Raw genomic sequence first — 72,089 nt, forward strand, 5'->3', positions numbered from 1 at the left:
AAATAGTGTGTACGCTTAGGGACTGATGACCTTAGCAGTTAAGTCCCACAATATTTCACACACATAGCATTTTGCACAACTATATTTTGACACGCGCAATCTTCTAGTCGTATTTTCGCCACTTCCGTCGTACGTTCGGATAGAAACAAGTTCTGCCAACCTAAATACGCCGCCCAGCATTTTGATCGGCCAAAGGCTGACAAAGCTCGCTCGTCCCGTCAAAGATACGCCTTGCAGTTCATGTCGAGAAATGCCGGGCGTTAACAGGCCGCTAGGTGAATATAGATCTTTGAGGCTGACAAGTGACTGTCGTAGCTTGAACAAATACGCTGATGCCATTCAACATTACCTGCTTTACAACCCTGCACGACACGAAGTAAACAGTCACGATATGCCCAGTGTAGCCAAAGAAACAAAAAATCAGTTTCTTGGAAGTTCTTCGCGAAAAAATCACTTCTGTTGGTTTCGTTTTTTTCGGTTGATCTTGAAGGGCCCAAACAGTTGATTGCTTCTTAGTTTCCGACTCAAGTTTCTTTCCCTGTTGCGAAATTGTGTACTGATTTTCCATTACCCTGATCGAATTTTTTGTGCATTTCCTTGCACAAATTGACACGATCCTGTGTTTCAGCTTCGCTCCAATCGTGCCGAATTTATCGGAAGCAGACGATTTTCAAATCTACAGAAGTTACAGTGCAAACCGGTTACTACCTTCTAACTTTCAGCTGTGTGTTCCTAATATATTATGAGCCCGGTTGTAATGCCCTCTAAATGAAAGATAATCCTTAAGTGAGCAACAGCGATATCTGAATAACCTATGCTGTAGACACTGTAGTGACAAAGAAGGTTTTCATAGCCTGTCGGAGTAATGAAACGTGGAATTAACATAAACTAATTCAAAACAACTTGATACCATAACCTCTACAACAAATCGCACATAACTATTCCCTGTCAATGTTACTGAATCCCTCCTCGTAAGAGCAGTTCGTGCAGTGGAAATGAAGTTTGTTAGTGCAATAGCTAAACATCGAGCTTCCGAGAAACAAAGTGCTGAATCCAAAAGAGAGACTTTTAACAACATTTGTTTGCTTCTGCGGCATGTAAACGACTCTAAACATTTGAAGAAAAAAATGGTTCAAATGGCTCTGAGAACTATGATTTGAAGAAAATTTTAAAGTTTGGTGCATATGGTTTTGAATACTATAAACAGTGGGATAATCACTAGTAACACGATTTTGGCAATTAAATAAATGACTGTATTACATCTCAGTTCAAGGCGCCGAAATAAATTCACTTGGTTACTGTTAGGCACTGACATAACTTGACCAATTTGAGCTTAGCTCAGACACTGCTCGCTCCATTCATCCAGCTCACATCAGGTTCTCTACAGCACACACAGGATAAAATTTAAAACCACATGGCCACAAAACGATAACAACAGAAGTGAATTACAATTTGCACAAAAAAATCTCGTAAGGCCCTTTCAGGCTTTAACTGTGATTCAGCAATTTTGAAAATAGCTGTTTCAGTTTTAACGCATGAGCGTTCTGCTTTTAAATCTTTTTCGTCTTGTCTTCCTAGAACTCCTTCATGCGTTGGCTGATGGTCTACCTGTGTTCATTGGACATCATCCTCCTAGGTTGTGGTTTGTGTTGCTGGATAGGAAATTTTGCAGTATTGAGTACTAGCCTGAAATTTTCTCTGTCCGGCATGGCGTCTTCTGTGACGTTATGCTTTCTTAAATTCCTTCTTGTCTCTTCCAGTCATCTCGTGATGTATTTTAATTTGAAAATGAAATTAAAATTTCCTTCCTTAGCCTATTGTGTCATTCACTCTTTATATATGATCTTAAAACTTTAATCTGCTCTTCCTTATTGCGTCTGTGATTCTTTCTATCTTTCTGTATAAATCTTCCGTTCTCTTCTTCATTCAGTTGCTATATTTGCTCTTTTGTGGCCCTAAAATTTTCTGAGTATTTTCTTTTGTCTCATTTCCAGTTCTTCTTGTTCACCTGTTTTATTCAGTGTTAAAGTCTATATTTGGTTTGTGTTTTACAAATAGGCGTATGTACTGTAACTCGAAACGCTGATCCACATTTGAGACTAAAGACAATAAGGCAGTCGCTAATCAAAGCTAGGTAGGGTTACACGCGAGAATCCAAGTTAAATCTCTATAGTAAAGCCTCGCTCAAAACACAAGGGATTTCGCGAATCACGACCATTACACACGGAACAAAAAGTGCTCACCAATTTCTTTCTACTTAAGTCCTTGGCTGTATAGTAAATACTGGCAACTGAGCTTTCAAAAATTAACCCTTGCATTACCAAGGGAACATACTTTAGGCCTAGTTTTATAAGATAAATTAATGTAGGCAAGTACTTTTAATTTTAAAATTTTTAAAAAGAAATATGTATTGTTTTTAATGATTTCTTATAATAGATTACACAATTGCTTTAAATTTTTCAGTAAAACGTAATTCAAAAATTTAAATCTTAGTAATGACTCTGTGGCTTTTCACAACAAATGCCATATTCATATTGTCAGGTCCTGCAGTCTTCATACACACACATACGCACGCGCGTGCACACACACACACACACACACAGACACACACACACACACACACACACACACACACAATAAAAGTTAACGACAATTAACTAAACTTTTTTTATAACTTTTTTTGTATTTGACATACAGTACTCCCCCCCCCCCCCCCCCCCTGGTGTTACAAGTTATGGAAAATGCGTTGGTATTTCTAGGGTGAAATCAGTAAAAGTAAGAGACGTGCCGACTCTGAAGGTCCGAACGCGGGAACAGAACTCAGAAGGAAGCGATAATTTTTCAAATAAGTTTCGACCGCTTTCCGCAGAATCACCATTCGTAACACGGAGAGGACCTCAGTCCTTCCTGAGCAGCCCCCGTCACCATGGTGAAGAGTAACATTAGGACGAGAGAGAGCGTGTGCGGTTAAACCTACTCGGCGCGTAGCTACGCTGCCTCCCACGGGATGACGGCGAGCCCGTTTCTGTGATGGGGAGTGCAGATAAATTTAACGAGAAGCAGGTCTCGATGCCAGTGAACGCATGACTCAGTCTTCATGACTGCAAACATTTTCCTTGAAGCACCTTTTGCGTTACACACTTACCCCGTTGGCTGAAAATTGCATAGAAAAGTAAAAGAGTGACTCTACTGAAGACCGATGATTCAAATTATTTGTGAAATACAGTGAAACTGAATCTATTCCTCTTGTGAATCAGTTTCTTTATGGAGCATTTGTGAGGATTTAAACAAAGATCAATGGAACAGAAAATAACTTTGTACGATTTGCAAATTATGTGAAAACTGACTAAACCTTCATACATTATGCAGAAAAAGAATATGATGATTTACATACAAGTGTCATGATATTGACTACATGACATTACATGACCATACACTTGCAAAAACAGGTAAACGGTCCTATAATCATAGTATCGTCAATAACATTACTTAATGAGTAGATATGATAGGGGATAAACTACTTGCAGATTCGAATGAATGAATGAAAAAAACTGATTCTGTGTTCCAAAAAATTGTGAAATCTAACAAAGAAACTAACATTCCTCGCTTGGAATGCAATTCAAAATTATATCACGTTAATAATTTAAAAAAATCGCAAGGGATAGTTACGCAAAGGCAGCACAAGCAAGTAAATACTTCAACATAATCCTGGACGACTTCGTCTCTATGTGGACATTTCAGAACCACAAAACAAGAGTCTATACCAAACAGTTACACCACCTCATCCGCCCGGCTAGCCGTGTGGTCTAACGCACTGCTTCTTGAGCGGGAAGGCGTGCCTGTCTCCAGCACGAATCCGCCCGGCGGATTTGTGTCAAGGTCCAGTGTGCTGGCCAAACTGTGGATGGTTTTTGAGGTGGTTTTCCATCTGCCTCGGCGAATGGGGGCTGGTTCTCCTTATTCCGCATCAGTTACAGTATGTCGGCGATTGCTGCGCAAACACTGTCTCCACGTACGCTCACACCACCGTTACTCTATCACGCAAACATTGAGGTTGCACTCGTCTGGAATGAGACATTCCCGGGGGGCTCCACAGGGGGCCGAACCACACGATAATACTGGCTTCGGTGTGGAGCGGCGGTGGGGTTAGTGGACTGCTGTAGCCTGTTGTGGTGTTGTGTACCACTGCGGACGACGGCGGGGACGAAGCCTCTCCGTCGATTCTAGGTCCCCAGTTCCAACCATACATACATACACCACCTCAAGCGTCGCTTAGCATTAGCGACAGAAATGTGTATACTATGCGTAGTTGGCCTACTATTGTACCCCATTCCTTTATCTCCCGTGCAGCCACTGTGCTGGCTGCACTGCTGGTAGAACTTTCTTCATTTAACTGCGGGTGTTCCTTCTCAACTGCAGGTGTTCCTTCTCGTTTCAAGTTCATAATCAAATCACCAACAGTCTACCTGACCAGTTTTCGAATGGTTGAAATGTCCCTGATGGATCTGTTACTTAGTAACATCCAGTGACTAGTCCACGTTCGTAGTCACTGAGCCCTCCTGAGCAACACATTCTGCTGTCACTCTTTCTCTATTCACAGCACACTATTCCACCCCTCGTAATATACTGGCGCGTCTGCCCTCTAGCGACATCTAGAGGGCAGCTCATGACCTGCTATAGAAGACTGATAAACGCTGCCGGAAATAAAATAGTACACCTTTTTAGAGGTTTCCAATTCCCTCGAGATTTATCGATGCAACAGTGCATATGGAGTACATGAAAAGATTACAATTACAGATCAATAGCACAAGTAGTTTTGAGGTACCATATATCGACTCATGCAGAAATACCAATATTAACACTTGGTGCAGCCCCCACGGCCGGCAATGCAGCCTCAGGCTATGGCATCGTGTCGATCGTACAGATGCCTTATACTGTCCTGTGATACGTTATGCCACGCCTGCTAGACCTGTTCACGTAGTTCTGTAAATCTTGCTGGCTGATGAGTCACGCGAGTCACTTCTCGCCCCATCATATCCCACGCACGCTCTATTGGAAACAAGTCCGGAGATCATGCTGGTCAGGGAAGTCATTGTACGTCTTACAGAGCACGCTGAGCTTCACAAGCAGTGTGTGGACGAGCATTATCCTGTTGGAATAAAACATCATCTTCCCGTTGCTAGAATGGCAAACGAACGGGTCTAACAACATTCTGCACGTACAGAACGCTGGTTAAGATCCAGTACAGAAATACCAAAGGTGAACCAGAGTTGTAGCTTGTAACCACCCCCTTCCTAATCAGCCTATTGGATTGCGATATAAATTACCGTGATCACGTATGTCTAATGAAATTCGACAATGAGTAAGGCTATCGTTACCAAAGGAAAATCCGGCCGCATGCCGTAGCCAGGTGGCTGGGGCGCCTTGCCACGGTTGGTGTGGCTGAACCCCCGTCAGAGGTTCGAGTCCTCCCTCGGGCATTGGTGCGTGTGTTGTCCTTAGCGTAAGTTAGTTTAAGTTAGATTCAGTAGTGTGTAAGCCTAGGGAGCGATGACCTCAGCAGTTTGGTCCCACAGGAACTTAACACAAAGTTCCAATTTTTTACCAAAGGAGAATAATACCGCTTTGTAGGACGATAGGTACAACAGAACCTTCTGAAGGAAGAATTTTCTAAACTTAATCTAAATAGTGATAATAATTGTTGAATGGGTGGAATACAGCGAAGTGGCCCACGAACCACACAGGGGGGAAAGGGGTACCATGTAATATTTAATACAAAAAGTACTGTTTACCAAAGAAAAGGATAATTAAACATTCGTCGGCAATGAATATCCAAAATTACAAGAAAATTAGTGGTTAAGAAAATCAAGCAATTAATCCCTGGCATGGCAACAGAAGGTTACTGCTTAAATAATAGACTGACTGTAACTGTTACGGAAAAAAGTGACTTCCATGAACCTCAGCGTAACGTAATCCAAAACTTGGAAAAAGGCTAGATATATTAAATTGAATTCATTTTCAGCAAATGAGCAAATGAAATATTTTCAACGTAAGAACAATAAAATACGTAGAAAGGGAGCAGAAGTCACCTGCTAAGCTAAATACTGAATAAACGAAAGTAGGTATTCTTAATTTGTTCTGTATCTTTAGTTATTAGTCTTACCAATGAAATTTTACGCTGCTTTAAGTGAGTGAATTTAATACTCATAGTTCCAAATTAGTTATGCCTCTGTTATGCAGTACAAGAATGAACAGCTATTGTGACAGAAAATGTAGACTGAAACTCGTCATTAGCAATCAGACAAAATTGGCAGTAAATAGTTAATTAATTTTCTTAATTTTATGACACTCGGTGACTGCATGGAAAGGAAAGGGTCCCTGGTTGGTAATAATATCTGAAGGCAATAGCTGCGGCTGGTCCCGGTGGAGGTTCGAGTCCTCCTCCGGGCGTGGGTGTGTGTGTTTGTCCTTAGGATAATTTAGGTTAATTAGTGTGTAAGATTTCACACACATTTGAACACAAGGCAATGGCAACACAGATGCCTTACAAGCTTTAACTACTGCAGGTTATTATTCAAGACAGTTAGTCACCAAAGTTTGTTAAAGAAATGCCACTGGGTAATGCCTACACAATATTAGTAACACTCTGTCACTGGTCTTACAATGTTGTAGCTGTGCAAACGACGAAAAATGTAGCCATCGACAATACTGAACTGCTGCTGCTGCTGCTCTTACTGCTGGTTGAGGACGAGTCGTCTCCAGGGCCACGGATAACTGTGGGACGGGCAATAGTTAGAATTGCAGCTTCCTCCGCCTGTCCACTTCGATCACGCCCTCAGCACTCGATGGGTAATGAAGTAGGTGCACCTACGTTGGCGCGATCATTACTGCACACCGGGTCTGCGGAAGCGCCCAACAAACACTTCCGCACTTTTACAAGTCTCAAGTTACTTTGTTTCCTAGCTGCTCGCAGCGCGACAGAGACTCTCCATACGCAAAGATAAACGGAACGACGGCACAGCTACTACTATTGCATCGCTTCTCTCGATAGATTTAAACAAGGTCCCCCGGTGATTATCCAGCAGTTTAGAATGTTTACATTGTTACATGCAATTATATATATTCACAAATAAACAGACTTTTACAGCCATATCATATTAAATACAGTTTTGTGTACCAAAGCTTATAGATTCAGAATTAGCTATATATTACAAGTTATCAACGAATATTAAACGGTGAAAAATTTTGGATGGTGCAAAAGATATTTTATTGCATTGTCGGTGTTACAAGCTTATCGCACGTCAGACCATAAGGCCTGGGGTGGGGCCAGTGCGACTTGGACGAATGCACTCTACGAGAGAGTGTTCACCAGGTCTACGTTGTACTTGCAGACGATCATCACTTGCATGCAGACAGAAACTGCTTGCATCGCTCAAGACCATGCGGCGCCATTCCATCTTATAAGTGATCCTCTGATGGCACCGGTCGAACCGTGCACGTTGAAGCTGTGGCGTGAGTGCAAAACGGGCTGGAGGTTTGTCTACCCATAGTTCTACTGCTAATAAGCGACTGGCAACTATTCGTGTTGACACGTCTGCTCCCACAACCCCTCTTACGTGTACTGTGGTAGCTGTACGACCTATCACTGCTGCCCTTACAATACGACGATCCTGACGGGCGTCTGTGCTACGTGGACGTCCAGAATCTCGTCTACAGGTGTGAGAATGTTTATGTGAACAGTGATACCAGGATAGTTGCACAACTGACGCAGCAATTGCGACGTGTGTGGCAATTTTCCCAAAGGACCATTCCGCCGCACCGTAGGCAACAATTTGACCCGTTTCAAACTCGCTCATTTAGCTGTAGGAAGCACGAGTGCGTCTCTGTGGCATGGTTGCCCGCTTGTTTCACACGTTTGCACCACACTGAGACTTCTGGCTGTGAGCATTCCCTATTAAAGGCTAGGCACAAATGGCGCTCTGGTAGCTACGCCACTACTCTATGTGTTGGCGGACAGCGCTGAAACCACTATCAGCACATCTACTGTCACCCATGTGGCACATGCCGTCATCGTATCTAAATCAACGTCGTCTTTCCAGGGCTACTAATTATTTTCCCAGGCAGTGTAATGACTAAGTCTTGACTATGTAGAAATCTTAATATTTACAAACACTGCAGAAAACACAAATGCATGTGTCACACGCCTGCCGCTGTGGCCGAGTGGTTCTAGGCGCTACAGTCTGGAACCGCGCTGCTGCTACGGTCGCAGGTTCGAATCCTGCCTCAGGCATGGATGTGTGGTTTTTTTTTTTTTTTTTTTTTTTTTGGTAGGGTTTAAGGGCGCTCAACTGCTGAGGTCATTAGCGCCCAGTCACTGGTGTTAGAGCACAAGGAATTTGCTAAAACTCAAGGGGATGGGGGGACATCAAAAGGACCTGACAAAGATGCAGATTAAATAAGTAAAAAGGTTAAATGTCTTCGGTCAAGCCAGTTAAAGTTATAAAATGCAGAAGACGAGCAGCTGCTCGAGCGTCATCAGCTAAAACATCCGGTAAGGTAGATGGCAGGGACAGGACAACACGAAATTGACTAAAACGGGGACACGACAATAAAACATGGCGCACCGTTAATGCCTGACCACAAGGGCACTGCGGGGCTGGGTCACCAGAGAGCAGGTAGCGGTGGCTAAACCGGCAATGCCCAATCCGCAACCTGGTCAGAAGGACCTCCTCGCGCCGAGATGGTCGGGAGGAAGTTGTCCAAGCAGTTGGGAGCGGTTTTACTGCCTGGAGCTTGTTTCCTTGGAGGGATGACCAAGCATCCCACCACAAGGACACAAGCCTCTTACATACATCCCCACAAACGTCAGATGACGGGACACAATGGGAGGCTGGCCGAGGCTGGAGGACTGCAGCCTTGGCTGCAGCATCCGCAGCCTCATTCCCAGGCACTCCTACATGTCCGGGAACCCACAGAAAGCTGACAGAACCGCCATTATCAGCGAAAGAATGGAGGGACTGCTGTATTCGTTGAATCAAGGGATGGACCGGATAGGGAGCCCCAAGGCTCTGAAGAGCACTGAGTGAGTCAGTGCAGAGTACATACGATGAATGACGGTGGCGGCGGGCATACTGAATGGCCTGATGGAGAGCAAAAAGCTCGGCCGTAAAGCTGGAACATTGGTCAAGGAGCCGGTATTTAAAGGTGGCGGTCCCGACGACAAAGGCACAGCCGACACCATCGTCAGTTTTGGAGCCATTGGTGTAAATAAAGGTGTGACCGGCAAGTCGAGCACGAAGTTCGACAAACCGTGAGCAATACACTGCAGCCGGAGTACCCTCCTTCGGGAGTGAGCTGAGGTCGAGATAAATACGAACCGGAGCCTGGAGCCAAGGTGGTGTCGGGCTCTCACCCTCTCTGAAGGTGGTAGGGAGGGCAAAATCCAATTGTCGAAGCAGGCGACGGAAGCGGACTCCGGGGGGCAGCAGGGCAGACACATACAACCCGTACTGACGGTCGAGAGAATCAGCGAAGAAGGACTTGTAAGAGGGGTGTTTGGGCATAGACAACAGCCGGCAGGCATACCGACACAGCAGTATGTCGCGCCGGTAGGTCGATGGTAACTCGGCAGCTTCAGCATAAAGACTCTCGACAGGACTAGTGTAGAAGGCTCCGGTCGCAAGACGTATCCCCCGATGGTGGATGGAGTTGAGCCGGCGTAAGAGGGATGGCCGAGCGGACGAGTAGACGAAGCTCCCATAATCCAGCTTCGATCGGACTATGGACCGATACAAGCGAAGCAGGACAGTGCGATCAGCTCCCCAAGATGAACCGCTAAGAACTCTGAGGACATTAAGGGAACGTGTACAACGGGCCGCCAAATAAGAGACATGTGGAGACCAACACAGTTTCCGGTCCAACGTGAGCCCTAGAAACTTAGTTGTGTCCACGAATGGGAGAACAACGGGACCGAGATGTAAGGATGGCGGAAGGAACGCTTTATATCGCCAAAAGTTGATACAAACCGTCTTCTCTTCAGAGAACCGGAAGCCATTTGCCACGCTCCATGAGTAGAGGCTGTCTAGACAACGCTGAAGGCAGCGCTCCAGGAGGCATGTTCTCTGGGCACTGCAGTAGATCGCGAAGTCATCGACAAAGAGAGAGCCTGAGACATTAGGTGGAATGCAATCCATAATTGGATTGATCGCGATGGCAAAAAGGGCTACGCTCAAGACGGAGCCCTGAGGCACTCCGTTCTCCTGGAGGAAGACGTCGGACAATACGGAACCCACACGTACCCTAAACTTTCGATCCGTTAAAAAGGCATCAATAAAAACGGGCAGACGACCGCGTAGGCCCCACTTGTGCATAGTGCGGAGGATACCTCCTCTCCAACAGGTATCATAAGCCTTCTCCAAGTCGAAGAACACGGCTACCGTTTGGCGCCTTCGCAAAAAGTTGTTCATGATGAATGTCGACAAGGTCACAAGGTGGTCAACAGCGGAGCGGCGGCGACGAAAGCCGCATTGGACATTAGTAAGTAGTCGTCGAGATTCAAGAATCCAAACTAACCGAGCATTAACCATGCGCTCCATCACCTTACAGACACAGCTTGTAAGAGAAATGGGGCGGTAACTAGAAGGAAGGTGTCTATCCTTCCCGGGTTTGGGTATAGGAACAACAACGGCGTCACGCCAACGCATGGGGACTTGACCTTCGGTCCAGACGCGATTGTAGGTACGAAGAAGGAAGCTTTTGCCCGCCGGAGAAAGGTGTGCCAGCATCTGAACGTGAATGGCATCTGGCCCCGGAGCAGAGGACCGGGACAGTGCAAGCGCACGTTCGAGTTCCCGCATAGTAAAGGGGGCATTGTAAGTTTCCAGATTCAGCGAGTGGAAGGAACGTCGCCGAGCCTCGTCTGCCTCTTTCCTGGGAAGGAAGGCAGGATGGTAATGGGCGGAGCTTGAAACCTCCGCGAAAAAGCGGCCAAAGGCGTTGGAGACAGCCACAGGATCAACAAGGACCTCATTGCCTGAGGTCAGGCCAGGTACTGAGGAGTGGGCCTTAATGCCCGACAACCGGCGCAGGCTACCCCAAACGACGGAAGAGGGAGTAAAACTGGTAAAGGAGCTCGTGAAAGAGGCCCAACAAGCTTTTTTGCTGTCTTTGATGACTCTACGGCATTGCGCTCGGAGTCGTTTGTATTCAATACAATTCGCCAACGTAGGATGGCGGCGAAAGGTGCGTAAAGCACGTCGTCGAGCACGGATAGCGTCCCTACAAGCCTCGTTCCACCAGGGGACGGAAACGCGACGTGAAGAAGAAGTAGTACGAGGTATGGAACGTTCGGCAGCATTGATAATAACAGCCGTGAGGTATTCGACCTGACTGTCACAACTGGGAAAATCGTGGTCCGGAAAGGTCGCCAGGGAGGAGTAAAGTCCCCAGTCAGCTTTCAGTATGTTCCAGCTTGAAGGACGTGGGGATGGGGTGTGGTGCAGGAGACGAACGACACAGGGGAAGTGGTCGCTCGAATAGGTGTCAGAAAGGACATACCACTCGAACCGACGGGCAAGAGTGGTAGAACAGATCGAGAGGTCCAAGTGGGTGTAGGTATGAGTAGAGTCCGAGAGGAAAGTCGGGGCGCCAGTATTGAGGCAGACAAGATTGAGATGGTTGAAGACATCCGCCAAGAGTGAGCCTCTTTGACAGGATGCAGGAGAGCCCCAAAGGGGATGATGGGCATTGAAGTCGCCAAACAATAAGAACGGCGGGGGAAGCTGATCGATCAGGTGCATCATGTCAGCCCGACTAACAGCAGATGATGGTGGAGTGTAGATGGTACAAACTGAAAAAGTAAAAGCAGAAAGAGTAATGCGGATAGCTATTGCTTGGAGTGGGGTGGTCAATGGGATGGGATGGTAATAGACATCGTCCCGAACGAGCAACATGACCCCACCATGAGCTGGGATACCGTCCACAGGGGTGAGGTCATACCGCTCCGAGGTATAGTGGGAAAAGGCAATACGGTCAGTCGGGCGCAACTTGGTTTCCTGGAGACCAAGGACGAGCGGACAGTGCAGGCAGAGGAGCAGTTGTAATTCCTCCCGATTAGATCGAATACCTCTTATGCTCCAATGAAACAACGCCATTGCTAGTCAAAAAGTTGGGGGAACGAGACGGGGAAGAGCTGGTCACCTCGATGGCCGCGGAGGGCCAGGTTGCGAGGGAACAACGCTACAACCGACGGGAGGCGGATCCGGTTCCAGCGACACGTCGCCAGCTGCGGCCGCTGTCCCTGATTATGTAGGAGGGGCCGCATCATTTGCCGACAAAAGGCCGGCGGAGCGCCTGGCAGCAGAGCGTCCCGGCGAAACTGAGGACGGCCGGGAGCAGCGACTCACGGATGAAGCGTCAGATGAAACGCGCCGGGGTGGAGAGGGGGATAGAGACTTCTTCTTGGAGGCCTTCTTGGAAGGCCGAGGAGGCACAGGGATGGTGGGCTGGACCCGAAGAAGGTCCTCACGCGCGGGGTCCGTTTTGGAACGCCGGACCTCGGAAGCTGGGGTCCGGAACGTTTCCCCGATGGACGCCTGAGAAGAGGATCACTTCTCAGGTGGCGTGGGGGGAGGAGGAGGAGGAAGGGTGGCCCCTGGGGCAGAGGGGGTGGGGGCCACGGGGGAGGAGGATTTGGAAGGGAGGGATTTGGGAGGCGGAGGCAGAGCCCCCTGATGGGCAGAGGAGGCGGAGGGGGGACAGGATAGGGGTGAGGATACAGCGGAAGGAGTGGACACAACTGAGGCAAACGAAGTGGTCAGTGACACGGGATGAAGGCGGTCATACTTCTTCCTGGCCTCAGAATAAGAGAGCCGATCCAAAGTTTTGATTTCTTGTATCTTTTTCTCCTTCTGATAGGCGGGGCAGTCTGGGGATCTAGGCGAGTGGACGCCAGGACAATTAATGCACCGAGGTGGTGGGGTGCAAGTATGTTCCTCACGAAGAGGACGTCCACAGTCGCCACAAAGGGGCTCAGCCTCACACCGGGACGACATGTGCCCAAAGCGCAAACACCTAAAACAGCGCACGTCGCACCGGTAGCACATCACCTTTACCTTCTCCGGGAGAACGTCCCCCTCGAAGGCGAGGATAAAGGCCCCGGTGCCGATGCGACGGTCTTTGGGGCCGCGCTGGACTCGCCGGACGAAATGCACGCCGCGGCGCTCCAGGTTGGCCCTGAGCTCCTCATCAGATTGTAGCAGGAGGTCACGATCAAAAATAACCCCCTGCGTCCTATTTAGTGCCAGATGTGGGACAATGGATACTGGGATGTCCCCTAGGCGGTCGCACGCCTGGAGTGCCGCCGACTGTGTGGCAGAGGTGGTCTTGATAAGAACGGACCCTGATCGCATCTTGCTAAGAGCCTCGATTTCCCCGAAGACGTCCTCAATGTGCTGAACAAAGAACATGGGCTTGGAGGTGGCGAACGTCCCCCCATCGGTTCGAGAACAGACCAAATAGCGGGGGAAGTACTTCGCCCCAAGCCGGCGGGCCTGTCCCTCCTCCCATGGAGTGGCCAAGGGGGAAAGGGCAGGAGAACCAGAACTAGAAACGGTACCTTTTCTTTTGGAAGACTCGGCCGCAGAGCGACCTGATACGTGTTGACGTTTCATCTGCGAAACGTCCACCCCGATACCACCCACTCCGACCAGGGGTTCTCCCCACGGGTGCCACCCAGCCGCAGCAAGGGCCACCTGGCAGGATGACCATTGCCGGGAGTCCTGATGCCCCAAGGAGACGGGCATCTACTCCTTGGCCAACGTGGGGAGGGTGCAGCTCAGGTATCGGCAGTACGATCCCTGTGTTGTCAGGGGGCTACAACCCAGAGGGTACATGACGACCCCACCACAACGGTCTGGCTACCGTGCTGGATTTCTGGTGCCATGGAAAGTCCATCATGATCGCTGGTGCAGATGGAGATGCACTATGGGCGTAACTTGGACAACCCATCAGGCGTTTAGGCCCAATTTGAGGAATAATGGGTATGGTTACAACGCCGGTGCAATGCTGAGTGCCAAGGTCTTAGTGCACTTAGGACCAGTGGTACACCATGTAAGGTGTCCTTCCCCAAAAGGCTCGTACTTCTGTAGAATTTTGAAAAATGGCGGTCAAACCCCAAGGGGGACCATCACATAGAAGGCCGAAACGGTTGAAACTCCTTTTAGTCGCCTCTTACGACAGGCAGGAATACCTCGGGCCTATTCTTACCCCGGACCCGCAGGGGGAATGGATGTGTGTGATGTCCTTAGGTTAGTTACGTTTAAGTACACTGCTGGCCACCATACATGCTACACCCTGAAGGAAGCATCCGAATCAAGTGAAATTTACACCACGGGTTTGCAGCGATGAGATATGCAACTGATTAGAATTTCAGCGCAGACGCAAATCACGCGCGCCTGTGGCGCCACCTCATAGCGCCATTTAAGGCTTGGCGATTTCGACGAGTGTACGTTCGGCACGTGTGTTTACCTTGTGGTTGTTTCACAAGACGATCAGTTGTGCCTCGTAGACAGCAGCGAACATCGTTTTATCAAGCATCCGAGTTCGACAGAGGAAGGATAGTGGCTTACCGAGATTGTGGATTATCATACAGAGAAATCGCTAGTCGTGTTGGACGAAACCAAACAACTGTAATGCGGATATGTGACCGTTGGATGCAGGAGGGTACGACGGACCGACGTGGTCGATCGCATTCACCTCGGTGCACCACTGCACGTGCTGATAGGCAAATTGTGCGCATGGCAGTGACGGATCGCTCAGTGACATCCCGAACCATAGCACAGCACATTGCGTCTGTAACGCATCATCCAGTGTCTGCGCGTACCATTCGACGCCGTTTACAGCAGAGTGGTCTGTCCGCAAGACGTCCATTGCTTCGTCTACCATTGACGCAGAACCACAGACGTCTCCGTCACCAATGGTGTGATGACAGAGGGATGTGGATGGCAGAATGGAATGACGTTGTCTTTACTGACGAGGCACGCTTCTGTCTGCAGCACCACGATGGTCGGATTCGAGTGTGGAGACACCGTGGAGAGAGGATGCTGGACTGCTGCATTATGCACCGCCACACTGGTCTTGCACCGGGTATTATGGTATGGGGCGGTATTGGATATTACTCTCGCACGCCTCTAGTACGCATTGCCGGTACTTTAAATAGCCGGCGCTACATATCCGAGGTGCTGGAGCCAGTTGTCCTTCCTTACTTTCAGGGCTCGGCCACAGCCATATTTCAACAGGATAATGCGCGACCACACGTGGCACGCATTGTCCAAAGGTTCTTCGTCAATAACCAGATTGAATTGCTTCCCTGGCCGGCTCGCTCTCCGGATCTTTCGCCGATAGAAAACATGTGGTCCATGGTTGCTCAACGAGTGACCCAGATTACATCCCCAGCTGCCACACCAGATGATCTTTGGCAACGTGTGGAAGCTCCTTGGGCAGCTGTACCCCAGGAACACATCCAACGTCTCTTTGACTCAATGCCGAGACGTGTGGCAGCGGTGATCTCCAACAATGGCGGCTACTCTGGCTACTGATTCTGGCAGGAACCACATGTCACAGACGTCTGTAAACGTAATCATTTGATACTTGGTCAACATGTTATCTACAAAATAAATTTTTTTGTGCTACCTCTTGTCTTTGTTGGTGTTGCATTTACGGTGGCCAGCAGTGTAGTTCTAAGTCTAGGGGACGGATGACCTCAGATGTTAAGTCCCATAGTTCTTGGAGCCATTTGAACCATTTTTTTTTGCATGTCTTACACTACAAAAACACTGTAAAATGACGAATACTGGTTACGGCAGTCTCTAGTGTGCATTCCTTTAGGTAATTCCAAAGTCAGTCACCAGATTGAACAACGACCAGAAAATACCTTGAGTTCCTAGGTACACTACCCTCCAGATAGAACCATCTCATCTATAGACATATAAGGGGAGAAGAAAAAGTGCCGCACTTGGAGGTCGGCATATGATTCCTCATCTAGACTGGAGACAAAAGCTTATGTAGCAAACTAAGATCGGGTACATTTTGAAAACGCATGTATATAGACGAGGAGATGGCAACACTGTCATATCGTGCAGCACATCAGAAAAACGTGCATCACCCCACACTACCGCACCATCCGTGTGAGCCGTGTGCGGCTCGCGTTCATGCCGTTTGTTCTTTGGTATTTTGACACGTCGACTGGCGTATTGTTTCTTCCTTACTTACTGGCGTAACGAAGTTGCTGGCTTGCCTCCTTGAGTGGCAGCAGCAGCGCTTATCGATATTAGTACTGTCGTACTATCTTTGATGTGACCGCTAGTACGTGGTGTGTGTGGTAGTCAGTCGGTTGGGACAGACCAGCAAGGAAGTTTCCACGGCGTGAGGCAGGCCGAGACCGCTGGCGGCGTGCACACGCTGTCGGATCGTGAGGCGCTAGCTGTGAGAGCGACGAAGTTCGTTGCCCACCGAACCTGGACCCTGAGGTTGAGTGATCAGTTAACCTGTTATGAAACCTCAAATATTGTGACATTGACATCTCTTCGTTCATTTGCGGGCTGTTGCTCCCAGGGCCGTTCGGGCTAGCAGCAATGTATGATGTGTTGTAGTGGGTGAAATCTTGCAGCTGTCTTCCTGTATCGTGATTAATTATTAAATTGACTGTTACTTGCCAGTGGTATGCACCAGCGGTATTTTCTGCCGTGTGGCCGTTAACGTCCCAATTACCTGCCCTGGTCGTTAGCGTAGTTTTCCGGCAGTGTGCCTTTCCTCGTCGTGTTGATGCTGTCTGGCACGGCCTGTAGTTCGACAGCCTTTTAAGTTGTTTGATTTATATTTTGTTTAGAGTGGTTATTGTTCCCTTGGCTGTTCTTAGACGCCAATTTCTGAAGACATAGTGCTTTTCGTATCCTCGTCCTCTGCCGATATTTTCCATCATTTTGCCGTTGGTAGTGCGGAAGGGAATTGGTTAAATTGTTGGTCGGTCCTTGGGCCGCCCCTAGTATGGGTTGCCATCCGATTATTTAACTTCACCTCTTGGCTGCCTGTCTCACCTCGCCTTAAGTTTGAGCTGTCTTCTCAGGCCGACCCTTGGAACACTTCTGAGCACCGCTTGTTCTGTTTGTTTTAGATTGCGATTTTCATTTTCATTTGAAGCATTGTGCGAGGTCTTCGGCCATGTATTAATTCAGTTTTTTTTTAATTTTACATAAAGGCCTTCAGCAGTGTTAAATTAAAATTTTGAAGATTGATTTTACTTTTAAAAAAATATTTTTTCCTTAAAATTTGTTCTATCTGAAATTGTTTGTAATCCAGGCCCTAAGCTGTTAGTTGTTCGACCTGTTACGTGTGGCCTTCAGCCGAGGATTTACGTGAACCCCTTTAAATAAGGCCTTCAGCCCTGTTTATTCTTTAAAGGAGAATTTTTTATAAGAAGGAAGGAGTTTATTTTATTGTTTGCCTGACTTGGTGTTCAGGCCTTCGGCCCTTGTTTCAAATTTGTTTGTGGCCCTCAGCTGTGCAATTAGTTAATATTTCATTAATTAGGCCTTCTGTTGTTCTGTTGTAAGTTGAAAAAGAAATTTCTTGGTTAGAAAAAATTGTTTATTAATGTGTTTTAATTATAGTTGTCCTTCAGGCAAGTAGTGTAGTCCTTCTACTACTAATTGTTTTCAGTTGCATGTTTTTTTTAAATTTTTACCTTTTATTTTTTATTGCTTTTGGTTTCTAAGCTAGGCCTTCAGCTGTTCTTGTTTCTGATGTGGTTTTGGGCCTTCAGCTCAGAAAGCATATCCAGTTTCTTTAACTAGGCCTTCAACCGTAATGTCTAATTGTGACCTTTTAAATCAATGTGTAAATAAGTGGCTCTTAGAAAAAGAAAGTTGTGTTTTTGATTGTGTAACTCACAATAACTGTTTACGGCCCCATCCACAATCTTAACCTTATCCTTTGCGCTATGTGAGTACCCGGCAACCAGGTTTCACCGTCGTAGCTTACTGAGTAGCCTGCTGAGACATCAAACCCACATCTACCATGGAGCTATACTTCGAATCCTCGTCAGGTTCCTTTTCTATTTTATAGACGTCCGTTCCCTAGTTCTCGTCGTTTACAAGCAGGACATCATTTTGTCACTTGACAAAAGCCTATCATATGTCAGTGGGAATCATTAAACATTATGCATGTGTCTGATTGAAGGAAGACATCGAAGCAGTTCAGAGAAGGCATGCTAGATTTGTTACTCGTAGGTTCGAACAACACTGAAGTGTTAAGGAGACGCTTTGGGATCTCAAATGGGAAGTCCTGGAGGGAACGCGACGTTCGTTTCGGTAAACACTACCGAGAAAATTTAGAGAACCGGCATTTGAAGCTACCTGCCGAACGATTCTGCTCCTGCCAACATTCATCGCGCGTAAGGACCACGAAGATAAGATACGAGAAATTAGGGCCCTTGCGGAGGCGTACAGACAGCTGATAGCTGGCGTTCATGCCGCTTCGGCAATGGTGGATGCAGGTGAGCTGCGTAGAGTTCATCGAAGTATGATCCAGCAAGTGGCGAAGTGTCTGCAAGTGCTAGGTGGTCGCTTTGAACGTCTTCTCTAAAGATAACGTTTCTCGTAAATGTACGCACCTACCGGTAACAAATCCCTCCTCTGAATTGCTTCGATGTCTTCCTTCAGTCAGACTTGGTACGGATCCCAAGCCGGTCGCTGTGGCCGAGCGGCTATAGACGCTTCAGTCCGGAACCGCGCTGCTGCAACGGTCGCAGCCTTGGGCATGGATGTGTGTGATGTTCTTAGGTTAGTTAGTTAGTTAGGTTAGTTAGTCTTAAGTAGTTCTAAGTCTAGGGGACTGATGACCTCAGCAGTTAAGTCCCATAGTGCTCAGAGCCATCTGAGCCATTTTTAGAACAGGTAGGCTAAGGTGAAATCAAACCGTCTCACTGAGATAATAGGACAGCTCCACCACAGCGCGGAGTTCATGCTAGCAGGTGTTGGCCATGCTGCTTGCATTTACAGCGTTACCAGTGCCTCGTTTTCTAAATCACATTTCTATTAACCCCATTGGCGTTACTAGGTTTTGATAGTAGCGCTTTTGTCGTGAACTGGGATGAGGCATCGCGCGCCGACCTCCAAGTGCAGCATTCTTTCTACATCTTGTATAGCGGCTTCAGATGAATAAGGCAAGCAGAGCCGACGCTCGCCAGACATCTCGCTGGACTATGCTCGCAGTACACGCGTTCCGGCGGTGCAAGGAATAATGCAGAATCCCTCTTGCTTTCTGAATACCCGGGGTTAAATTTTTGTCATGGAAGCAAGAGTCCGTAGCGTTTCCGCTCCGCTGCGGCGCGCTAGTCGTTTCTAAAGGAGCAAGAAAAATAGACTCGTAACGCGAGGGCGGCGGCGGCGGCGGCGGCGTCTGCGGCGGTTCAAGGGCCGCGTGCCGCAGCCGCTCCTCGCCTCGCCCCGCCGTCAATATTTCATTACGCCCCCGCCCCGCCCCTCCCCGCCCCCAGCGCCGCCACCCCCGCGCCCGCCGCCCCCGCCGCCGGTGCCGCTTTACATTAAGCTGCGCATCGTCTGGCCTCGGAGCCGACGCGGGCCCGCGGCTTCCGCGCCTTACCGGGGCTTCGCCAAAGTGAGTACAAACAGATTTAGCGCCGCGCACGGCGCCTGCAGACCTGCACGGCCGGGCGCCGCCGCAGTGCTAGAGAAAAACAACTCGACGGCGCGGTACATTGCGCGCCGCTACGCAGAGTTTGTTTCTCCGAGCGCGGGACTACAGAAAACAGGGGACTGCCCGCTGTTCCTGTACTCGAAAATCCGTGCCGAGGAATATCTCCGGGATGTACTGGCGCCAGTGTTGCCCACTACAAATTGTGTTCGCAGGGCATCCACCTTTGTGGAGTGACAAATGAATTGACGACTGCCGTGTCAGATACGTGGCCGTAGCGTGACAAGAGCGCGACTCGCCACCAATAGAAGTGATCCAGCGTTAATAACTCAACACCGTGTCTTCTTCGGACGACAAAGGTGTTCTGGCTTGACTCAGCTCAATGAATGTTAATCAATAAAAGTCTAAAAGAGATTGTTGGGTACTTCCTTAACGGTACACCAATATCAGGAACGTTGTGCTTTTAAAGTGTGTAACAACGTCCCGGCAGCCCATAGTATAGGGTGAATCGGTTAATCCCACCCTGTCCTACCTATAACTAAATAACTGTTGAATAATTTACCTGTTGATAGAACAGTTACAGCCCCGTCCGTGGACACCCCACACAGAACTGATTAAGATAAATTGCACATCATGGGTGCAAGCCGCGCGTTCTAGGGCGCCTTGCTACGATTCGCTCGATTTCCCCCGTCAGAGGTTCGAGTCCTCCCTCGGGCGTGGGTGTGTGTTGTGCTTAGTGTAAGTTAGTTTAAATTAGATTAAGTAGCTTGCAAGCCTAGGACCGATGACCTCAGCAGTTTGGTCAAGTACGAACTTACCACCACCATGGTTAAAAAAATGGTTCAAATGGCTCTGAGCACTATGAGACTTAACATGTGTGGTCATCAGTCCCCTAGAACTTAGAACTACTTAAACCTAACCAACCGAAGGACATCACACACATCCATGCCCGAGACAGGATTCGAACCTGCGACCGTAGCAGTCGCGCGGTTCCGTACTGAGCGTCTAGAAACGCGAGACCACCGCGGCCGGCTCCATGGTTGCAAAAACTATTTCGTTAACACTCGAGGTTTCGAAAAATTAGTTCTTGAAAATAATATTCATCCTTTCTCACTGAAGTTGTTGATGTTCCATGTTGTTCTGATAATAAACGGGTTATGAATTCGCCGAGAGGGTGCCTGGATCATGAAAATGTTTAAGAACAACATCTTAAACTTCTTTTTACAATCAGTACTGTGACGTAATTCCTTCATATAACAAGAAAGAAACCACTCCGCCTACAGGCCACAAGTGGCCCATCGGGACCATCCAACCGCCGTGCCATCGTTAGTGGAGGATGCGGATAGGAGGGGCGTGTGGTCAGCACGCCGCTCTCCCGGTCGTTATGATGGTACTCTTGACCGAAGCCGCTACCATTCGGTCGAGTAGCTCCTCAGTTGGCATCACGAGGCTGAGTGCACCCCGAAAAATGGCAACAGCGCATGGCGGCCTGGATGGTCACCCATCGAAGTGCCGACCACGCCCGACAGCGCTTAACTTTGGTGATCTCACGGGAACCGGTGTATCCACTGCGGTAAGGTCGTTGCTCTTCATGTAACACGACCGTAAATAATGCTGAACAGTCGTGTTCTCAAAATTATGTAATCTAATATAAATGTGACTCTTTTAAAACGAGGTACCAGTTGAAGTCAATATAGTATGTGTTGTTCACTCTTAAATAACCACAAAATTTTATTTCACATTTCTTTATACATGGAGAAAATAGCCCACATGTGTGCAACGGAGACTAGTTACATTTCGACTCCTCTCATCCACAACTCTCTATTGCTCTGATGAAAAAAGTAGCATAAACCAAAGATTCAAAAGCTCTACATCGATAGCGCACTGAATATAATTCATATCCAAATTTCTTCACGTATAACATTTAAGTAGAATAGTGCTCATCAAACAGAAATTGCATTTTGTCAAGTCGGACCAATCAATTAGTTTTAAAAATAATAAATTATAATGGCTAACTGCTGTTGCATACGTTGCATACGTTGCATACGTAGTTAGGATCAAAATTTTCTGCTGATTGAGTGGTAATACTGTAAGCTACATATGATAATGAGTGATCTCAGTAGAAAGTCTAAAATACAAAGAAATATATTTTCAGAGTAAACTAAAAATATATGGGTCACCAAACTTCGAAATAAAGGAATAAAATCACAGTGAGAAAATATGCTCTATAATGTTACAAAATATTATAAAATCAAAGGATGTATCACCATCTACTGTAATCCAGAATCACACAGGCCTAGGCTCGTTACAGCGGCTACGATCCAGGATGGTGCGAGTGGGTGGTGGGGGCGAAGTGGGATCCCAGGTAGGTCAAGAGGAAGGCAGCTCCAAACGTAACAAGTACTTTTATTGATGCTTAATACATAGGGCCAGTGGGCGCCTGGCCGCTGGATTCTGCTGGGCTGCCTGGCGACAAAGCCCACGTTCCTAACACCAAAGTACACCACGCCAGCGGCCTCGTTATGTAAGACAGCTGCAGGGACACCCGCGCCAGTGCTATGGGAACTCGACACTGTTCTGCGTGCTACGATCTCTGGCACCGGCTAGTGGTGTCAAAGAGGGGGAAGCCAACGGCACTGATATGCCCATCTGGCGATGGTGGACGGAGGATGGTGTGCAAAGGAAGCAACTCACTGCATCTAGGGACCTGGTGTGACCAGCTGCGCCGTGCGCTAAGTACGGTTCAAATGGTTCAAATGGCTCTGAGCACTATGGGACTTAACTTCTGAGGTCATCAGTCCCCTAGAACTTAGAACTACTTAAACCTAACTAACCTAAGGACATGACACTCATCCATGCCCGAGGCAGGATTCCAACCTGCGACCGTAGCGGTCGCGCGGTTCCAGACTGTAGCGCCTAGAACCGCTCGGCCACCCTGGCCGGCACTAAGTACGAGAGGGGGTTAGTGCGTAGAGCTGTTCTCCGGTCGTGGCTTCGGATCAGTGACTCCTGCTAGCAGGTTCACGTGGCTTCCTCGTCTGGCACAGCCCCATAGACCTGGTTGGGCTGAGAGACTCAGAATGATTCCATTACAAGAATGGCAAGTATGTACAATGGACAGCAGCGCGCTTCTTGGGCATATGTGTTACTACCAGCCACGTATCTTAAAACACTACTGCCACTGTCAGTGTGCAAACCTGCCTTGCCCTTGCTGCGCTAGTCGGTGCAATACTACTGACTTTGCTGTTTCCCCACAATATTGTGCTGGCCTTGTTGAATCACACTGACTTGACAAAGGTCATGGGGTACCTCCTAATATCGCGTGAAACCTCATAGCGCACCACCTCGCCATTGCAGGGACTCAACAACTAGTTGAAAGTCTGCCAAAGTACTGAGTCACGCTGCCTGTATAGCTTCCATAACTGCGAAAGTGTTGCCGATGTTAGATTTTGTGCACGAACTGACTTCTCAACCATGTCCCATAAAAGTTCGATGGGGTTCCTATTGGGCGAGTCGGGTAGCCAAATTCGTTCGAACTGTCCAGAATGTTGTTCAAACCAATCACGAACAATTGTGCTCCTGTGACATCATGGCGCATTGTCATCCACAAAAATTCCATCATTGTTTGCGGGCATGAAGGCTGTGCATGGCTGCAAATGGTCTCCATGTAGCCGAACATAACCATTTCTAGTCAATGATCGGTTCAGATGGACCAGAGAACCTAATACATTCCACATAAACACCGCGCACACCATTATGGGACCACCACCAGCTTGCAGACTGTCTTGTCAAAAACTTGGGTCCATGTCTTCGTGGGGTCTGCGCCATACTGGAACCCTATCATCACCTCTTACCAACTGAAATCGGGATTCATTTGACCAGACCACGGCTTTTCAGTCGTCTATGGTCCAACTGATATGGTCAGAAGCACAGGAGAGGCACTGTGGGCTATGTCGTGCTCTTAGTAAAGGCACTCGCTTCGGCTGCCACAGCCCATTAAAGCCAGATTTCACCGTACAGTCCCAGCGTATACGTTCGTCGTAGGCCCCATATTGATTTCCGCGGTTATTTCACACAGTGTTGCTTGTCTGTTAGCACTGCAAACGCCGCTGCTCTCGGTCGTTAAGCGAATGCCGTCGGCCACAGCGTTGTCGGTGGTGAGAGGTTACGCCTGAAATTTGTTATTGTGGGCACACTCTTACCACTGTGGATCTCGGAACATTGAATTCCCTAACGATCTCCGAAATTGAATGTCCCATACGTCTGGCTCCAACTACCGTTCCACATTCAAAGTCTGTTAATTCCTGTTGTGCCGACATAATCACTTCGGAAAGCTATTCGCGTGAAGAACACGTGACAGGGTCGCCAATGCTAAATCCTTTTATACCTTGTGTATGCGACACTGCCGCCATCTGTATATGCACATATCGCTTTTCCATTACTTTTGTCCCATCAGTGTACTACAGTGACAACGTTTCGCACTTCCTTGCCCTCAGCGCTGCCGCAATACAGTGCTAACGCTCAATTTAATGTGCCCATACATGATCGTTACGCTACAGTTAGAGGATTGAGTGTGTGTCCAGGCCCGCCCGGTTAGCCGTGCGGTCTAACGCACGGCTTTCCGGAGCGGGAAGGAGCGCCTGGTCCCCGGCACGAATCCGCCCGGCGGATTTGTGTCGAGGTCCGGTGAGCCGGTCAGTCTGTGGATGGTTTTTAGGCGGTTTTCCATCTGCTTCGGCGAATGCGGGCTGGTTCCTCTTATTCCGCCTCAGTTACACTATGTCGGCGATTGTTGCGCAAACGAGTTCTCCACGTACGCGTACAACATCATTACTCTACCACGGGAACATAGGGGCTACACTCGTCTGGTGTGAGACTTTCCGTGGGGGTCCGAACTGCACAATAACCCTGGGTTCGGTGTGGGGTGGCGGAGAGGTGAAGTGGACTGCGGTAGTCGTCGTGGGGTTGTGGACCACTGTGGCTACGCGGCGGACGGAGCCTCTCCGTCGTTTCTATGTCCCCAGTTAACATACAGCATACATACAAGTGTGTATCCAGCTTTCCTTTTATTTTTTTCTGGTGACATGCTACCAGTTGAAGACTGTGGATGAAACGTCAAAGCGAATATGGGGTCAAGCCAATTCTAACTATTTACCAACACCAACTCAATAAATCTGAAAGAAAACAGCTGGTCGTTACTGGGGATTTAGGAATCTACCAGACTGTACTGGTAGCTTCGACGGAAAGCACATCTTAATTAAAGCTGCTATTAAATCCTGATTAACATTTTCGTTTTACTATCCGAATTCTCATAAGCTGTTTCAAACATAAAGGGAATATTTTTATCGGGAAAATTTGGGGATTATGGCTTCTACAATGTTCGGAGAGTATTAAAAGAATATTATTTCGATAAAGCTCTGTTTGGAGACATGTTCCCATTCCCACAACTTACAGCTTTTCTGGAAGACATGTTCCCATTTCCACAACTTACTGCTTTTCTGGAAGATAACTGCAAATTACCTTATTATTCGGCATTGGATGGAGCTTTTCCTCCCTCAAAACACATAATGAGACCATAAGCTACAATAGGTCTTTAACAGTTATATATGTCGTTAAGATCAAAATTCTCTGGTGATAACTAGTAAGTGGAAATACAATGAGCCACATATGATGATCAGTGTTCTCAGTAGAAGTCAAAAATACAAAGACATTCTGATTGAACGAGAGATAAATAAGACACATGAAATATGGGTCCCCAGACATCGAAATGAACCAATAAACAGACAATAAGAATGTCGCAAAATATTACAAGATCTATGGGTGTATCATGCTGTATAATTACAGCTGTATCGCCATCTACTATACTCCTGAATCGCACAAGTGTAGACTCCTTATAGCAGCTGTGAGCCATGATGGTGTGAGCGGGTAATGGAGGTGATGTGGGATCCTGGGTGGTTCCAGAGAAAGGCCGGCCACTGGATACCGCACGACTAGCTACCCTCACACCCCGCGTTGCTGACGCGGAACAACCCCGCACCGGCGGCCTCGTTACGTAAGCCTGCTGCACGCATCCTGCGCCAGCGGTGTGCGAACTCTTCAATTCTGTGGCTGGTACAGCTCCTCGTGCCATACGGTGACGTCATGGAGGGGGTATGTTCCCCGAGCTGAGACGCCCGTCTGGTGATGGCGGATGGCAGCGGGTGTGCACGGAAAGGGACCCACTGCCCACTGGGCAGGACTCGGCCTTGCTGCTAGAGTTGACCTGGCCTTGAGCCAATAACCTCTACTAGCAGGTCCATGTGGCACCTCGTGCAGCACAGCTTGGTTCTGATTGGGCTCCGAGACTAGGTCAATTCCGTTAAAAGAACGACAAGTACTTATAGTCAGCAGCGGTGCGGTTGCATGAATGTGTCACTACCAGTCATGCACTTTAAAACACTAATGATACTGTCAGTATGGAGACCTCCATTAGTTGGTGGAGTATTGCCGATTTCTGTGTTCAGCAAGGTAAATTGCGTCACAACATTGCGCTGGACTTGTTGAATTGTTAGTGTGACAACTCCCACACTCGTGTGCCGTCAACACAGCTGAATTTCACTACAGTCGAAATGTTGAAGATGTATCACTCTTTATTTTTTCTGAGGACACGCTTCCATTAGAAGAACTGAAGCTGAAAGGCCAAAGGAAATATGGGATAATGTCTATCCTGACTATTGACTGACGCCAACTCAGTAAATTCGGAAGAAAACAGCTGATCGTTACTGGAAACTTTGGTATCTACCAAACTGTACTGGTAGCTTTGACATAATTAAAGCGACGGCTAAATCTAAACCAACGTTTTACATTTACAATCCACACTCTTGTCAGCTATTTCAGATGCATAGGGATATTTTTATCGACTAGCGTAGTTGGGTGTGGCTGCAAGAGTGAATGCGGGGGGAAGGGGGAGTAATATTACAGTAATATTATTTAGATTTAGAGAACTGTATGGAGGTGCATTCTGTCTTCCAGAATTGACAAATTTACTGGAAAATGATCGCAAATTTCCTTATTATTCTACGCCGGATGGAGCTTTCCCTCTCACAAAACATATAATGAAGCCATATCCTTGTAGACAATTAACAGATGAAAGCTACATATTTAATTGTGGCTCATCTAGGTGCAAATGGTTCAAATGGCTCTGAGCACTATGGGACTTAACTTCTGAGATCATCAGTCCCCTAGAACCTAGAACTACGTAAACCTAACTAACCTAAGGACATCACACACATCCATGCCCGAGGCAGGATTCGAACCTGCGACCGTAGCGGTTGCGCGGTTTCAGAATGAAGCGCCTGGAACCGCTCAGGCACTCCGACCTAACTCATCTAAGGGAACATGGTCTTTATACGTCTGGATGTTGAATCCTTCAATAAATTTTGGTGTGAATAAAATCCATGTGATAGCTCAAGTTATTTATGTGTTCAAATAACTTCCGGGAATTCAGCCAGGTAATACTTTCAGCGACCGCCGATATTTCGGCGGGAGAACACCCTGCCATTTTCAAGGCAAACTGCAACGGACAGGTGGCGTACATGCAAATTTAAATTCTCGGTTCTCGGACAGATGCAGGAAAGATAACACACACACACTGAATACTAGTCGCACCAAAGATGACCAAAGTCAGAGCTATCGATAGTGAGACTATGAATTCGCAGGTGAGGTAGCATTGACTCTGTCCCTCTGTTTTTTGAGAAGGGAGAGAGCTGGATTCCAAACAGAGTTTAAACAGGAACCTCCATCCCTGTTAACGAGGTTGCTCGCTAATTTAATCTCAACTGCCTCCCTAATAACACTGTCCCAATAACTGGACGTGCATGCCAATATCTCGGTGTTATATAACATGGGGTGACCTGTATCCAAGCAATGTTCGGCAATAGCAGATCTATTTGTCTGCTGTAATCGTGTGTGCCGTTTATGCTCAGTACATTGGACCTCCACGGTCCTGATAGTTTGACCAATATATGCCATGCCGCAGCTACAAGGAATACGATATACACCCGCCTTACGCAGTCCAAGATCATCCTTAACGGAACTCAAAAGTGCTCTAATTTTAGATGGAGGTCGGAAAACACATTTCACATCGTATTTCCGTAATATACGACCGATCTTGTTGGACGTGTTTCCTACGTAAGGCAGTAGACCTAGATGGTGACTCAGAATTATCATCAATCACCCGATGTACAGTTGGTCGATAGCGCAACGCACGTTCAATCTGTCTATCACTATAACCATTTTGACGAAATGTTAACTTCAAGATGAGACACCTCAGCTGGCAAAGTCTCAGCGTCAGAAACGACATGTGCCCTGTGTACCAAGGTACGAAGTACCCCTTCGCGCTGAGCCGGATGGTGACAACTATTAGCCTGTAAGTACAAGTCGGTGTGAGTACCTTTCCTGTAGACTGCATGTCCCAATGATCCATCATCCTTTCTCCTAACCACCACGTCAAGAAAGGGAAGGCAACCATCCTCTTCCACCTCCATCGTAAAACGAATGTTCGGGTGGATCGAGTTCAGATGTTCTAGAAAGTAGTTGTATAGTATTGTATGTGAACCGGGGGTCTAGAAATGACGGAGAGGCTCTGTCCCCGCCGCAGCCGCAGTGGTCCACAGCCCCACGACGACTACCGCAGTCCACTTCACCCCGCCGCCGCCCCACACCGAACCACTCTTTCAGGGTTATTGTGCGGTTCGGCCCCCGGTGAACCCCCAGGGAACGTCTCACACCAGACGAGTGCTACCCCTGTGTTTGCGTGGTAGAGATAATGGTGGTGTAGGAGTACGTGGAGAACTTGTTTGCGCAGCAATCGCCGACATAATGTAGCCGAGGTGGAATAACGGGAACCAGCCCGCATTCGCCGAGGCAGGTGGAGAACCTCCTAAAAACCATCCACAGACTGGTCGGCTCAGCGGACCTCGACACAAGTCCGCCGGGCGGATTCGTGCCGGGGACCAGGCGCTCCTTCCCACTCCCGAAACCAGTGCGTTAGACCGCACGACTAACCGGATGGGGATTTATGTGTTACATAATTTTGTTCGAGTTCATGATCGTAAGTTGGTTGATTCAAGGGAGGAGACCTAACAGTGAGCCATTGGTCCCATCTGACTAGGGAAGGATGAGGAAGGATATCGGCCGTGCCCTTTCAAGGGAACCATCTTGTCATTTGCCTGAAGTGATTTTGGGAAATCACGGAAAACCTAAATCAGTACTGCCGGACGCTGGGTTTGAATTGCCATCCTCCCGAATGAGAGTCCATAGCGATAACCACTGCACCACCTCGCTCCGTAGGCTACATGATGGACTTTTACTTATTCATCTGTAGATAAACATTTTGAGAACTCATAGCAGTGCTAAGTAAACCAAGATTATTCTACAAAAAATGCTATAGTGTTGAGAAATGAGGTGTGTAGTTTATTTCTTGGTCCAACAGGAGGATTGGATTGGTAGAACAAAGAATATATGTGCCCACACACTGAAAAAAATGGTTCAAATGGCTGTAAGCACTATGGGACTTACATCTCTGGTCATTGATCCCCTAGAATTAGAACTACTTAAACCTAACTAACCTAAGGACATCACACACATCCGTGCCCGAGGCAGGATTCGAATCTGCGACAGAAGCAGCAGCGCCGTTCCGGACTGAAGCACCTAGAACCGCTCGGCCACAGCGGCCGGCACACACTGAAAGAATATGTTGTTGCTTACAGCAACAAACCACTAAAGAGATCTGCAGACGTGCTTTACAGGAAACCACACTGCCTACCTCTATTCATTTCTATATACTGTATCTCTCTGTGATACACTGTCCACTCAAGTTAATGTGACCCCCTGTCGTGGGCATCGCAGACTGCTGCGAGACGTGCAGGAAGAGAGGCAGTGAGGTTCTGGAAGGTATTGACAGAAATGTGGAGCAATGCTTATTCCATTCCCCGGCCAGCTGCACCAGATTTCTCACTTGAGGATCTATGGCTCGAAGAGCCCGATCAAGGTGGTCGCACAGATTCTCAATTGAGTTTTAAACCGGGGAGTTGGTTGGCCAGAAGAGTATGGTAAACTCTGCGTGGAGCTCTTTAAACGACTCATGTACACTCTGAGCTGTGTGACACGTACGATTGTCCTACTGGTAGATGCCATCACGCCGCGGAAACAAATAGCATGTAGGGGTGGAAATAATACCCGAGGATAGATTCATGGTAATGTTGTCTTCCAGAATGGCGAGATTGCTCAGGGAAAGCCACGAAAACATTTCCTAGACCATATGCTCCAATCCTTGTTTGCTTTTAGACATTTCGTGCCATACGCGCCAGCGGCATTGTCTGATGGAGCATAAAAAATGATTTATCTGGAATGGGCCCTTGTCGTCACTCAGTGAACGTCCAGATGCGGTCATTTACTCAATAGTTGCGCGTCTATTCGCCCTTACATGTCCTCCCAGTCATCGTTCACCCCTGTCATCGGAACAATTACCTCAGAACCAGTTTTGAATAGCGCCATATTACTATTCACGGTACACTTTAACCACGGCAGCACGCGAACAGTTCATAAACTTTCGAAAATGATTCCAGCGTTGGCTCGAAAGCCAATGCTCATGCCGTTTTGGGCTTCAGATAAATTGCTCCGTTCTGCATTACGACAACGACTATGCTGTTTTCCGCGTCCCCTTGATACGCTTTATATACCCCCCACTGCTAGTGGTGCCACCTGGCATCTGTGACACACGCGGCAGGTGGCCACGCTGAACGTAGGTGGTGGTCAAAGTAATGTGACTGGACTGTGTATTTTACATGCAGTCCTTCCCCATTGCTTTCTCATGAGCGTGATCATAAATACATTACTGGCCATTAAAATTGCTACACCACGAAGATGACGTGCTACAGACGCGAAATTTAACCGACAGGAAGAAGATGCCGCGATATGCAAATGATTAGCTTTTCAGAGCATTCACATACGGTTGGCGCCGGTGGCAACACCTACAAAGTGTTGACTTGAGGAAGGTTTCCGATTTCTTATACACAAACAGCAGTTGACAGGCGTGGCCTCGTGAAACGTTGTTGTGATGCATCGTGTAAGGAGGAGAAATGCGTACCATCACGTTTCCGACTTTGATACAGGTCGGATTGTAGACTATCGCGATTGCAGTTTATCGTATCACGACACTGCTGCTCGCGTTAGTCAAGATCCAATGACTGTTAGCATAATGTGGAATCGGTGGGTTCAGAAGGGTAATACGGAACGCCGTGCTGGATCCCAACGGCCTCGTATCACTAGCAGTCGAGATGACAGGCATCTTATCCGCATTGCTGTAACGGATCGTGCAGCCACGTCTCGATCCCCGAGTCAACAGATGGGGACGTTTGCAAGACAACAACCACCTGCACGAACAGTTAGCCGACGTTTGCAGCAGCATGGACTATCAGTTCGGAGACCATGGCTGCGATTACCCTTGACGCTGCATCACAGGCAGGAGCGCCTGCGATGGTATACTCAACGACGAACCTGGGTGCACGATGGCAAAATGTAATTTTTTCGGATGAATCCAGATTCTGTTTACAGCATCATGATGGTCGCATCCGTGTTTGGCGACATCGCGGTGAACGCACAGTGAAAGCGTGTATTCGTCATCGCCATACTGACGTATCACCCGGTGTGATGATATGGGGTGCCATTAGTTACACGTCTCGGCCACCTCTTGTTCGCATCGACGGCACTTTGAACAGTGGACGTTGCATTTCAGATGTGTTACGACTCGTGGCTCTACCCTTCAGTCGATCCCTGCGAAATCCTACATTTCAGCAGGATAATGTACGAACGCATGGTGCAGGCCCTGTACGGGCCTTTCTGGATAGAGAAAATGTTCGACTGCTACCCTGGCCAGCACATTCTTCAGATCTCTCACCAAATGAAAACGTCTGGTCAATGGCGGCCGAGCAACTGGCTCTTCACAATACGCCAGTCACTACTCTTGATGAACTGTGGTATCGTGTTGAAGCTGCATGGGCAGCTGTACCTGTTCACGCCATCCAAGCTCTGTTTGACTCAATGCCCAAGCGTATCAAGGCTGTTATTAAGGCCAGAGATGGTTGTTCTGGGTACTGATTTCTCAGGAACTATGCGCCCAAATTGCGTGAAAATGTAATCCCATGTCAGTTCTAGTATAATATATTTGTCCAATGAATACCCATTTATCATCTGCATTTCTTCTTGGTGAAGCAATTTTAATGGGCAGTAGTGTACATCGATATCTGTTGACGAGACCAACAAATATGGAACTCAGGATCGTTTCTCATTTTCGTGGGTACAGAGACAATCCCACAACGAAAGCACAAACGTTAGTAAATTATCAGTGGCACAGACGTGCCACGTGGCAAAAGCTGGAGCACTCCACATTAATCTGACAGTTGCGTGGCACCCCATATGTCTCCGTATGTGGCGTCAGTGTGGTTCGTACTGCCCCTTTAGACTGCGATGCGTGCCTTGTGTCACGCCGCGCTCCACGTCATTGCGACGTGCGCCCTGCTTTATACAAAAGTAATAGAATAAATAAATACGGGAAAAAGAAGACTGAAGTTGGTGTATGCAACGGATCCAGCCATGAGTGGCCCAGTTACGCTATCGACAAACATGGTTCAGCGCGCCCGGTTGACCCTGCGGTCTAACGCACGGCTTTCCGGGCGGGAGGCAACGCCATTCCCCGGCACGAATCCGCCCGGCAGATTTGTGTCGAGGTCCGGTGAGCCGGCCAGTCTACATCTACATCGACATTTATACTCCGCAAGCCACCCAACGGTGTGTGGCGGAGGGTATTTTAGGTGCCACTGTCATTACCTCCCTTTTCTGTTCCAGTCGCGTATGGTTCGCTGGAAGAACGACTGTCTGAAAGCCTCCGTGCGAGCTCGAATCTCTCTAATTTTACATTCGTGCTCTCCTCGGGGGGTATAAGGAGGGGGAAGCAATATATTCGATACCTCATCCAGAAACGCACCCTCTCGAAACCTGGCGAGCAAGCTACACCACGATGCAGAGCGCCTCTCTTGCAGAGTTTGCCACTTGAGTTTGCTAAACATCTCCGTAACGCTATCACGGTTACCAAATAACCCTGTGACGAAACGCGCCGCTCTTCTTTGGATCTTCTCTATCTCCTCCGTCAACCCGATCTGGTACGGATCCCACACTGATGAGCAATACTCAAGTATAGGTCGAACGAGTGTTTTGTAAGCCACCTCCTTTGTTGATGGACTACATTTTCTTAAGGACTCTCCCAATGAATCTCAGCCTGGTACCCGCCTTACCAACAATTAATTTTATATGATCATTCCACTTCAAATCGTTCCGCACGCATACTCCCAGATATTTTACAGAAGTAACTGCTACCAGTGTTTGTTTCGCTATCATATAATCATACAATAAAGGATCCTTCTTTCTATGTATTCGCAATACATTACATTTGTCTATGTTAAGGGTCAGTTGCCACTCCCTGCACCACGTGCCTATCTGCTGCAGATCTTCCTGCATTTCGCTACAATTTTCTAATGCTGCAACTTCTCTGTATACTACAGCATCATCCGCGAAAAGCCGCATGGAACGTCCGACACTGTATACTAGATCATTTATACATATTGTGAAAAGCAATGGTCCCATAACACTCCCCTGTGGCACGCCAGAGGTTACTTTAACGTCTGTAGACGTCTCTCCATTGATAACAACATGCTGTGTTCTGTTTGTTAAAAACTCTTCAATCCAGTCACACACCTGGTTTGATATTCCGTAGGCTCTTACTTTGTTTATCAGGCGACAGTGCGGAAATGTATCGAACGCCTTCCGAAAGTCAAGGAAAATAGCATCTACCTGGGAGCCTGTATCTAATATTTTCTGGGTCTCATGAACAAATAAAGCGAGTTGGGTCCCACACGATCGCTGTTTCCGGAATCCATGTTGATTCCTACAGAGTAGATTCTGGGTTTCCAAAAACGACATGATTCTCGAGCAAAAAACATGTTCTAAAATTCTACAACAGAACGACGTCAGAGATATAGGTCTATAGTTTTGCGCATCTGCTCGACGATCCTTCTTGAAGACTGGGACTACCTGTGCTCTTTTCTAATCATTTGGAACCTTCCGTTCCTCTTGAGACTTGCGGCACACGGCTGTTAGAAGGGGGGCAAGTTCTTTCGCGTACTCTGTGTAGAATCGAATTGGTATCCCGTCAGGTCCAGTGGACTCTCCTCTGTTGAGTGATTCCAGTTGCTTTTCTATTCCTTGGACACTTATTTCGATGTCAGCCATTTTTCCGTTTGTGCGAGGTTTTAGAGAAGGAACTGCAGTGCGGTCTTCCTCTGTGAAACAGCTTTGGAAAAAGGTGTTTAGTATTTCAGCTTTACGCGTGTCATCCTCTGTTTCAATGCCATCATCATCCCGGAGTGTCTGGATATGCTGTTTCGAGCCACTTACTGATTTAACGTAAGACCGCCGGCCGCAGTGGCCATGCGGTTCTAGGCGCTACAGTCTGGAGCCGAGCGACCGCTACGGTCGCAGGTTCGTATCCTGCCTCGGCCATGGATGTGTGTGATGTCCTTAGGTTAGTTAGGTTTAATTAGTTATAAGTTCTAGGCGACTGATGACCTCAGAAGTTAAGTCGCATAGTGCTCAGAGCCATTTGAACCATTTTTTTTTAACGTAAGACCAGAACTTCCTAGGCTTTTCTGTCAAGTCGGTACATAGAATTTCACTTTCGAATTCACTGAACGCTTCACGCATAGCCCTCCTTACGCTAACTTTGACATCGTTTAGCTTCTGTTTGTCTGAGAGGTTTTGGCTGCGTTTAAACTTGGAGTGAAGCTCTCTTTGCTTTCGCAGTAGTTTCCTAACTTTGTTGTTGAACCACGTTGGGTTTTTCCCGTCCCTCACAGTTTTACTCGGCACGTACCTGTCTAAAACGCATTTTACGATTGCCTTAAACTTTTTCCATAAACACTCAACATTGCCAGTGTCGGAACAGAAATTTTCGTTTTGATCTGTTAGGCAGTCTGAAATCTGCCTTCTATTACTCTTGCTAAACAGATAAACCTTCCTCCCTTTTTTTATATTCCTATTAACTTCCATATTCAGGGATGCTGCAACGGCCTTATGATCACTGATTCCCTGTTCTGCACTTGCAGAGTCGAAAAGTTCGGGTCTGTTTGTTATCAGTAGGTCCAAGATGTTGTCTCCACGAGTCGGTTCTCTGTTTAATTGCTCTAGGTAATTTTCGGATAGTGCACTCAGTATAATGTCACTCGATGCTCTGTCCCTACCACCGGTCCTAAACATCTGAGTGTCCCAGTCTATATCTGGTAAATTGAAATCTCCACCTAAGACTGTAACATGCTGATAAAATTTATGTGAAATGTATTCCAAATTTTCTCTCAGTTGTTCTGCCACTAATACTGCTGAGTCGGGAGGTCGGTAAAAGGAGCCAATTATTAACCTAGATCGGTTGTTGAGTGTAACCTCCACCCATAATAATTCACAGGAACTATCCACTTCTACTTCACTACAGGATAAACTACTACTAACAGCGACAAACACTCCACCACCGGTTGCATGCAATCTATCCTTTCTAAACACCGTCTGTACCTTTGTAAAAATTTCGTCAGAATTTATCTCTGGCTTAAGCCAGCTTTCTGTACCTATAACGATTTCAGCTTCGGTGCTTTCTAACAGCGCTTGAAGTTCCGGTACTTTACCAACGCAGCTTCGACAGTTTACAATTACAATACCGACTGCTGCTTGGTCCCCGCATGTCCTGACTTTACCCCGCACCCTTTGAGGCTGTTGCCCTTTCTGTACTTGCCCGAGGCCATCTAACCTAAAAAACCGCCCAGTCCACGCCACACAACCCCTGCTACCCGTGTAGCCGCTTGCTGCGTGTAGTGGACTCCTGACCTATCCAGCGGAACCCGAAACCCCACCATCCTATGGCGCAAGTCGAGGAATCTGCAGCCCACACGGTCGCAGAACCGTCTCAGCCTCTGATTCAGACCCTCCACTCGGCTCTATACCAAAGGTCCGCAGTCAGTCCTGTCGACGATGCTGCAGATGGTGAGCTCTGCTTTCATCCCGCTAGCGCGACTGGCAGTCTTCACCAAATCAGATAGCCGCCGGAAGCCAGAGAGGATTTCCTCCGATCCATAGCGACACACATCATTGGTACCGACATGAGCGACCACCCGCAGATGGGCGCACCCTGTACCCTTCATGGCATCCGGCATAGTGTCGGAAGTTCCATGCGGCTTTTCGCGGATGATGCTGTAGTATACAGAGAAGTTGCAGCATTAGAAAATTGTAGCGAAATGCAGGAGGATCTGCAGCGGATAGGCACTTGGTGCAGGGAGTGGCAACTGTCCCTTAACATAGACAAATGTAATGTATTGCGAATACATAGAAAGAAGGATCCTTTATTGTATGATTATATGATAGCGAAACAAACACTGGTAGCAGTTACTTCTGTAAAATATCTGGGAGTATGCGTGCGGAACGATTTGAAGTGGAATGATCATATAAAATTAATTGTTGGTAAGGCGGGTACCAGGTTGAGATTCATTGGGAGAGTGCTTAGAAAATGTAGTCCATCAACAAAGGAGGTGGCTTACAAAACACTCGTTCGACCTATACTTGAGTATTGCTCATCAGTGTGGGATCCGTACCAGATCGGTTTGACGGAGGAGATAGAGAAGATCCAAAGAAGAGCGGCGCGTTTCGTCACAGGGTTATTTGGTAACCGTGATAGCGTTACGGAGATGTTTAATAAACTCAAGTGGCAGACTCTGCAAGAGAGGCGCTCTGCATCGCGGTGTAGATTGCTCGCCAGGTTTCGAGAGGGTGCGTTTCTGGATGAGGTATCGAATATATTGCTTTCCCCTCCTTATACCTCCCGAGGAGATCACGAATGTAAAATTAGAGAGATTAGAGCGCGCACGGAGGCTTTCAGACAGTCGTTCTTCCCGCGAACCATACGCGACTGGAACAGGAAAGGGAGGTAATGACAGTGGCACGTAAAGTGCCCTCGGCCACACACCGTTGGGTGGCTTGCGGAGTATAAATATAGATGTAGATGTAGACCCTTTCCACATCTGGAATGACTTCCCCCGGTATGCGCACGGAGTGCACATTGGTTTTCTTCCCCTCTCTTGCTGTCATATCTATAAGGGGCCCCATTACGCACCTGACGTTGGAGCTCCCAACTACCAGTAAGCCCACCCTCTGCGACAGCCCGGATCTGGCAGACTGAGGGGCAACCTCTGGAACAGGACAAGCAGCTATGTCCGGCCGAAGATCAGTATCAGCTGGAGACAGAGCCTGAAACTGGTTCGTCAGACAAACTGGAGAGGCCTTCCGTTCAGCCCTCCGGAATGTCTTTCGCCCCCTGCCACACGTCGAGACGACCTCCCGCTCTACCACGGGTGAGGGATCAGCCTCAATGTGGGCAGTATCCCGGGCAGCCACAGTCGTAGTCCGATCGGGGGATGCGTGGGACGAGCTGGCCGTCTCCGACAAACCCCCATCCGGACCCCCACAGTGATGCCCATTGCGAACAGCCTCAAGCTGTGTGACCGAAGCCAACACTGCCTGAACTTGGGAGCGAAGGGATGCCAACTCAGCCTGCATCCGAATACAGCAGTTGCAGTCCCTATCCATGCTAAAAACTGTTGTGCAAAGAACGTCTGAACTAATCTACAGACAGCACAAACAAATCGACACAAAATTTAAATGGTTATTAAAATACAAGATTGTCTAGTAAATGCAGTAATGCTGCTACTTGCGCACTGCTGACACACTGCTCGGCGGCGGAAGGAGACTACGCGATTTTACACTATTCAGGTACTAAAACGCGATGCTACAACTCTCAAATACTATAATACGCCCGAAATTTATGAATTAAACAATGAAAGTACCAAAAACACGCAAACAAATTAAGAATTAAACTATGTAACAAATGAGTGAGCTAGGAGTATACGACTTTCTGCTGGCAGCTGCTTATCCAACGGCGGCAGGGAGGGATGGTTTTTAGGCGGTTTTTCATCTGCTTCGGCAAATACGGGCTGGTTCCTCTTATTCGGCCTCAGCTACACTATGTCGGCGATTGCTGCGCAAACAAGTTCTCTCACCATTACTGTACCACACAAACTTAGGGGTTACACTGGTCTGGTGGGAGACGATCCCTTTGGGGTCCACCGGGGGCCGAACCGCACAATAACCCTGCGTTCGGTGTGGGGCGGCGGAGGGGTGAAGTGGAGTGTGGTAGTCGTCGTGGGGTTGCGGACCACTGCGGCTGCGGCGGGGACGGAGCCTCTCCGTCGTTTCTATGTCCCCGGTTAACATAACATAGCATTACATAACATAACGTAGCATGGTTCAGCGGGGTGAGGTTAATAGAGTACAAAACTTGGAGAAAGCGGCGACACTAGCGCGCCGTGCCTCCAAGGATCCGCCAACAAACCGCAAACAACTTCCCTTGCAAGCGCTTTGACGTCAGATCACTTTGTCGACATTTCCAAATAATTTGTTGCTGCAAGAAGTCGTTTGTGTGCTGCAGAAGGAATCTATGCTCCGCATACTCTCACAACGGCCCGTTGGCATGCAGTGGGTTTCTGTTGCAGTCGGCCGAGCCCGTACGATGACCACAACTACAATGGAGGCCACCGAGGTGGATAGCTTCTGGCAACCTGACGCTCGCCAGGTGCCAGTACCGGACTCTGAGAATGAGTCTACATCACAAATTTCGCCTTCGTGCACTTACTGACGGTACAAGAGGACGACCGTTCCAGACATAGCGGCACACCGTGGGGGTAAGAACAGAAAGGAATGCTCGTACCCGACGGGGAGTGCTTTATACAGGCAAAATGGGCTAGGGGTTGAACAGAACTCGCTATCGCACAGCCAGCAGAAGTCGCTAAGCCCTTATAATAACACTACTGGCCATAAAAATTGCTACACCACAAAGATGACGTGCTACAGACGCGAAATTTAACCGACAGGAAGAAGATGCCGCGATATGCAAATGATTAGCTTTTCAGAGCATTCACACACGGTTGGCGCCGGTGGCAACACCTACAAAGCGTTGACATGAGGAAGGTTTCCGATTTCTTATACACAAACAGCACTTGACAGGCGTTGCCTCGTGAAACGTTGTTGTGATGCATCGTGTAAGGAGGAGAAATGCGTACCATCACGTTTCCGACTTTGATACAGGTCGGATTGTAGACTATCGCGATTGCAGTTTATCGTATCACGACACTGCTGCTCGCGTTAGTCGAGATCCAATGACTGTTAGCAGAATGTGGAATCGGTGGGTTCAGAAGTGTAATACGGAACGCCGTGCTGGATCCCAACGGCCTCGTATCACTAGCAGTCGAGATGACAGGCATCTTATCCACATGGCTGTAACGGATCGTGCAGCCACGTCTCGATCCCTGACTCAACAGATGGGGACGTTTGCAAGACAACAACCACCTGCACGAACAGTTTGACGACGTTTGCAGCAGCACGGACTATCAGCTCGGAGACCATGGCTGCGATTACCCTTGACGTTGCATCACAGACAGGAACGCCTGCGATGGTGCAGTCAACGACGAACCTGGGTGCACGAAAGGCAAAATGTAATTTTTTCGGATGAATCCAGATTCTGTTTACAGTATCATGATGGTCGCATCCGTGTTTGGCGACATTGCGGTGAACGCACATTGGAAGCGTGTATTCGTCATCGCGATACTGGCGTATCACCCGGCGTGATGGTATGGGGTGCCATTGGTTACACGTCTCGGCCACCTCATTGACGGCACTTTGAACAGTGGACGTTACATTTCAGATGTGTTACGACCCATGGCTCTACCCTTCATTCGATCCCTGCGAAACCCTACATTTCAGTAGGATAATGCACGACCGCATGTTGCAGGTCCTGTACGGGCCTTTCTGGATACAGAAAATGTTCGACTGCTGCCCTGGCCAGCACATTCTCCAAATCTCTCACCAATTGAAAACGTCTGGTCAATGTTATTACGGCCAGATGTGGTTGTTCTGGATACTGATTTCTCTGGATCTATGCACCCAAATTGCGTGAAAATGTAATGACATGTCAGTTCTATTATAATATATTTGTCCAATGAATACCCGTTAGCATCTGCATTTCTTCTTGGCGTAGCAATTTTAGTGGCCAGTTGGGTATTACACACGGACGCTGCCCATTGCAGTCAAATTCAAGAACGGCTACATATGGCGATTTCGACTTCTGAAGCCACTCACCGCACACGAGTTCACCATTTTCAAGACTGGAGTTCTACACAAAATTACCTCGCCATCCGCCGCCGACTGCAGAGCAGCAATGGCAACATTTGTATACTGGGACCTGCTACTTTATTCGTACCCGTCTTCGGCAGAGAAGAATCTGGAGATCGATCGCAGCCTTTCGTGAAAGTAATGTTTCGACAATCTGAAGAAAGAGCTCGAGGACCCAGGCTTCTGCTGCGGCCTACATTCCTTTACGCCAGGGCGCGCAAAGAATCACCTCTGGTGCTAATCGCTACAGACGATATCCCATATAACCAGGGTGTATGGAACGTTACAAGAATCCATGCCATGTCAGTGAAAATAGAGAATCTGCACTCTAAGAAGAGAGATCCACTATACTACAACTGCCGGGTTGTCGGCGAAATCGCCCTCTTTCCCTCGATGTCTCCTAGATGTGTCGATTGTGCCTCCTTCAGGGTCCGTTGCTTGCCTAGCGTCTTCGCGACCCCATCGTTCCTGAGCTAGGGAATAGTAAGCGCCGCCAATTCTCTGTCACTGTAAGATTTTCGGCATGATTCAGCGACCACCGTGCGCTGCGGTGGTGGAAAGTTGTGTGTCACAGGGAACAGGGATGTTGGCTTCACCGCCCTGATTGCGAGCATGGTAGAAACCTCTATAAAAGACTCCTCAATCTCAAAGCATGCTGCGCGCTGGTGAGATGCATGACTGCTCAGGTGAAAGAGTCGTTAGTGGGAAACCTGCAGGGAACATGCCGCGCCTCAGTTGCACAAGGGTTACTCGGGCAAGTGGGGCTCTGTCCGGGCGGACTGTTTGTTTCCCTAGCTGCTCGTGGGATTATTAATGTGACCCACCCAGATATGGACACTACCTCGATGTACAGAAACAGCTAACTGGCTGTGCAGTGCCCAGTTCGCTCTGCTAATCATTCACTTTGGCGGTTTCCTTTCAGGGACAGCTCTGAGAGGTGGATCCACATTGGGAAGTGGTCAGTGGGATGTGAGTACTCGACTATTTCCCAGTGAGCAGCATCGGCAAAGGCAGGGAAACAGAAAGCAACGTTTATGGTTGAGAATGACGTATAACAGTGCTGACATTGCTAAATTGTGTGCTACCCCCAGCGTTAAGTAGCAATAACGCTTTCGGCAATGCATCACTTGGTCACGTTGATGGAGATAGACATACCACATTGTGAGTAATAAAATCTCTTGGAAGTAGGAAAGGTGGACATATTCGTGAAATCAGGTCAGAAAGACCTACTCTGTCCAAACTTTCGTTGGGCGGCACATACACCCTACAGGTGGTAACTGCGAATGGAATACGCACTATGACAGCAGCTGGCTGAATGGTTGTTCTGAGGGAGACAGAAGTGGTAAGTGTCAGTCACAAAGATAGCCACTCATCCTTTAGCCCTGTTTCCACTGAGGTAATCTTTCCGATGAGGGCTGTTTACCCTCAGCACAGGGGAATCACTACCTTTAAAAGGCGTTTCCTGTAGATACAGACAGAGAGGTTTCTTCTGTGCCAACAGTTTCAGCTCATCAACATTTGTTCTGTTACCATTCATGTTCCATTGAAGCAAAGAAGCCATTTTCTGGGAGGGTTATGTTTTCCTCTTTCCTCTCTGCGTCTAGGAGAACCTACTTCAGATGGAGTGGACTCGAGGGCTCGTCGAAGCAGATTTCTAAGTCCATGGCCGAGTCATCATCATCTGAGTGTTCCTGGATGTGACGATGCACCTACTTCGATTCTGCCCTCTTGTCAGAACGTTTAACCTTAGTCTTCTGCTTCAGATTCGACGACACCGAGATAGGCTGTGCCAAACCAAGGTGCAGCAACTGACCTGGAGAGTAGCATCAACAGCAGGAGCGGAAGCAGTAGCCACCGTCGGAGTTTGCATGCAGACAGCAACAGTTTCATCTGAATTGCTGCTGACAAAGGTGCACTTGCAGGGGCATTTCTCTTGGTATCACTTCCATAGGTGATATCTCGGTGTAAAGGCTCACAACCCCAGTTTCTTCGTGAGTATTGCAGCAAATGAAGTGGACGAGGTTGAGGACTGAAGGGATTCGTACATCTTCGCTTCAGCTTAGTCACCTTCAACTCCTAGATATTCTTTTCTTACATGAACGTCATACACTCCCGCTCCAGTCTGAATGTGGACCTGAACAGCTGACACAAAGGTCGGGTAGGTACACGTAGTTCCGTCAGTGTGGGCAGCCACATCACACGTACCACACGTAGTTCATCCTTTACACTCAACAAAAGTGCCCCGAATTTCTGGCTCTTGGAACACCTCATAGAATTGGGGGAGTATGGCCTGTCTTTCAGTCTTAATAATTAAACGTCGATGTAAATGAGTCTGATTTTTATAGTTTTCCATCCACACGACGCATTACATGTTTCACTCAATAACCCCTTCATCTTCTCATTCCTCCTGTAGCTGTGAAGTGTCTATACGCATGATGTCACTCCATGTGATCACTGTAGTTAAGGATATGGTGCTGTTCAATTGCAATAGGATACTCACGTAAAAATTTGGACTTCAAAGGGTTGTTACCCTGCTGGGATGTCACCGTTTCGACCAGCAACGTCCCATCACGCAACCGTTTAACAGATCTGAGTGATCCAGCCAAACCATCAATGAGTTTTTGGATGTAAAAGGCTGATACCTTCTCAGACGTAGTAACCTTTTCCTATTTTGACATGCAGCGCGCGTCCTGTTAACCATACAATGCCTGAACTTTAGAGAAAGATCACTTTGAAGAACGCGTGTTAGTACTATCCAGTGGACCACCCGAACCATCGCGAACATGTGTCTGAGAAGTTGAAGCTGATAAGTCTATCCCCGAGTCTTCAGACCGACTTCAAAGGTGACATGTTCCGTAGTGGAGCGATGAGTGTTGTTCCACCATCAGGGAGAGACGGCTGACCTTGCGACGGTTTAAATGTCAACCTTCTGCTACAAACCTCACAGCCTTTCGAATCCACGATCGACAGTCAAGGAAAACAGAAAGAGATCTTGGCAAGTGTTTCTTGTCTTGATGAATCGTTCCACTAGCTCTAAAAACGTAGGGGAAGCCATATGGAGGATATCTCATAAATGTGCCAGATGACTTGCAACTGCTATACTGCTGCAGGGGTGTCTACAATATACACCTGGGGTATATAGTGAATACCATGTTGGATGTTAGATTACTTAGGTTTGATGTCTACCATTCTAAACCAAGATACAGCTTTCCGCCGCCATCGGGCATTGGTGGCGAGGGATGATTGGAATTTGAATTCTGACAACAGCAAGGACTACAGCTGCCTCTTTTCCATGTAGGTGCTTGGGAGCACCACATCATGGTTCAAGGAGACTACCCCAAGTAAGGATAGAATCCATTACAGCTTGTTGCAGTACCTTCAGTAGGATGCAAAAGAAATACTCTTGTCCCCTTTTATTGCGATTTGCTTGACTGGGGACCTTACTGACTCGTGGAGGGAGGTGACTGTAGTGCCCCTTCCGCAACCTGGGAAGGACTGCATGTTGCCCAGTAGTTACTGTAGCGTGGCCCTTACTGGCTATATAGGTAAGACCTAGAACGCATGGTCAACCGTAGTTTGATTTTGGTCCTAGAATCGCAGGACCTACTTAGCCACTCCCAGTGTTGTTTTCGGAGACGTCATCCAATTCTTGACATCCTCACCCTGCTGTAGGCGGATATCCAACAATCCTTCCCAAGCATACAGAATTTCATAGGTGTCATTTTGGACTGGTACACTTTGACCTATGAGGTTTCAGAGGACAATTACTAATATTCATACGGTCCTTCCTTTACAGAGGATTTTTTAGATATCGGGTCGGTGATGCTCTTTCCGAGTAATTAGAGCAAGAAAATGGGGTCCCTCGAGGATCTGTATTAAGTGTAACTCTGTTAGTTGTTTCTGTCAATGATATTACGTCCGCAGTTAAGTGTCCTGTTAGAAGTTCATTGTTTGTGGACAACTTTGCCATCTTCTGCTTCTCTTGCAACCTCGAAACGTCCATTCATCAGTTGCAACTTACGATACGGAGACTGGAGGAGTGGGCAGATAGTGAAGGTTTTAAATTTACCTCAAAAATTGCATTTTTGTTAATTTGGATCATTCTTGTCGCTCATCTTACAGTGAGGGACATCGTTCTTCATTTTAAAATTTCAGTGAAGTTTCTGGGTCTCACTTTCGTTGAGCGCCTGAAGGCTATTGAGGCCCAAGGTTTAAAGGCACCGAATATTTTAAAATGCCTCAGCCACAGGTCAAGTGGGGCAGACCAAACATGTCTGCTTACAAGACGTTTGTGCTATCCCGCCTTGACTACAGTTGCCCAGTTTATGGATCAGCACGACAATCGCACCTTTAGGTAACAGATGCTGTTCATAGTGAGGGGATTCTGGTGGAGACGGGAGTCCTATTCCTAGCCTCTGTGTTGAGGCTGGCAACCACCACTTGTTATCCGGCAGTGGGTCCTCATGATGGATCATGAGTGCAACCTATTCTCCACGCCACAGTCTCCGTCATTCCATACTGTTACTTGCCTCCACTGGAACTACTATTTAGAAATATGCCACGAACAGCGAACCTATTGGGGATTCGCGACCGGCGGTGCATACTGAATCTTGGTTCAGCCGATCTTTCTGCGCTTTATCGCGGCTGGAGTAGTTCGCCTCTCTGGTTAATACGGATACCCAATATTGTTTTAGATTAATTAGGGTGCAAGAGGATTTTTACTCTGGCCTCTGTTTTTAAATACAGAATTTTAGCGAGTACTGTGACCCTGTGGTCGTCCTCATTGATGGGTCTAAACGTGATAATTCCATCGGCTGTGATGTGTTACTTCCAGACTGTGTCATCAAGATTCGCCTACGAGGTACATTTACAGTGTAGACGCTTAATTATATATGATATTGAAAGCACTGGAAATGATGCATTGTCTTCTTGATACCAAACTACTGATCTACACCGACACCCTAATATGGCTTTCAGGCTATCGATCACATGAATCCAGGTGAAAAGTATCTTCAGATGATTCATTACATTCTTTTCCACTTACAGAGGCAGGGAAGGGATGTATAATTCTGTTGGCTACCAGGGCATGTGGGCATTCAGGGTAATGAAGCAGCTTATGCAACATATAGTGATATGTATTGGAAGTTACAATTTTTGAATGTGCTGCCACTGTCCATGCAGTTACCTCGCTATTGAGACACATCATCTTGCGTCTGTGGCTGAAGGAGTGGTTATGGTTGGAGAAGAACAAGCTGAGGCCCGTGAAACCAACGACACGATCGTGGCGTTCTTCCGTCTGAACACTGCGGCGGGAGCAATACTTATAACGTGCCTCCAGACAGGACACTGTCCTCTGACGCATGGATTCATTCTTCTGGAGGAAGACCCACCGGTAAGCAGTGGTTGTGGTGTACTGGTTTTTGTTCGCCACATTTTAATACGTTTTATGAGGGTTGCAGCCCACTTATCAGTTGACCGACCCTCTATTTTAGGAGAAGATGAAATCTGATCTGGTTCATGTCTGAAGATTCTGTGTGATGTCTGGTCTTTTCCACAGTATCCTTGGTCGAGGGTTTTAATGTGTTTCTGTGGCGGTTGCTTTACTTTTTATTTTCCAATTGGTCGTGTAGGCCCATTTCCTTGCTCCACTATTTTAGATGTTGTGTGGTTACAGTTTATGTATTTTACTTGAGATATACGTCTGTTACTGTTTTGTGTGTCAATGTGAGTGAGAGAGTCCCAGAATGGCTGCGGATTACATTTCGTAATTTACATTTTGTTGGATGCTTTTATCAACTCGTAACCACGCTTGTATTATCTTATTTGAGTACAGGCGCTGATGACGTCACTGCAGAGCTCCCTATACATACCACCACCACCACCACCACCACCATCACCATCACAACCACCACGGAGCGCAGTCAGCTCCCTGGTATGACTTCTAAGAAATCATCAATTCGACGCGGCATAAGTTTTGCCCATGCAGTCTCCGCCAAGACCGACAAGAACCAGTACTGCTCGTGTGTTTGAGCGCACCAGATAGCATCAAACGAAGACATTAAAGCAATTCAGAGGTGGGCTGCTAGATTTGTTACCAGTAGGTTCGAACAGCAGGTAAGTGTTATAGAGGTCCTTCGTCATCCCAGCAGCCAGGAAACGTGTCCAGGCGCTAACGTACGGGACGTCCACAGCGTACAGAACCACAAGAACACCGATATCTCACCATCAGTGCCCACAGATGGCCACGGAATACTGCAGGTAGCCTTGCTCGGGACCTTACCGCAGCGACTGGAACGGTTGCCTCCAGACAAACACTCTGCAGACGACTGAACAGACATAGTTTATTCGCCCGGAGACCTGAAAGGTGAATTCCACTGGCCTCTGGTCACAGAAGAGCCCGTAAATCCTGGTATCAAGAAAACAGTATATGGTCATCGAAACTGTGGTCCCAGGTTTTGTTCACGGACGAGTCCAGGTATAGTCTGAACAGTGATTCTCGCCGGGTTTTCATCTGGCGTGAACCAGGAAGCAGATGCCAACCGCTTAATGTCCTTGAAAGGGACCTGCATGGAGGTCGTGGTTTGATGGTGTGGGGTGGGATTATGATTAGTGCACGTACGCCCGTGCATGTCTTTAAAAGAGTAACTGTAACAGGTGAGGTGTATCGGGACGTAATTTTGCAACAGTACGTCCGCCTTTTCAGGGGTGCAGTGGGTCCCACCTTCCTCCTGATGGATGATAACGCACGGCCCCACCGAGCTGCCACCGTGGAGGAGTACCATGAAACAGAAGTTATTAGGCGAATGGAGTGGCCTGCCTGTTCTCCAGACCTAAACCTCATCGAGCACGTCTGGGATGCTCTCGGTCGACGTATCGCTGCACGTCTTTAAACTCCTAGGACACTACAGGAGCTCCGACGGGCACTGGTGCAAGAATGGGAGGCTATACGCCAGCAGCTGCTTGACCACTTGATCAAGAATATGCCAACCTGTTGTGCGACCTGTGTACGTCTGCATGTTGATCATATCCCATACTGATGTCGGGGTACATGCGCAGGAAGTAGTGGCGTTTTGTAGCACATCTGTTTCGTGACAGTTTTCTCAACTTATCACCAATTCCGTGGACTTAAAGATCTGTATAGTGTGTGTTCCCTACGTGCCTATGCTATTAACGCCAGTTTTGAGTAGTTCCACTTTGTATGACATCACATTCTGCAATTATCCTTCATTTATGAGCAAGAGTGTAGTATACTAAAATTCTCATCATTCGTTGTACATGTCTGCACGCTACGAATGTTGAAGCAGAAATGAGCGGCCTAAAGTTAAGACAAAGGAACAGACAAATGTGTTGACAATCTGACACAGCGTAGCACGAGAACTCTGCTTGTCGGCGTTTGCATCGCTAATGCCAATTCCGCCTAGCGTGCTCTCAAATTCTAGGATATTTCTCGCATTTTTACGACAGTTTCAACTCCTACATTAACAGACGCTGTATCACTTTAATTGTCTTCTCAAGAGCATTTATAAAGAGTATACGGTTGCATTTAAGGAAACGTACTTCCTCCAGTGTCTTTGTAAATGCAGCCCTAAAAACATTTACGAGACAAAAAATACTTGCCCCTCAACGCTCTAACATTTTAATTTCAAATTGCACTACAAATAAGGAAATCGCACTCGTATTTTTTTAATCATTAATAATTTCTTTATTAATAATTTCTATGTTAATAATTTCTATCTTAGAAGAAAGATTAATGAAAGGCAAACCTACGTTTCTAGCATTTGTAGACTTAGAGAAAGCTTTTGACAATGTTGACTGGAATTCTCTCTTTCAAATTCTTAAGAGGGCAAGGGTAAAATACAGGGATTGAAAGGCTATTTACAATTTGTACAGGAACTAGATGGCAGTTATAAGAGTCGAGGGGCATGAAAGGGAAGCAATGGTTGGGAAGGGAGTCAGACAGGGTTGTAGCCTCTCCCCGATGTTATTAAATCTGTATATTGAGTAAGCAGTAAAGGAAACAAAAGAAAAATTCGGAGTAGGTATTAAAATTCATGGAGAAGAAATAAAAACTTTGAGGTTCGCCGATGATATTGTAATTCTGTCAGAGACAGCAAAGGACTTGGAGGAGCAGTTGAATGGAATGGACAGTGTCTTGAAACGAGGATATAAGATGAACATCAACAAAAGCAAAACGAGGATAATGGAATGTAGTCGAATTAAATCGGGTGATGCTGCGGGAATAGTATTAGGAAATGAGATGCTTAAAGTAGTAAATGAGTCCAGCTATTTGGGGAGCAAAATAACTGATGATGGTCGAAGTAGAGAGGATATAAAATGTAGACTAGCAAAGGAAGGCGTTTCTGAAGCAGAGAAATTTGTTAACATCGAGTATAGATTTAAATGTCAGGAAGTCGTTTCTGAAAGTATTTGCATGGAGTGTAGCCATGTATGGAATAGAAACGTGGACGATAAATAGTCTGGGCAAGAAGAGAATATGAGCTTTCGAAATGTGGTGCTACAGAAGAGTGCTGAAGACTAGACGGGTAAATCACATGACTAATGAGGAGGTATTGAATAGGATTGGGGAGAAGGGGAGTTTGTGGCACAACTTGACAAGAAGAAGGGACTGGTTGATAGGGCATGTTCTGAGGCATCAAGGGATCACAAATTTAGCATTGTAGGGCAGCGTGGAGGGTAAAAATCGTAGAGGGAGACCACGAGATGAATACACTAAGCAGATTCAGAAGGATGTAGGTTGCAGTAGGTACTGAGAGGTGAAGAAGCTTGCACAGGATAGAGTAGCATGGAGAGCTGCATCAAACCATTCTCGGGACTGAAGACCACAAAACAACAACAATAATTTCCACATGTATCAATTACACTAAGAGAAAACAACTTTCACAAATTTATCACTTACATTTATACGTGTTTTTCGAGTTAAATTCGGTAGAGTTTGCGTATTTGTAGAACGAGCCAATTTGTTAGCCGTGAAGCCCAAGAACCTTATATTGCATTTTAGTGAACTACGATTCATTTTGAAGGTGACTGTCTGTTGTTGATGGACGTATATAACATTAACACAACTATAATTGAAGTGCTATTAAAAATCTTTATTTCATGTACTACACATAAAGAGAATTTTCATAAAGATTGAACGCACATAGGCTTCAGCTTTCTTTTATTGGGCATTAATTTCATTTTCGTTTTATCGAGCCCTTTTTTCTGAAACATGGAAAAATAATTAAATAATTAATAGTTAGCTCCCACTATACTTAAGTTTTGATGGGCTGCCGTGTGCCTCGCAATATGAGGTCTCGCATTGTAATACGGAACAGCGCAGACAGTTGGTTTTGCCGCAATTCCTGTGTACTTTTTATTTTTTCTACAGCTCTCTATTGAAGATACCATAAAATGTTCACTACTACTTTTTAAAATAAAATGCTGTGCAATATGGGTTAGTTCTTATTCCTTTTAAAATTGTTTATCGGAAAAGAAGTTAAACATGAAGAAAACTACGTTAAAGTTAAGTTCTAAAAATACCACATAAACGCTACCACAAACTGTGGAATTTCACCTTTAGTTTGAATTTTATTTCAGAATTCTGAATAATTCCTGAGGTACGAGTTCAGTATCGCTTGATTTTATTAAATAAATGTGACTTTCTTTAGAAACCCGGAAGCACTCGTCCATCGCGCTACGCTTTTTGAAAAGACATTATATTAACGTTTACTTTAGATGACATCAAACCGAACGTCAAGAAAAAATGCGAGGCTTCCTGCGACCCAAAATGAAATGGAACAGCCCTAATACGACCAGTCTCGTTCTTTGTTTCGTTGCCATACGAATTCCACGTTCTTCTCATTGTTATCATCCCGAGTTGCCTGTTGCACTTCGTCTACAGCGGTGTAGGTTCTCCACTTAGCTAAGGCGGACGATTTACAGCAGAAATCGTCATGGTTGTTTACTAGTACGTTACTCGGGTTCGACTGCTACAAATTTATTGACCTTTCCTTCCTCGTGAACGACAGACGTTATACTGACTCGTGTGCGTATTGAGTACCTTTCTACCACTGTACGTTAGCCCTTGATGAACAGTTATGAAAGCCAAATGCGAACTACGGTCTGTGTAGCGTCCGACTTTGCTTCTAGTTCTCGGCAAACAACGGACCACTGGTTGTTGACATTCCCAGCTCGTAGCCGCTACCCTTGCGTTGCTGTACTGTGCTAACAGTAACTGTTAACTGAACTACACAAATGGCAGTTTCGTTCACGAGTCCGTCGTATTGTTCCTCTCATACTAACTGAAATACCGCTGAATCGTACATGGATACTGATCGTAATTACTGTTGTAAAACATTACAGACTTTGACACCAAGTGCCTCTTCTCTGAAAATGATTTTCCAACTTTCTGATGTCTAACTAGCCACTAGTGCCTTCACCACATACCCACGTCTACTGAAAGGAAAGAAGCCGTAGTATAGTTTTGCGTACGTAAATAATAGACGCACGATTTAACTGTAACGCTGAACGAATAATAGAAACACAAATTAAAAAAAGAAAGCCGGAATCAATAGGGGTACCTCCCATGGTCATCACATACCGCTCGAAATTCACATTCATTCACTTTTTGCACTGCAGTTGTGTTAATTCTTCATGACTCAATTTCGTAAAACTACCTTTCTTTACTTTCAACTGCTGATACCCCGTGAAACTCAGGTACACTCCCACGTACAAAATTGCTACTACATCTTACTGTTAAGAAAATCATCGAAAATGGTTGCGTTTCTTCAAGATGGATTATGGTGTAACTAACAACAAATGATCTGAAGATAGGCGACAGTGCCTGAACCCAGTATTCAGGTGTAACGAAACATTGACAGGCAAACGGAAAGCAAGCGTATTTTCTAGACACCTGAGTTTTCTGGGACATCTGAAATACTTACAATAGGTTGTTTGTGACATCGCCACAGAGATGCATCCCAGAATAACATCCTCCGAAAACAACGTTGTATTTATTACAACAATGATTATCAAACAGTCATTGGACACATTAAGCAACAATGGACTGAACAGACATGGGAGCAGCATAGCATCCTGTTAAATAGAATGATAGATATATTCAATCACTAAGGTACTAGAAATATTAATACGAGTTCACAACAAAGAGAAGTGTGAAAGGAAGATACAGGAAAATTACAGACCAGTATACATAACATCGGTTTTTCAGAATTCCTGAGCATATCCGAAGTTCGAGCACAACAATTTTCCTTGAGACAGAGAAGCATCTGTCAAAAAAGCAGTACTAATTTAGAAAGCACTGCTCGTGCCAAACTCAGCTGGCCCTTATCTCGGGTGATATCCTGTGAACCATGGATCAAGGTAACTGGCAGATTCCATATTCCTAGGTTTCTGGAAAGTATTTGACACAGTGCCTCAGTTCAGACTGTTAAGTAAGGTCCTAGTATATGGAATAGATTCTCAGATATGTTAGATTTCGTACGCTGTCCTCGAAGGACATCGTTGGAAAGTCACAGGGATGTGTGACAGGATCGCTCCACTTCTCAGCATGTAGGGTGGCGCGCAGTCAACTGACACAGTTCCACTTTGGGCATTGCGCATGTACAGTAGTTTGTAGTGGATGTGAGAGTGGCGAATGGGAAAGGAGAGAATGCCCCGTCATATGTCAGTAGCAATGGAGCTTTGGAACGTACGATGTAGGGTTACCTCAGTTCGTTGTTCTTAAGAAGCTATACTGATATTACAAAAGTCATGGGTTGCCTCCTAATATCGTGGCGGATCTCGTTTTTCCCGACGTAGTGCAACATGAAGTACATGAATGGCTACAGAGAGTGTCCAGGTAGCCCAACATAACCATTTCCAGTCAATGAGCGGTTAACTTGGACAGATGACCCAATCCATTCCGTGTATACACAGTCCAAACCATTAGGGAACCTCCACCAGCATGGAGAGTGCTTTGTTGACAACTTGCGTCCAAGGCATCGTGGAGCCTGCGTCACACTCGATACCAACAATCATCTCTTACCAAATGAAAGCGGGACCCATATCACCGGGCCATTGTTTTCCAGTCGTCTATGGTCCAACCGATTTGCTCACGATTCCAGAAGAGGTGCTTCAGGAGATATCATGCTGTTAACAAAGTAAATTGCGTCGGTCGTCTTCTGCCATAGCCCATTAACGCCAAATTTAGCCTCGCTGTCCTAACGAATACGTTCCCCGAACGTCCAACATTGACTTCAGCGCTTGTGTCGCGCAATGTTGATTGTCTGTTAGCACAGACAACTCTACGCAGACGTTGCTGCTCTCGGTCGTTAAGTGACGGCCGTCGGCCACTGTAGTGTCCGTGCCAGAAATTTGGTATTCTCGGCACACTCTTGACTCTGTGGATCTCAGATTATAGAACTCACTGGCGATTTCCGAAATGGAATGTTCCATTTGTTCAGCTCTAACTACCATTCCGCTTTGAAAGTCTGTTAATTCCCATCTTGCGGCTATAATCACATTGGAAACCTTTTCACATGAATCAGCCGACTACAAGCGACGGCTCCGTCAACGCACCGCACTTTTTTTACCTTGTGCAAGTGATCCTAGCGCCATCTCTATACGTGAATGTCAATATCCCATGGCTTTCGTCATCTAAATGTATGTCTCAGACAGAAATGCACCTTTTTTGCCGACAGTTTAATGTTGGGCGTCATAGCCAGGTACAGTCTCGATATAGTGCACTGACGAGAAGAAGTTTCAAGGCAGTAGCAGTGTGTTCGCTGTGAACTATGGAACTCCGAGAGCAGTGCGCGCAGACCCGAAAACTTGAAGAAAGTGGGGGGAGCTTTTGAACGGATTCCTCGACGCTCGGTGAACCAGCAGTCTCGCAGTTTAGGGGTGAGTAGCAGAAGTTTATGTCGAATGCTTGAGGAGATTAAATTTCATTCTTACAAACTTCAAATTGCTCAGAAAATGAATCCTAGATACAAGGAAGTGTGAGTTACTTTCTGCTGTGCTGTGATCAATTTACAAAGCGAAAACCCTGATTTGTCGAATAATTAGTCCATGTCTGTCGAAGCCGATATCCATGTTTAGGGCTTCGTCAACAAACACAACACGTGGTACTAATCCACAGTGAACCCTAAAGAGCTGCATGGAAAGACGTTACACTATCCCGAAGCGACAGTTCGTTGTGATTCTGCGTTTTTGGAGTTGCAGACCAACATTTTTTTGAGAATGGAGATGGTGAAACAGTGACTGTTAATTGAAAACGTTATGCTATTGCGTTGGATAACTTTCTTCACTCTTGCTTTTGACGTATTGGCAATGATTACATGGTATTACACAGAGGAATTTTACAACAGCCGACAGCACTCGAAACACTATGACGGTTGTTCGTTGCATGTTGGGAAGTGTTATCTCTCGTTTTAGAGACATCGCTTGCCTCCTCCGTCACCAGATCTTACTGTCCAAAATTTTTGGTATGGGTATTCATGAAAGAACGTGTGTTCCAATGATCTGTAACTAACGTAAAGGAATTCAAACAAGACATTACTGATGAAGTCGTGATTATTGACGGAGACCTACGGAGTAAGTTGTACAGCAACTTCGGGAAGCGCTTAACAAATGTACTGATTTACGAGTTAATAGAGACCATCTTTCTGACACAGTTTTGAAGAAATAATCTCGTAAATTTTTGGTAATAAATTGCATATTTCAGGGTGACGAATTCTTCTCGGGTTATCAGCCGAATGGTGGCGTCGTCTTGTCGCAACGTTTCAATGAGTTTCGTACCCATCATCTTCTGGTGAAGTCTTTTTACCTTGTGCACGTGACCCTATCGCCATCTGTATAAGTGAATGTCACTATCCCACGGCTTTCGTTATCTTAATGCACGTCTCTGACGGAAATGCAACATTTTTTTGCTGACGGTTTAATGTTGGGTGACATAGCTAGGTAGTCTTCGCCAGAAGGTGGTGGGTACTAAACTCATTGAAACGTTACAAGACGACGCCACCACTCGGCCGATAATCCGAGAAGAATTCATCAGTGGAATACGCCGAGAAAGACTGAAATCGCATATATTTCAGGGTATTTATTGACTATTTTTCTTTATCTCTCCTGCTACCATTTCATAATCTATGAGCATATGAAATGTGTCAGGTGACATACACGATCCCACGCATAGGGTGAGAACAGTCTGAAGCTGTTTACTGATGATGTTGTTGTGTGCAGGAAAATGTCATCTTTGAGTGATCTGGTATGATTAGTGGCAGTTAGCTGTAAATGGAGACAACTGTAAGTTAATACAGACGATTAGGAAAAAGAACCTCGTAATGTTCGAATACAATACTGGTTGTGTGCTCACTGACTGAGTCACGTCGAATAAATACATAGGCGTACCGCTGCAAAGCAATAAGAAATGGGACGAGCACGTAAGGTGGCAGAGTGATATGAAATGGAACGAACGCGTAACGCCGATAGTAGGGAAGAGGAAAAGTGAATGGTAGACCTCGGTTTATTGGGAGAATAGTAGGAAAGTGTAGCTCATCTACAAAGCAAAGGGCGCACAGAGACCATTTCCTGAATATTGTGTTTCGGATACCAGTTCAGGTTAAAGGAAGACATGGAAGCAGTTCACAGGAGTGCTGATAGATTTGTTACAGGTAGGTTCGATCTACTCGCGACTGTTACGGAAACTTACCGTAAACTCAGATGGGAATTCCTGGAAGTGAGTCGCCCTTTTGATGAATGCTATTGAGAAAGATTCGATAACCGGCATTTGTAGCTGAGTGCAGACCTATTCTTCTGCCGTCAAAGTAAGTTTCTTGTGAGGACCATGAAGAAAAGATAAGAGAAATTAGAGCTTGTACGAAGAAGTATAGATAAGTTGTTTTTCGCTTCAGATACCATATCCATATAAGTATACAGTTCTGGCGAAACGGACCATGACCTTCTTGTTCTGTGCGGATGCACACATATTCCCTGAACTCTTACGGGACTTGGTAAGAATGCCATCCACGGGTAATGAGTGTGTTGGGGTGGGACACTACGAATTTAGTGTGTGGTGAGAATGTGGGTCTCGCGGGAAGCGTGCTCGAGATAGCCCCTATAGTCGCACTGTCCTCGGTGGCTCAAATGGATAGCCGGCACGGTAGCTCAGCGTGTTCGGTCAGAGGGTTATGTACCCTCTGTAATAAAAAAACTGAGTTACTCGATCATCAACGAACTAAATCGGATTACGACGTCCGCCACGAGCAGATACAACGAACAAAAGCGAACAAAATGATTAAGAAAAAAAAAAAAGAAAAATGGATAGAGCGTCTGCCATGTAAGCAGGAGATCCCGGGTTCAAGTCCCAGTCGGGGCACAGATTTTCGCCTGTCTTCGTTGATATATGTCAACGCCCGTCAGCAGCTGAAGGTATTAATATAATTCTATTTTCGTTCCAGATTAACTGTCCAAGGCTCATTTCCTGTCTGTCGAAACCGCCTGTGCCTGTGGGGACCATAGTACAAATTGTAATTCTGCAAGCTTCTGTTTTATAAACTGGCTCATCAATAGGCACTATTTTCCCGAATGCTCTATATTCGTTTCGTTGCTTCGTTAATTATTATGATTTTCGTGCTTAAAGGACTTGTGATAACTTGCCACTTCAACATGTAATAGCTGCATTACGTCATATATGCAACAGATTTTATTCAATTAATTAATCACAATTCACATTTAGACAAACTCCCGTCCTCAGTGACAGGCCGCCCATGTCCTCGACACATGTTGGGTACCAGCGAGCCTCCCCTTGCTGTTGTAATGTTATGGATAACAAAGCTAGTGTCGGCCTCAAACTTTCGGTTACCCAGCACATCTTGTTCCTCTGTGAAAGTCTCCTAATGAGTTCTCCCCTTCGACAGAATGAAATCTCCAACGCCCTGATTGAATATTATATTACTATGCTATTTCGTGATACACAGATTCGGTTAAGACGTGGACAGTGAAGTAAATTGGCCGACCCCTTTTCAAACGTACCAGCCCGCCATTCGGCTTAAGAGATTTACATAAATCGCAGAAAATCTAGAAGTAGATGCTAGGACCGGAATTTCAAAAGCCATCCTTCTGAATTCAAGTCCATCGTTTTACCATAACGACATCGTGCCCTGTCCCATGCCAGGAGGAGTTGTCACCTCTGTCAGGACAATTTAGGCTACCACACGCTAAGAGTTAGGCATCTGTAATACGGTCGCTCACGACAGTGCACCGTCGGAACAGATTAGTGGTCGAAATTGAAATCTCGATATAAAATCGCTGTTTCAGGCACAATCGGTTTTATAGCTTACATAGCCTCCTGTATCTTTCAAAACACTCTTTTCAAAGAGATGGGGGACTGATGAGCTGAGATGTTAAGTCCCATAGTGCTCAGAGCCATTCAAAGAGATGAAATAGTTGAGACCGATGTCTACATATGTTTTCATACAGTTCCATAGAAGAGGAACAACCTCACCATGGTCATTGTGGAACATGATGAGAACTGGTATGTGGCGGTACGGTGGCACTCCACCACCGGTGTTAAGTCATGGCAGTGATTGTGTGTGTGTCAGTGTGTGTGTGCCACTTCATTGTTTGGAATGACAGTAATAAGGGGAGTCGACAAGGAGACGTGATAGAGCGCTAGAAATGAGCTGTGTCTCCTCGACGTCCCCTTAACCACCCCGAGAGTGAAGTTACTCGATTTATCGGCGTTCATCAACGCAGGCTGTCCAACGTGTTTACGAGGTATAGCGTACTATTCGTAGCCATGCAACGCAAGGTAAGAACAGCATTGAAGAACCGGAGGCGAGAAAGTTAATTTCAAACCCGATAGGAATTGCTGGTAGCTGTGTAATCGAGCCCATTTCTTTCAGTTTCCGAGCGAACTTCACGCAGTGACGATGCGACACAATAACGATATCTCAGGTATTAGCAAAAGTAATTTTACAATTTTTTTAGCACTTTATAGCTGGAAGTTTCTACGAGAAAACAGAACACATATTCATCAACAACGACAGTTTTCATCACACAGACGAAAAAAATTCACACCTCTTACAGTATTTTATTTTTTCGTCTGAGATTACTTTTATGTTTTCACGATGAAGTATGCACCCCGTCAATCTATAAACTTTGAGATTGTCAATAGTTTTTTTCAGTCTTATTACGATACTGCTTCTGTATTTTTTCAAAGATCGAAGTTAAAAAACCTAAAAAATTTCTTGTAACGTTAGCTCTTATCGTTTTCCGTAACGACTGGCGACAATTTTCTTTCAGAAACTGTTGTCTCATATCTTGTACTAAAAATAGAGATGTTTAACATTTTTTCGGAATTTTTACTATCGTTTGAAGTTATCGCTAACTGTTAATGCTGCAAGAAGATACGACTCTGACCTGCCTAGTTTCGTGACGATGACTATACGGGTTGTAAATGATAACTGTTTACAACGTACCACAGCGGTGTAGGGGAAGTCGAGACGAACAAATTGACACAGGACAATTGCGTTCTATCAAGTTAGGTTTTAGCACTTTCAATACGGCAAACTGGCGTTAGAGTACAATTTACCTGAAAATATTATGAATTTTAGCAGCACAAAATTAAAAATAATGCCGTTGTGCTGGTCTGGTCTCCTTAATACGAAACGACTGAACTTGTAAGAATTAATTTTAGATTGTTAGTTAGAAAGTTAGTTAGTTAAATTTTCCTTAGGTCATGTGAATGAGTTTTTTACTGAAACGATGTGGAACGAATAAGTGTGTAGGATATGTGCACATTATTAGCGTTACCATTCGTTAACACATTATTATTTTTATTCCTACTCATGCAAGCGCACTTAACTTTTTTATGACTGGGTACCAGTTTTTAAATAGAATTTCGTCAATGGAATAGAAGGAGTTGTCCAGGAGTAGTGATTTTAAATTAGGTTTAAAACTTGATTCCCTATGAGATAGACATTTTATGTTACTGAGAAAATGATCAAAACTTTTTATTACTGCATATTGCACTTCTTTCTGAGTCACTGACAGCTTCAATAATGGGTAGTAAAGATAATTTTTCCCTTTAGTGTTATAGGTACGGACACCGCTGTTCTTCTAAAACTATGATGGATTACTTATGGCCAATTTCATTAGCGAATACATATACAATGACGGCGCAGTTAAAAGGCCTAGCTCCTAGAAGATATACTTACATGACAATCATGGGTAAATATCAGATATTATTGTTTCTGTCCGCTTTTGTGCAATCAATACTTTCTTTCTAAGTGTTGCGTTACCACCAGAAAATTATTCCGTCAGGCATTACTGAGTGGAAATGCGTAAAATATATCAGGAGGTTGATTAGAAATTGTACGAAGAAAGAAGTAAGTACATTTAATTGTTTGAGAACTCAGTAGTATTCTTCTTCACGGTCCCATGAATATGCAACCCAAAAAATTTGGAGCATCGTACCCCACTTACTGACTCCCGGTCATGTGCTACAACAACTGTTGTTACGACTCTATTTGTTGTACATAATTGACCGTAGTGCATTTTTTTCAAAATTTAGGCAGAGTCCATTTTCAGAGAATCACTTAATAATTATTTGGAAAATATCGTTCACCAGCTCTTCTGTTACCTTCTCTCTATTGAGGTTTGTTATAATCCTCGCATCGTCTTCAAAACATATCATTTTTGCTTGCTGAGCAAGATGTATGAGACAGGCGAAATTCCCTCAGACTTCAAGAAGAATGTAATAATTCCCGTCCCAAAGAAAGCAAGTGTTGACAGATGTGAAAAATACCGAACTATCAGTTTAATTAATAAGCCACAGCTGCTAAATACTAACGCGAATTCTTTACAGAAGAATGGAAAAACTGGTAGAAGGCGACCTCGGCGAAGATCAGTTTGGATTCCGTAGAAATGTTGGAACACGTGAGGCAATACTGACCCTACGACTCATCTTAGAAAATAGATTAAGGAAAGGCAAACCTACATTTCTAGCATTTGTGGACTTGGAGAAAGCTTTTGACAATGTTGACTGGAATACTCTCTTTCAAATTCTAAAGGTGGCAGGTGTAAAATACAGGAAGCCAAAGGCTATTTACAATTTGTACAGAAACCAGATGGCAGTTATAAGAGTCGAGGGACATGAAAGGGAAGCAGTGGTTGGGAAGGGAGTAAGACAGGGTTGTAGCCTCTCCCCAATGTTGTTCAATCTGTATATTGAGCAAGCAGTAAAGGAAACAAAAGAAAAATTCGGAGTAGGTATTAAAATTCATGGAGAAGAAATAAAAACTTTGAGGTTCGCCGATGACATTGTAATTCTGTCAGAGACAGCAAAGGACTTGGAAGAGCAGTTGAATGGAATGGACAGTGTCTTGAAAGGAGGATATAAGATGAACGTCAACAAAAGCAAAACAAGGATAATGGAATGTAGTCTAATTAAGTCGGGTGATGCTGAGGGAATTAGATTAGGAAATGAGGCACTTAAAGTAGTTAAGGAGTTTTTCTATTTGGGGAGCAAAATAACTGATGATGGTCGAAGTAGAGAGGATATAAAATGTAGGCTGGCAATGGCAAGGAAAGCGTTCCTGAAGAAGAGAAATTTGTTAACATCCAGTATTGATTTAAGTGTCAGGAAGTCATTTCTGAAAGTATTCGTATGGAGTGTAGCCATGTATGGAAGTGAAACATGGACGATAAATAGTTTGGACAAGAAGAGAATAGAAGCTTTCGAAATGTGGTGCTACAGAAGAATGCTGAAGATTAGATGGGTAGATCATATAACTAATGAGGAGGTGTTGAACAGAATTGGGGAGAAGAGGAGTTTGTGGCACAACTTGACTAGAAGAAGGGATCGGTTGGTAGGACATGTTCTGAGTCATCAAGGGATCACCAATTCAGTACTGGAGGGCAGCGTGGAGGGTAAAAATCGTAGAGGGAGACCAAGAGATGAATACACTAAGCAGATTCAGAAGGATGTAGGCTGCAGTAGGTACTGAGAAATGAAGAAGCTTGCACAGGATAGAGTAGCATGGAGAGCTGCATCAAACCAGTCTCAGGACTGAAGACCACAACAACAACGATGTTATATGGGGAAGAAGAGTCGACCCAAACTTGAACACTGTGGGGCTCCCTGTGTGATTTTTTTTTTCCCGGTCAAAAAATTTCTGCAGTTCCAACATTGTCTGAATTATTCAGCACAGCATTTTGCATTCTGTTTGTTAAGTACGATTCAAACCATCTATAAGTAAAGCAATCTCTCCCATTAAACTTGATTTTTTCTAAGAGAGTATTTGATCTATTGTATCAAACGCCTTGAGAAGATCGCAAAAGCACCAACTGGCGGTATATTATTATTTAAGCCTTGTACTACTTGATGAATAGCTTTCTGAGGCCAGCAATCTTTCTGGAATCCAAACTGTGATATGATAAGTAAATTGTTTCCAATTAAGTGTGTGACTACTCTTGAGTATATTAATTTTTCGAGTATTTTCAAAAAAAGAAGAATGTAACTAGGGAAATCTGACGATGATTGCTTATGTCTGTTCTTTTAACTTTCTCATTAAGTGGGTTAACAGTTACATATTATATGCTGCCTGGAAAAATTCCATGCAACCGTGATGCGTCATATATCACTAAGGGCATTACTTACCATATTTTACAGACTTTTTCTTCGAAAAATCGTCTTCAAAATTCAAGTATGTCGTATACTCGAAATTAATATAAAAATGGCCAGTGTTTGATAAAAATACCCGCCAGCCCTAAAAGTGGACAGACCGGTGTATTCGATTCTGCTGGAAATCTGTCTCCATCTAGCAACATTGGATTTAACTGGTAGTAGCACTGCACCTATGAGACGAACAAGAATTGCTAGGATTCACAAGCTTGCTAACACAGTTTTCCTACCATCCCGCCATCACAATCCTTGAACACTATTTATGGTGACACTGAACTTTAATTGAAAGTGATTTCTGTTATCGGTAGCAGTATAATATTATATTAGCAGCTAGTTTCGTAATGGAAAACAATAAACGGTGTTTGTATGATGCGGGATGTAAATTGGAAGTAAAAGCATATGCAGAAGGAAAAGGAAACATAGCAGGTGAACAACATTTCGATCCTCCACGAACCAAGAAAAACCATTCGCAATTGGCGGGCTAGTGCGGAAGAACCGAAAATATGAGGAAGACTAAATGTGAAAGTAGAGGACTGACTGCATAATGGCCGAAAATAGAAGATGACATATTGAAATTGATTCAAGGACATCGTCAAAATGGCATTAGAATTAATACGCGAGTGATTCAAATACACGCTCGTACGTTAGCGCTACAGTGGAACTTAAATTTAGGGGTGGAGTTTGTTGGTGTAACATGTTCACCAAGCGTCATGGACTTAATATGCGAACCAAAAACAATATATCTCAGAAAATGCCACATGATTATGAAGAGAAAATATTATCTTTTCATCGCTTTATTATTCAATATCAAAAGAAAACTAGTGTGGAACTATGCCAAATAACGAATATGGACGAAACTCCTCTGACATTTGATGTGCCGAGTAACGGAACTGTTGCCTTGAAAGTTGCTAAAACTCTAAAAACAAGTGGACATGAAAAATGCACTACACTGTTGTCCCTTCATGTTGTGTTGACGGTACAAAACTTTATCCAGTGATCAGTTTCAAGCACAAAACAATGTCAAAACCTTCTGAAGTAATGGCAGGCGTCGTTGTTCACGTGCATGACAAGGGCTGGATGGAAGAGGCTTGTATTAAATTATAGAATAACAGAGTTTGGAGGAGAAGGAAAGGTGCTTTACTGAAGAAGAGTTAGGAGGCATTTGTAAAATTCCATGAAAGAGAAATGGAGACAGGGAAATAGAGAGATCGCAGCTAATCCGGGAGGACTTACTTCACAAGTGCAACCTCCTGTTGTCACGATAAATAAACCATTCAGTGTCTATGAGAGAGGAGCGGAACAAACGGATGATGGATGAAACCAAACATGAATTCGCGCCGAATAGAGATCTTCAAAACGACCTGCAATCAAACAAGTGTGTTTGTAGGTAAAACAGTCATGACCTAGAGTGAGAGAAGACATTATTGTTAAATTTTTCAAGCAGTGCGGCATAAGTAGCGCTCTCCATGGCAGTGAAGACCATCTTATGTATGAAGAAAACGAAAAAGAAAACGAAGAGGAAGAAGAAGAAGAAGAAGCAGAAGAAAAAGAAAGTTCAGACGACGATATTCAGGCATTTTAAAGGTGTATTCTGTTATATGAACTAAGAATTCTTTTTAATTTGGCTTTACAATCTAATAATAAAAGTGATAAAAAGTTATTTAAAAAAATGGTTAAAAATTCGGGTCCATCTTGCAATCCGTTGCGTCTTATACTCCGTAAAATACGATATTAAGTTGCAGCAATTTTTCAGAGTCCTGTTTGGAATTTCATCATCCCCACAAGAGATATGCATCAGAATGTACAAAACTATATTAATTTCAGTGAATGACGCTGGTGCTACTTCTTGCTACTTAAAGTTCTGCAGAATGACATTTTAAATATATTCTCTTGCTTCAAGTAAACCATTTACCTCTTTATTTGATGATACTATTAGAAAGTGATTGTTAAAAGTACTTGCGACTTGTGAATTTTCAGTTGCAACATTGTCATTTAGTTTAACAACATTTACTGAATATTCCGTCGGTGTTTGTCAGCACACAATAATAATATTAAAGAGGTAAACACTTCCTAATGTTCTGCTTGTATTTATTTCTCACGAACTGGCTTTCGGCTTCTCAAGCCACCTTCAGATGACAACTGAATGTCGCAAACACACGATAAACATGATGGGCGACTTACGCAGATGTTATTTGTTCATAAAATACAAAGCTGACAAACTGTTTACGTGAGATTCAAAAGAAAAGTATTACAATAATTACATTAACTGAAACAGAGAGGGTAAACAATGAAAGTTTTTATGTGGAAATGCATATAACAAACAATGAGAAATAAAAGGAATTTTCAGTTTGAATCTAGTATTTGGAGCGAAAACTTAATATAACAAGGGAGAAAATGGAAAATGAGTCTTTTCGTTTAGTACTTGGCTGGTATTCTGTGTCATATGTTTGTTGATTTCCATTGTTTTTAATAGGGTCATCTTTCTGCTTTTTTTGACAGAATGTAAAAGTTAAGTTCTACATCATATGGATGGTTCTCTGTTAAAAGATGGTCGGCAAAGGTTGAATCTTTCTTCTTCAATCACCATCTTCTCTCGTCTTCTAGTTGCCTAATTTTCACAGTTCTGCCCGACTGACCAATATACACCTCTTTAAAACGCTTGCAAGTGATTTTCATATACATAGCTCTGTGACAAAGGTTGCATTTTGCCTTTACTATTGAATAAAAATTTTGATATGTTATTGGTGTTATAAAATTTAGGTCTGTAGTTGCCTAACTTTTTTGTAAGAATGTCAGAAATGTTGCCAAGATATGGAATTTTGCAGCAGGTTTTGAAACTAACGAGTGATTGTTGATGGCCAGCGTATATAAGTGGTAGTAATTTCATTCAATTCCTTTTTTCGTACAATCACAAGTGTACTACGTCAGTTGCTATGAAAGCTGCAAAGATCGGAGGAAAAACGTAGATAAGAGAAGAAATGCGAAACTGTGCGCGATTCTTGATAACGTAAGTCAACATTTAAAAGTCTGTCACATGCTTATTACGACCGTCACACATTCGTGGGGTACGAAAGTTTTGTTCGCGTAGTTGGTGAAGACGTAAATGCAATCGTTCACGAAATGTACTTACGCGAAAAAGAAAATCTCGGACAACATCTGTTCACACTAAACATATTCCTAATCGAATAATAAACTTATCAGATGTAGCAGTTACTGTGGATGAGCTCAAAGTGTTTCTCGAAAACAGCTGTATATGCTAAAATTAGATCTAGAGCTCACGTTAGGTGATGAAGTTTCTACGAAACATTTGGTAGCCCACAATCTAAAAACTACTGTTGCTATTGGAGATGAACCCTTACGCAACGAAATCAGTACGTTAAGCAAGTTTAAGAAGAGAATAATCTTCAACAGTGTCATCGCCACCAAAGCTGATAAATCAAAGGGTTTAGTTTTTTTGAACAAAAATGATTACTTTACAATAGTTAAACAGTTCCTTCATAGTTCAACATTTACAAAAGGATCCAACTCCAGCCCTAAATGAACAAATAAAAACCACCGTCAAATCATGTGAAAGTATTACATATGAAACCAACAGCCATATGCTAATTAGTATGAATCCCATGGCTGCTAGATTATATAGCATAGGCAAATTACATAGAGATAGTGTTCCGATACGCCCAGTAGCGTCATCCATTTCCACTCCATGTTACCTACTAGGGAAACAGCTTAATTATATCATATAATAAAACCCGAAATCAGGTTAATGAACTAGAGGAACCGACTTGGAGTACTGTGCTAGGGAGGAGATGGTACAGAAGAAACCAGACTAATAATAAAACCAAAATGGGTACAAAGAAAGATTAAGACATGCAAACAGCAGAAACAACAGCGTGGCTATACATCGGTAACTTAAAGAGAATCGCCACAACTGCTACAGTAGTGAAATACCTTAACAAGAATGGAATATTGGGACAACTAGAATGTGAAGAACTGCGCACACTGAGCGACAAAAAAGCTTTCAAAAGTAGGCATTCAGTTCGAAAAGCTATAAATCACACAAGAACCTGAATTCTGGCCAGAAAACATCAAAGTACGTCGATTCCGTTTCCCAAGATGATCAATGGAAGAGGGAGCAGAGCTCAACTAAACTAAGAAGAAAACCATTAGAGCAAGAAATAAAAGTAGTCTTGTGGAATACAGAGGGAGTAAAAAGTGATCTTAACCTAATACCAACAGACATTCTGCAAAACTCGGATCTTGCAATTCTAACAGAAACCTTCCTGATAGGCAACTGGCAACATAAAGATTTCTATAATTATCACCTAATGGCAAAGAAGGGAGAAAGAGGTCGACCCATGGGAGGAATATCTATCCTATTGAAACCCTGGATGACGCCCACCAAAAAAATCATAAAACAAGAAAATAGTATGCTAGTAGAAGCAGCAAACATAAATATAATTGCAGCCTATTTTAAACCGCACACAAATGCAATAAAAATAATTGACGAAATAGTCACACTCATCAAACAATGCGACACCAAACCCACCATTATTGCAGGCGATCTCAACTGCAGAATATACACAGAAAACTATAAAACAAAACTAGTCGTTGAAACCCTAGAAGAAGATGGTTTCACCCTACTTAACGATAGACAGATACCTACATACATATGCCACAATGGGAAAAGCACCATTGATATCGCATTAACAAGTGGAAAAATAGAAGGAAGTATTCAACCAATATGGCATGACTCCATTACTCCTATACGAAAGCGCATTCCTATGAAGATAAAAATAAATATCGTCACATTACAGCCAGCAAGAAAAACCCACCAAATCACACAAAGAAAAAAATGATATAGAAAAATTAACAAACCAGCAAGAACAATTAACACAAATAGAAACTTTCATAGAGGAAGGAGACCTTGAAAAAGCAACAGGCCGAATAGAAGACCTCTTAAAAAATAAAGTGATACAAACAATCCCCAAAACAAGGACGGCAAAAAGAAGGTTCGATGCTGAATGATACATTAAAAGGAACACTGTTCTAAGAACGCTCCACAGACTAAGAAACCAGCATGACGCGGAAACATACAAACTGTACGCAGAAGAGAGAAGAATCTACAAAAAACTAATAGAAGAGAAGAAAAAAGAATACATAGAAAGAGAGGCAAAAAGAGAAGCGGATGAAGCTGAGAAAGATTCATACATAGCAGCAAGACCAAGAAAAATGGCTCATACACCAAACATAGACCTGAAGGAATGGGAAGACCACTTCAGTAAGACACTGAACAAACGAGGAATCAAAACACCCCCAAAGAAAGAGAAACGACATCAAACTAAGGAAAAAGACAATATATGGGAACCTCGAAATGAAGAAGACGTGAAAGAAGTCATAAAAGCACTGAAGAACAAGAAAGCAGCAGGACCCGATAATATACATAATGAACATATAAAAGATGCAAAAGAGGCCCTCCAACACATATGGACCAAACTGTTTAACAAATGCTTGGAACTTGGAAGAATTCCGACACAATGGAGACACTCGACAATAAAAGTTCTCTACAAAGGTAGAAGTGACCGAATGGATCCAAACAAGTACAGAGGCATAGCCCTGGAAAATACTCAGTTCAAGATGTTTTCAAAGATAATAACACAAAAAATCCAAGCCTCTGTGGACAGTCATCTCCCAGAACGACAAATGGGTTTCAGATCTGGAAGATCAACACTTACGGCAGTCAGGCTTCTTCTAAAGAACATCGACGAAGCGCTACAAAAGAAACAAATGTTCTACACAGTGTTCATAGACTTTACCAAAGCCTTTGACCTATTGGAAAGAGATCTCATAGTCCGAAAACTGGAAAACACAATGGGAGAAGATAGCGTATGGGCAAGAATAATCAAGTCAATCCTCGAATACAATTTAATCACAATATCAGACAACCTCTCTTTCTCGAACCCCTTTCTGCAATCGAACGGAGTCTTTAAAGGGTGACCCAATGAGCCCTTTGCTGTACGTTCTTGCCATGAAGAAGTACTCCGAATTGGAGAAAATGAAGATGATGTGTATGTATATGCATACGCTGACGACATAGCCGTAGGTTCAACAGACATACAGAAGCTGCAGAGAATCATTGAGAAAATAGACAGATGGTGCAGTGAACACAAAGTACACATAAACATAACAAAGACAGAAATGGTAATTTTCAGAAAAGGAGGCAAAACACCCAAGAAATCGGAAATCAGCATCAGAGGACAAAAAATAAAAATCTGATCAGACTTTAAATACCTAGGAGTGACATTGCAACCAACAGCCAAATGCTTCACAAAAAATACAACAGAACGTGCAGCCCAAGCAATAATAGCAATACAGGACATCAAAAACATCCGCCTACTCAGTCTAGAAACAGCGATGAAATTATTCAACACAAAAATCTTGCCAATCCTGGCGTATGGGATGGAGGTTATATGGGACCACCTGACAGAAAAAAATCTAGAAACACTAGAAAAAGTAAAATCGACCTATCTAAAAAGAGCACTAGGTCTCTCAAAGACAATAAGATCTAGACTAGTGTACCTGCTAACGAGAGAGACATTCCTAATTGAAGACATCAGACTTCGATATATGATGCCACACACCAGGGCCTCCAGAAAGCAACTGAAGATCATGGAGGACAAACGAGAAAAAATATTGCCGGAGTTCTATGGCACCGAAGCAATGACGAACCGCTCATCGACAGCACCAAACTTCTAACAGCGACATGTCGTAACTAGACTTTCTATTCACGGCTTTCATCATCTAATCTGCAAAAACAAAACTTATCACGACCCAACCACAACATGTGTATGTGAACTGTGTAGCGAAGCAGGCAGAGATGTAGAAATTAGGCTATCTGTATACGAGAGAAGCTGTCGATTAAAGAAGATAGATTCGATTTAGCTGATCATCTTTTAGCAAGAAACCATCCATCCGATGTAGAATATGAACTTGTACATTTCGTCAAAAAAAAAGCAGAAAGATGACCCTACTGGAAGTAATGGAAATCAGCAAAAACATGACACAGAATACAAGCCAAATACTAAACGATCAGAATCAGTTTCTATTTTCTCCTTTGTTATATTACGTTTACCTTTCAAATAATAGACTCAAACTGTAAATTCGTTCTATTTCTCATTACTTGTTATATGTATCACCACATAAAAACTTTCTTTGATTAGCCCCCTTTATAGTTAATGTAATTATTTAATATTTTCTTATGTATTCGATGTAAGCATTCTGTCACTTTTGTATTTTCTGTACAAATAATATCTGCGTAAGTCGATCATCATGTGTGCGACATTCATTTATCACACGAAGATGGCCTGAGGAGCCGGAAGCCGGTTCGCGAGAAAATAAATACAACTTTGCAGAACATTAGAAAGTATTTCCCTCTTTAATATTGTTTAGTTTAATTGTTATTGAATCTTGTATAGTGATTGTCCGTCCTTTCCCTCGTTCGACTATGTCCCATACAGTTTTAATTTTATTATCTGTATTATCTATTTTTCTTAGGACATGCACACTTCTGGACATTTTAATGACTTTCCTTAAAATATTACAGTATTTGCTTTTTGGTATTCAGTTACACAAACTGCCCTCTTCCTTCTACAGGAGATTTTAATTTCCTTTGTTATTCACGACTTTCATTAATTTTTTTATATCTTCTGGATATTTTTTAGATGTAACTTCAAATTATTATCACGTACTTACTATGGAATGAACTGAATTTGACATGAAAATTTCTTCCTACATGTGCCTCATACCATATCACCTCATTTAGCTTACTGTTAAAACATTGTGTATTGCTCTCATTATTAAGCCTCACTGCTTTGTATGAAACTGCCTCGGTATTGTAAGGTACCATGCTCTTTATCTCCATTAATTGTGTATCATGATCAGCTACTCCATTTGCAGTTAGGTATACATTAATTGTTTCAGCCTCAGCGCTGTCTATAAAATATTATCAATCAGTGTTCTACTATCCTGATGCATACGAGTTAGAAAACTCACTACTGAAATTAGACTGAAACAACCAAATAAGAATTCTAGTTTATTTTCCCTGTTCTTAACTTTTATGAAGTCTACGTTGAAATCTCCATAAACTATCAACTGTTTCTTCTTGTCTGACGGGTAGCTCAATAACGCATCTATATCCGTGATAAATACCTGAAAGTTTCCTAGAGGGGATCTTCATATCGTTACAGTTATCAGAGAAGTATTTTGCAGTAACAACTCACGTGAACCTGCTTTTAGGCTCAAATCCATATAAAAACTATTGTTTCTCTATTTTTGACTGGGTCCAATTTTTACATATGTTGCAACTACTCCTTCTCTCATGTTAATTCTACACGAAAATGAGAAAAATTTACAGTCCTTGTGGTTACAAGTTGTTCACAGAGGCACATAACATCTTCAGAATTTTCCACATCTGCTAAGAATACGATAAACTTATCTATCTTGTTTTTCAACCACCTAATGTTGTGATAAAACAAATTAATTTTATTGTTCTGAAAAGTGTTACACGTGTCATAGTCTTGCACTGCTCTAATTTGTTTCAGTACTCTCTGTCTGTAACTTTAACCTAAAAAATGTACTCTTTTATTTCTGGTAATCACAGAGATATTGTGTCGTGTGGTTGTGGTTCCCATTATACTTTCTGCAAGGTGCTCAGCTAATCTTTCCTTCTCCTACTATTCAGGTGTAGGCCATGATTAGCATGTCCCCATCTACCAATCGCAACAGGTACGACACAGAAATGAGACGTCGTTTCAGTAAAAAGCAATTCGCTAGTCATGTCGCTGCAAAACCTCGACAAGTCGCATATGAGTATGTGCTGTTGCTGCCCCTATTTCCTACGGGTCATCTGTAATGCTATATTTTAAGTTGCTAACCAGGCTGTTTCCTGTTCCTCCTACTAAAACTACCTTATGCTTTCATCAAATGGTTCAAATGGCTCTGAGCACTATGGGACTTAACATCTGTGGTCATCAGTCCCTAGAACTTAGAACTACTTAAACCTAACTAACCTAAGGACATCACACACATCCATGCCCGAGGCAGGATTCGAACCTGCGACCGTGCTTTCATCAGAATTTCTGTATAAGGTCTGTATTTTCTCTGTCACCTGGCTAAGCTTGGCGCTAGGTCTCACGACGCTTGTGACACGAAAATCTATGCCTAGCTTTTCCTGTAGCAATTTGTCTACACCTTCCCTGTGACTGCTACCGACCGAGCCTGAAAGTTGTTTCTGCGATTCTTCTGCACTCTTCTAAGCTCAAAAACTGGTTGAGGCTCTAGCACTACTTCACGTAACAAGTCAAATTGATTCTTAACCGGAATCTAAAGTGTGATTTATGAGGTTTTCTCCTTTTTCCTTCTGCTTTTCTCCTCCTCCCAGCTCTCAATGTCTGTTTTGCCCTTCAACCAGTATAATTCAGAATACGTCACTTCTAATTCTGCCTGGAGGACGCAAATCTTCTCTGTTGAACGACATTTATGTCTCAACTACACAATTGACAATTCGTTTGAAGAGCCTCACCTGACATGTTTTTTACTCACCAATGCACAGTTCTGACACGTTTCTCTCATACCAATTAAACTACGCCAACATCCACATTTGTCACACACGACGCTACCATTATAGTAAATTAAAAATCACTACAACACACTTAAGCTGTAATAAAATAATAACCATTAAAAATGTTGCTTTCGAAGAGCTAACGTCCAGGCGCCAGGCAGATTACAATAATCCTATCCAACTTCATTGAACGTAGGTAGTATAACACACGAAGTGAATGAAAACTGTAAGAGAATGGTATTTTCTAACAACGCTCTTAAACCGGCGCTGTCAGGAAATTATGTAAAGCTTTTTAATGGATCCAAAACGACGCTTAACGATTAAACGGAAAACAGATGTTAACACTAGCTTGTAAACGCAATTGATGGATTGATTTATTGAATTTTAAGCTTAATTAGTTTTTGTATTACCTTTACGAAAGGCTTTTTATTCCATTAATCTCTCGAGAAAGTTTTAATTAACGACGTTAATGAAATAGCTGACTATGTTGGTGGTGTATGAGAGCGCAAGTATATTGAAGCGCTGTGGGGCGAGCATGCGCTGTAAGTTAGTTGGCTTTTGTAGACCCATTTGATGTTTCCCGGCTTGATGGATCTCAAGTGTCCCGCATAAGCTTTTAAGTCTCGGCGTCCCTTACACCACCGTGGGCCGCTGTAAACAGTTATGGTTCACACCCTGTGTACGGTATATTAAGGGGAGGTTTACTATCTTTGGCCCGAAAAGAGCATGTATTTTGAGAATTTCTTTTCGGCATGTGTTATAGATATTAATGTCAAATTTGGTCATAATGTTTATTGGTTTTTCCTCTACAAACTGGAATTTTTTTGACCGGAAATGTCGAAGATCCAAGACGGAAGTGCCGTTGGAACCAAACAAAATTTCGATGTAGACCTACACGCGCGGTATGTCACAGGTCATCCGGCTCTTCTGAAACCAAAATTGATTTGATGTTAGCGAAGTATATAAAATTTTTTAGGAGTTGGATCATAGAAAACAAAATGGCGGCCATTTGAAAAAATTGGATTTTTGTCATCGATTTTTCGACTTCGTCGGTCAAGTAAAAATATTTATAGTTGATGGATCGGAATAAAGGTGGTACAGCTCCTAGACAATTTAGTTAGCTTCGTCGGAAACAAAGAACTATGCCAATCGGTTCAACAGATTTGAAGTTAGCACACCGTGCGGTAAAAAAAGATCATTTCGAGAAAGCGCGTTTGACGTTTTAACAACATATAAATGCAATATTATGCAACTTACGTTCAATCTGATATTCCGGGTCCATAAACTAGTCCTTCCTCTTCCTCATAGAGGGCGTTCTGCTCGATGTGGGCCATCCTGCGCTTCACCAGAGCCGCTCGTACGGCCGGTGACAAGCGGTTTTCGGCCGCTTGAATCAGCTGGTCGTCCGAATGCTTGGCGAACTGCGTCGAATAGAGTCCCAGGGTGACGTCCATCGTCATGTTCTTCAGAATTGCTGAATACCCTTCCTTGAAGCTGCTCACTGCCAGGAAAGTCGCACTCTCCACAGTCTTCGCACCAAAATGCAAATGTTTGGGGACTAACTTCTAAACACACGCGTTCAACCTTTCATTTGAATTTTGTGTGTCTCCTCCTAAGCACCGGTACAATAACTCATTCTAAGAAAGGGCCTCGTAGATCGGATGAATTACTTTTTGAACTTCTTTGGAGAGCGGCTGGTCGTGTTGATATTCGTCCAGATGTCCGGTA

The sequence above is a fragment of the Schistocerca piceifrons genome, chromosome 3, assembly GCF_021461385.2.
Source record: "Schistocerca piceifrons isolate TAMUIC-IGC-003096 chromosome 3, iqSchPice1.1, whole genome shotgun sequence".
Lineage (NCBI taxonomy): Eukaryota > Metazoa > Arthropoda > Insecta > Orthoptera > Acrididae > Schistocerca > Schistocerca piceifrons.